General features: G+C 42.1%; 3 protein-coding genes across 3 annotated transcripts in view; all 3 read left to right on the plus strand.

Moving 5' to 3' along the window:
• LOC140355936 (NACHT, LRR and PYD domains-containing protein 3-like) overlaps nt 1-2,525 on the plus strand; it is a 15,295-nt gene extending 12,770 nt beyond the window's left edge. Inside the window, exon 10 of the mRNA XM_072440593.1 lies at nt 1,816-2,525. Coding sequence (XP_072296694.1) covers nt 1,816-2,402 — 587 coding nt within the window. The 3' untranslated portion in view covers nt 2,403-2,525. The remainder of the gene's footprint in view (nt 1-1,815) is intronic.
• A 20,888-nt stretch (nt 2,526-23,413) lies between these two features.
• LOC140355728 (uncharacterized) lies at nt 23,414-60,285 on the plus strand. The gene is made up of 16 exons (XM_072440386.1): nt 23,414-27,690; nt 28,005-28,172; nt 28,239-28,404; nt 39,457-40,133; nt 41,781-41,915; nt 42,872-43,531; nt 46,802-46,858; nt 46,944-47,027; nt 49,106-49,160; nt 49,265-49,454; nt 52,839-54,606; nt 54,921-55,088; nt 55,269-55,436; nt 55,503-55,673; nt 56,247-56,293; nt 59,469-60,285. The coding sequence occupies exons 1-16, from the start codon at nt 25,901-25,903 to the stop codon at nt 60,053-60,055; spliced, it is 6,891 nt and encodes a 2,296-aa protein (XP_072296487.1). The 5' UTR covers nt 23,414-25,900; the 3' UTR covers nt 60,056-60,285.
• LOC140355949 (stonustoxin subunit beta-like) lies at nt 31,849-33,059 on the plus strand. The gene has a single exon (XM_072440612.1). The coding sequence runs from the start codon at nt 31,898-31,900 to the stop codon at nt 32,474-32,476; it is 579 nt and encodes a 192-aa protein (XP_072296713.1). The 5' UTR covers nt 31,849-31,897; the 3' UTR covers nt 32,477-33,059.
• Nucleotides 60,286-72,089: the final 11,804 nt, after the last annotated feature.

Raw genomic sequence — 72,089 nt, forward strand, 5'->3', positions numbered from 1 at the left:
ACTGTTACTCAAGATATATTAATATATCATTTAATATGAATTAAAGCGCTCCGTGAGGACTCGGGAAATGCGTGTGCCTTGGCGCTTCAGTCTAAAACAAGTCTTAAAAACTAAAGTAAAAAGGGCCTAAAGAGTCTTTTAGTTGGAGCAAAATCTGATCCTAAATCAATAAAGTTGTGTATTTTCCAATCCAACCCAATCCACTTTATTTATACAGCACGATTTACACAACCAGAGGGTTCCAAAGTGCTTCACAGCAGGTAAAAGACTACAGAGGCATAAATAGGATAAAAGTAATAAAATAAGATATAAAAACAAAATCAAATAGAAAATTAAATCAAACAAACACACTAAAATCAATGGAATAAAAATAAACAAAATAAAATAAATAAAAAGGTGCTGCCCTCCCAACACATATAAAACATACAATCAACACACTACATGGAGTTAAAAGCCAGAGAAAACAGATGTTTTTAGAAGCGATTTCAAAAGAGGCTTTTCTTATGGGGAGTGGCACTTTGTTCCACTGGAGCTGCCACTGCAAAGGCTCGTTCACCTCTGACCTTTAGCCCGTGGCACTGCCAGGAGCTGGTCAGCTGACCTGAGGGAACGGCTGGGAGTGTAGGGGTGTAGCAGCTCGGAGAGGTCAGGAGGGGCAGGACCATTTAAGGCTTTAAAAGTAAATAAAAGAGTTTTAAAATGAATCCTAAAATGGACGGGCAGCCAGTGGAGTGAAGCTAAAATAGGAGAAATGTGCTCATATTTTCTTGTTCCAGTTAAAAATGTTGCTTGTTCTTCTACAATCCATGTGTGAGAGACTTAAGAGGCAGTAGACGAGTCAAAGGAGTCAAAAGTCACTTATTGGTGAAAGAAGAAGGCTAAAGTTCAACAATCTGGTGTCTCCACAACATAGTAAATGTGCTGTACTTTGACTTGATAGAATCTTGTGTTTTTACAGCCGTGTGTCACGACCGGCTCGTCTCGCTCCGTGAGGACTCGGGAAATGCGTGTGCCTTGGCGCTCCGGTCTAAAACAAGTCTAAAAACTAAAGTAAAAAGGGCCTAAAGAGTCTTTTAGTTGGAGCAAATATCCACACTGTGTCCACGGACATCTCCCCTGAACACCACGCCCACTTTTAAACTGTCAATCATGTCATCTCAACGTTCATGTTTATAAATGAGAATTGATGAGAACAAATCTGTCTTTGAATAAATGTGGATTTTGAGAGGCTCCAAAGCAGAATGTGGAACGTCTGAAAAACATCCACATTCACAGGTGAAGAAAGCACAGTTTAGGTCGTCCACCAATGATTTATTCACAAATATATAAATGCACATCTCATTTGACCTGCATCAATCCATCAATGTGTCTGTCACAGTGAGTGTGATGCTCTGAAGCTGTGGACCACTTTAAAACACTATTCTGCAATATTCATATTGAAACTGTCGTCATGGAATTAAACTGGAGCCAAATTCAGCTTTGTGTTCTTCATGTTTTATAAAGGCTCAAGATCAAAACATGAAATATAAAAAGATCAGATCGGTATCAGATCGGTATCAGATCGGTATCGTAAAGAACAAACATTAAAGATCAGTATTGGATCTGGAGCCGCACAAACTGAACGTCCCAGTTCAAAACACTGATGAGGTTTTGAGCCAAACTAAACATGTTGAAGCTGATCACACATGAGCTGAGCCTCCAACCACCTCATTATCATTGATTTACCTTTGAGAAGAAACAGGACTTTCACACTTCATATTTACTCTCACTAACCTGTTTAAATCATCACATTTTAAATGTGTCTTTGTGTTTCAGATCACTGTGAGCTCACTCTGGATCCAAACACGGCAAACAGAAGACTCCATCTGTCTGAGGACAAACGGACTGTGGAACTCTCTGAGTCAGAACAAGTTCCAGATCATGAGGACAGGTTCACACACTGGTGGCAGGTCCTGGCCTCCTCCGGCCTGAGGGGGCGCTGTTACTGGGAGGTGCAGTGCTGGGGGGAGGTTGATGTAGCAGTGAGTTACAGAGGAATCAGACGGAGAGGAAAGAGTGAGAAGTGTGAGTTTGGACTCAATGATCAGTCCTGGAGTCTGAGGATCCAGAGAGGAAAATATTATTTTATGCACAATGAGAAAGAAAGACCTGAGTTTATGTCAAGTTTGAGAAAATATGCGCTTTCAAATCAGTTTCCTTCATACACCTCCAGAGTGGGCGTATTCCTGGACTCTGAGGCTGGAGCTCTGTCCTTCTATCAGGTCCTCTCTGGTGGAGAACTGTCCCACCTCCACACCTTCAGCTCCTCCTTCACTGAGCCTCTGTTTCCTGGGTTTAGACTGAGGTTAAACAGTTCAGTGTCTCTGGTGGAGCCGAGGACACAGCGCCCCCTGGAGGACTGACACTTCAGGTCCTGTTAGTCTGGTCTCACCCCAAACACAAACACATTTAGAAAAAACATTTAACTTCAATGAGCATTTTATTATTCATATTATTTTGTCGAGATTATTTTAGTGTTCGACGAATCAAACAATTATTTCTGTTTTACATTGAAACGCTTCAAAAAGGAATTTGTCAAATCTGACTAAACTCTCATGGAGTCAGAAACTGTCACTCATTCTCAAACATTTTATTATTATTATTATTATAGTTTTATGTTTTCAAAAGTCCCAGGACAAAATGGTATTTACTCCCTGAACATTTGTGATGAAATGTTTTGCTTCATGTTTAATAAATGTATTTAATATTTCTTTGATTTTCAGGATGAATTGACTGATGATGGTTGACATTTTGCTGATGATGTGATTTATAATAAAAGAGGGTTTCATAATAATCACTGGATATTGTCTCTTTTTCCGACCATTCTCTGTGAACCCTAGAGATGTGTGAAAATCCCAGTAGATCAACAGTTTGTGAAATACTCAGACCAGCCCGTCTGGCACCAACAACCACGCCACCTTCAAAGTCACTTCAATCACCTTTCTTCCCCGTCCTGATGCTGCTTTGAACTGCAGCAGATCCTCTTGACCAAGTCTACAGCCTAAATGCATTGAGCTGCTGCCGTGTGATTGGCTGATGAGACATTTGCGTTAACGAGCAGTTGGACAGGTGTACCTAATAAAGTGGCCGATAACTCAGCAGCGTCCACACAAAGAGCCCTCATTACAGGGGTCACCTTAGACTGTATTAGATCCTGTTTAACCGTGTTGGTCAGAGATCCTGGGAGAGACTGGACACTCTGTTTAGATCTTCTTTGGCTACAGCAGATCTGATATTTGGCACAGAATTCACACACAATGTTCTTCTTTCTCCACGAACAGCGTTAGAAAAGCTCTGGTGGAGAAAGGTCCATCTCCTGTTCACAAGTACATATCTGTTATTCCACGTGGGAGAGTTGTGCGCTTGAACTTGTGTTTGAAGAGGAGTTTTTCATCAAGAAGGACCTGCAGATGAAAATGTCCCACTCACGTCTCAAGAGGAAGTCAAGACCACACAACTTTATCAATATTAAACTGTGAATATAGTAGCAGAGAGAGCACACTGGACTTTAGTCGCTCCAGGTCCATTTCTTTTTAGTTCTTTTCTTTATTTCTGAGTTTGGTTTTGTGAATATGACATTTTTCCAGAATGACCAGAAGGTTTATAATGTAACGTTTGTTCAGATTGTTGTAAAAAAGCAAAGAGCTCGTCTCGAAACGGAAAAGTCAAGTTTGGGCGTTAGATTTATGAATGAACCTGACACGACATTTCCAGAAGGTGGCAGTGTTGGGACATGAGCAGAAGAGTTACTGTTTCAGACTTTGACTGACAGAATGTACCACGTGTGTATTTATATACCTGTGTGAGTATTTGGGGGCGTGGCCTCTGACCTCACAGTCCAACAGTCCACTCGTTTTCATGGTCTATGGGTGTGACACAGATTCTGCTCAGCTTTGATTTCACATTTTAGAGACGTTTATGGAGTTTTAAGAAGCAGAAAAACCTCCTCGGACTGAGAAGTGACACAACGTGAGTGACTTTAATCCACTTTTATATCTCTTTTATACCTCTTTTATACCTCTTTTATATCTCTTTTATACCTCTTTTGCCATCACAAGACTTAAAGACTGAATCTCTCTGAACATAAATGAGATGGTGGAGCAAAGGTCAGAGTCTCTTCTTAAAGAATTCCAAAGGTGCAAAAGGAGGTTCTGAGCTCACAAAAAGCCTGAAGAAGATGATTGTGGACACGTGTGAGTCTGTGGATCCAGAGACCAGCAGTGTCTCCACTTACTGGGGGACGTTTGACACAGAGTTGGACAGAAGAGCGATAAGACCCCAAATAAAAACCATGAGACGGCTCGTGTGGAAATCAGCTCTTTTATGTGTGTTTCTTTACTAAACATTTGGTCATTTGAACTGTTTTGGTGAATAAATGACGGACTTTAGATCTTTGAAAAGATGAAGTTACTGATTGTTCATTTGCTGAGGTTCAATAGGGCGGAGCACGCCTCAACCGCCGCTATCGCACTGAACACAAGGAACTGTTCAAAATCATATTCATCCCAAAGAGATGGATCATTCTCAATATTGAGGAGGAGAAATGTACTTTCATTATTTGCAACATCTATAACGTGTGAATAAATGATCAGAATTGAGAAAGGAATCCCAGGGGGCGTGTCTAATCGTAGCAGGTGTGTTACGTTAGACATTCTGCAGCAGTCTATCGTTTTGTAGTCACCAATGTGGTTCGGGGGAAAAAATACAGACAACCGTCGTCTCTTTGGTCTGAGGGAAAAAACAACACTACTGACCATTTATTGCGCATGCTCATTACAACACAACAACACATTCACTGATCACGCAGGTAACACATGGCTTTGCTCCATCTGCAAGTATGCTCAACACTCCCACTCAAAGACATGTGTATAGTTCTCATATAGTAAACAAAAATATATAACCCCAAAATAAAACATTTGGCATACTGGCAAAGTTCTAAACACTTCAAAACAACATTAAAAAAAAAACATTTGGTATATTAGCAATGTTCAACATTACTTCCCAAACAAATATCCCTTAAAACTCTCAAACTTAGCTTTTGTCAAAGGCTTGGTAAGGACATCAGCTACCATGTTTGCAGTAGGGCAATATTCTATACATATTTTACCTTCTGCGTGTGCAGACCGTACAAAATGGTACTTTATGTCTATATGTTTGCTTCTCTGTCTGCAAACTGGGTTCTTTGATAAAGCTATCGCCCCCTGGTTGTCCTCAAATATCTTGACTGGTGTATGCTGGTTACAACTATCTATTCCTCCAAGTAGTTGTACAAGATACATACTTTCTTGAGTAGTGGCTGCTAGCGCCATATACTCAGCTTCGCATGTGGATAATGCCACCGTTTGCTGTTTTCTGCTCTTCCATGATATAACTGGACCATTCTCAGTTAAGCTGAAACAGTATCCAGTCGAGCTCCTCCTGTCATCCATATCGGCTGCCCAATCAGCATCACTGTATCCCTCCAGCTGTAATGGGCTTTCCTCACATTTCTGGTAGTGTAGTTCTTGATCCATAGTACCCTTTAAGTACCTCAGTATGTGTTTCGCTGTAGCCCAATGCTGTTGCTTTGGTTCTGCTAGGTATTGAGATAGTTTACTAACAGCCCAGCTCAGGTCAGGTCTTGTACATGTCATAATGTATATCAAGCTACCTACTATCTCTCTGTATCCTGTTGAATCAAAGTTTAACTTTTGCTCACATGGGGTGGATCTCGGTTTGCATTCGGACATTCCAAATTTCGCTAATATCTTCTCTATGTGTCTCTTTTGGGTCATTTTGATTTCTCCATCACTCTGTCTGAAATCTATACCCAGGAAGTATTTAAGTGGACCCATATCCTTCATCTTAAATCTTCTCTTCAACATTTCCTTCACATCACTGAGTAAGGTGTTGTTACTCGCTGCTATGATTAAATCATCCACCCATACTAACAAAATCACTTTCTCATTCTCAGATTTTCTGCTGTAGACACAATGATCAGCATAATTTTGTACAAAACCGTTCTCTGTAAGGTGATCATGTAGTAACATATTCCAGCTACGTCCGGACTGTTTTAAACCATACAATGACTTGTTGAGTTTACACACTAAGTGTTCCCCTGTCTTTGATTTGATTTCAAAACCTTCCGGCTGTTCCATATATATCTCACAGTCCATTGGAGCATGGAGGTAAGCAGTCTTCACATCCATTTGGTGTAAAATAAGATCCTCCTGTACAGCCACCTGCATTAATGCTCGTACAGAGGTCATGTTGGCTGTTGGTGAAAAAGTCTCTTTATAGTCAATTCCTTCCACTTGACCATAGCCCTTTGCAACATATCTGGCTTTACAAGTCTCAGATCCATCTGGGCTCTCTTTCACTGCATATACCCAGCGACCTCCCACTGCTTGCTTGCCTCTTGGCAGTGGGGTCAGAGTGAAAGTTTCATTCTCTGTCAAAGAGTTCATCGCATCAGCCCACATTTTTGACTTTTTAGAGTCCATTGCCTCTCTAAGTGTTTTAGGAACATCATAAGCTACTCTGTAGAAATAATCTACATTCTCACTTTCGTCATTGTTACACTCAACTTTACACTGGTACTCCTTTAAGTATTCTGGAGCCTTTCTCTGTCTTGTAGGGTATCTCCTTTCTACCTCTTCTTTCTGAGTACTATCTGTCTGTGTCGGACCTGTCTCAGCAGCCTCTTCAACACTGGACTCTTTACTCTCTTCAGGCTGTCTCTGACCCTGGTTGACTCTCTTCTGAGGTGTATTTACATAACTCTCAATGTCTTCCCCCATGTCACAATCTGTCTGGGTCTGGCTATCTGTGCCACCTTTGGTGATACATTTTACCAGCCTATGTTTTAGGACTTTTCCTGTCTCAGGATAATACACATTATATGCTGGAGTATATTTGTCATAGCCTACAAGGATCCCCTTGCTGCATCTAGAGTCTAGCTTTTTCTTATCCTGCTTGTAAACATAGCATTCAGAGCCAAATATCTGCATGTTAGATAGGTTAGGTGTTTTTCCTGTAAAAATACGGTAAGGTGTCTGCTCTAGCCGCTTACTGTAGCACCTGTTGCGGATTTGGGCTGCTGTTTGTACAGCATATGTCCATAATTGCTTTGGGAGGTTACTCTCCAATAGCATGCATCGTGACATCTCAAATAAGGTTCTCCACCCTCTTTCGGCAGTCCCATTCTGATGAGGTGAGTAGGGTGCACTCTTCTCGTGCCTTATCCCATTATTCCTAAGTAGACATTGAAACTCTTGTCCGGTAAACTCTGTGCCGTTATCTGACCTTATGCACTTTACCTTTCCATATGGGGCTACATTCGCTATGAATTTTTCTGTAGCTTTTGTCGTGTCACTTTTTGTTTTAATAAAGTATGGAAATATCATCCCACTGCAATCATCAGTAAATGCTATTGCATATCTGTACCCATCTTTATCTGCTGGTTCTATAGGACCGCATAGGTCTGTGTGTACAAGCTCTAACACAGCTGTGGCTTTAGAGTCTGCCTGTCGGTTTCTGCTTTGTGTGAGTTTGCCCTGTGTGCATATTTCACATTTTTGGTTGGATTTGTCATGTTTCCCTTTTATAGACATTCCTTCAACCACCTTTTCTAATTTGGCAACATCATCAAAATTGCAATGACCAAGTATCCTATGCCACGTTTGAATGTCATGACACCCATATACTTCATCAACATTTTCATCTTCTACTGCGCTAAGGTAATACAGCCTACCATACACGTCCATTTTGAATTTGGTACCGTCCTTGTGGACCAGCCAGTCATTACCGTCCTTAAAGTGGACCTCAGCTCCGTTGGCCGTCGCTGCTTTAACTGAAAAGATGTCCTGTGGAAACGATGGGATGTAGAGTGCCTGTTTGAGAATCGTTTTCACTCTTCGTCCCTCGCTGTCCAACAAGTAGATTTCAGCATCTCCCCTCATTTTCGCCATCCCGCTCACCTTGGATCCGTCGGCAAGCTCGATCATGTGGTCCTCAGGTCTGAAGCTCTTGTCAACTGTTTTGAACTTTGTGGCGTTGTTGATCATGTGTGTTGTGGCGCCGCAGTCGGCCATGAGACCTTTCTTGTTTCCTCTTTGTGTAGGGCAGTCACTCATCTTGAAGAAACAAAAAAGATGTAGGCTCTGCCTCCGTCTCTCCATCAACTTTCTTCACATAATCACCGCCTCGTCCTCGATATTGTCCCCTTCCGCGCTGTGTTGTGTCCCATTTTTGTTCCTCTTTTCTCAACTGGTATCCGTCCGGACATGTCCTGGCCATGTGTCGCTTTTTACCGCACGTGTAACATTCAGCATCAGCCAGGACCATTTTCTTTCCTCTTCCTCTTCCTCGTGACCTTGTTGCCCAACTAGTCTTCATCACGTTGTCTTCATCAGCATTCACGTCACTCTTCCCATATTTTTCAGTACTCTCATAACTTTGCAGTTTCGTTTTAAACTCGCTGAACGTCACAGTGTCATTTGTCTGGGTGATGTGCACGACGAATGGCTTGTATGAATCAGGTAGCCCTTTAACTACCATCGCTATCTGAAGCCCATCACTAGTGTGCTCTTCTGCTCTTCTCAATGACGTGAATATAGTCTCTGCTCGAATAATATAGTCAGTTACCGTTTCATTGCTGGCCTTATGAAGCGAGGAAAGTTCACAATATAAACTCACAACGCGAGGTTTGTCCTTTCCAGCGTAGTGTTCGTGGAGAATATTCAGCGCTTTTCTTCCGTCTCTTTTCGCGTCTCTCATTACCAATGACAAGCTCTTGTTGTCAAGACATTGCACTAGCTCTGCATATGCCTCGCCGTTCTTCGTCTCATCTTCCGCCCAAGCATCTTCGTCCTCCTCATCTATCTCCGGGTCTTCCGAGATAACTCCTCTGAGGCCGCGTAACTCCATATGCGCGAGGAACCTCGTTTCCCACAGCTCGTAACTTTTCTCTTCGCCGTCGAATAAAAGTCTGAACCACTTTTGGCCTACTTGACTGGGCCCATAACCTGTTACGTTAGACATTCTGCAGCAGTCTATCGTTTTGTAGTCACCAATGTGGTTCGGGGGAAAAAATACAGACAACCGTCGTCTCTTTGGTCTGAGGGAAAAAACAACACTACTGACCATTTATTGCGCATGCTCATTACAACACAACAACACATTCACTGATCACGCAGGTAACACATGGCTTTGCTCCATCTGCAAGTATGCTCAACAAGGTGATTTCAAACATGCACCAAATGATTTAGTGGATCAAATACCTCCCAGAAGAGTTTTGACCTCCACATTTAAAAGCACAGAACGAACGAGCGACTAAATGTGACGGACATTTGGCACTTTCTAAATCTGATATCAAGGAATATTCTGGGCATAATTCCAATCGATCAAAGTGTGTCATAATTATGCCCCATTCTCTGACCGTCAGCTGACCTCAGGCTGGTGCAGAAGAGAACCAGATATTAGAGGCTTCTGGAAGTTGAATGTGAATCTATTGAACCATGATGTGTTTTGTCAAATGGTTGAAGATTATTCCAGAATATTCCCAGTGTAAAAGTTGCGGTGAAGAGGAGGAAGTAGAAATGAAAGGCTTAAAAGACGAGACGGCTGAAGGTGCTTTTGTGACATCGACGTGTAAATGGAGAGAATATGGGGAAAACTCAAGCTTCTTCTACAGAAAAAAGGAACCAAAAAAGAAATGGTGTGAATGACCTAAAAGTAACTGACAAAGTGTTATTATCTAAGTCTCTAGATATTCTGAAATATGTTGAATCCTTTTGTCAAAAAAGTCAAATCAGTCAGATTCTCAACCAGATGTTTCACGATAACGATCGTGGAATGACAGGAAGTGGAAAAAAGCCCTAAAAAAAGGCCAATTGCCCGGTGTGATGGGTCTCCAGGGGGTTTTAATGCTCCATTCTGGGACATGATTGAAAAGCCATTGTTTAAAGCGCTTAATCAATGTGTCACCTTGGGAGAAATGTCAGCTTCAGTGAAACAAGGCGTGATCTGCCTGATCCCTGAACCCCAAAAGGATCCGCTGATGATTGAAAACTGGCGTCCAATCACACGCTTCAATACAGAGTGTAAAATACTGGCCTCAGTTTATGCCAAACGTCTTAAATCTGGCCTTTCGGACATAAACGAGGCACAAACTGGCTTCATGAAAAACCCTCACATTAGTTCCAATACCAGACTGTGTTAGATGGACCTGATGATGCAACGCTGACTCCCAAGACTTGATCCTGTTTTTAGGTCTTTACCAGGCTTTTGACACCAGAAAACATGACTTTCAACCGACAAATTGCAATTCTGGGATAAAACGTTATAATGTTGAGCAAAACTTCAAATATATTCATCTTAACTGCATTTTTTAATTTTATTTATTGTGGTTTGGTCAAAAACAAAACAAAAGGTGCTCAACATTCAAGCACAAAACTAAATTCGAGATACATTCATGTTTTTGGACCAGGTGTAGCAGAAGCCAAGGCTTATTGTGCCGACCCTTCTCTCAAACGCTCAACATTGGTGGACATTTTATAGTTCACAAGCCACAGTTCATCAACACAAACAACACCACATAAAACTGGACAGTCTGCTCACAGTTTCCTCCACAAACATTCAAGGTTTTAGAACAAAGCTGCAGTTTCATTCTGCTAAATATTTATCAATGATTGTTTTCTTAAAGATCCTTTTCAACAGAAATAAAGAAGTGGCATTTTTTAATTCATCGCAACAATTGTTCCATAATTGAACTGCTTTACTTGACAAACAATGACCCTCGGCGTGGTTCTCACATAAGCTCTGTCAAATATACACGTTCCCCTTAAACTATATTTACTTTCCCTCTGGGTAAACTTTATCCTCAATGATGTAGGGACTTGATTATATTGAACTAAATACATAAATATAGCAGTAAACAGGTCTTACCAAATCATAACATTTTAAAAGCTTAGATTGAATGAACAAAGGGACTCGGCGAGTTATAAGATGCAGGATTGATCAGTCTAATGGCCTTTTTTGTAGAATGAAAATTGGTTTAGTTCTAGTTTTGTTTGTGTTTCCCCAGATCTCAATACCATATGTTAAATATGGAGTAATGAGAGAACAGTAAAGTAAATATAAAGCATTTTTGTTCAAAATATACTGCAATTTGTATAAAATTGCAATAGTTTTTGAATATGTGTTTTCCATGTAATTTATCTATGATCACTCCAAGAAACTTAATATAATTGACTCTTTCAATTTCATAACTATTTATTTTAATTTTGATATCATTATCTACATGTTTGTTACTGAATACCATCAATTTTGTTTTATTTCAGTTCAATGATAATTGATTGAATGCAAACCAGTTGTTTAGTTGATGCACTTCTCTCTCCATCACCTTCACCAACTCACTAAGATTATGACCCGAGCAGTAAACTGTGGCATCGTCTGCAAACAACATCAAATTAAGAACATCAGACACTTTTTGGATATCATTAATATATAATACAAATAATTTTGGGCCTAAAACAGAGTCTTGTGGCACACCCACAACTAATTCTCTGACAACTAGACTCTGCTCCCTTCAGATTAACTTATTAGAATCGATCCGATAAGTCATTATTTAACCAAGAATTTGCTTTTCCCCTAAAGCCACATTTTTCCAATGTTTGTAATAAAATTGTGTGGTCAATTGTATCAAATGCTTTCTGTAAATCCAAAAATAAACCTATTGTATGGAGTTTTTGATCTAATGATTGGGAAATATGTTCAACCAGATGAACAACTGCCATCGTTGTGGACCTGTGCGCTCTAAAACCAAACTGATGCTCATTTAATATATGCTTCACTTCAACATAGTTATCTCATCTTTAACAAACTATTTCTCTCATCTTTTTGAAAATTGTGAAAGTAAAGAAATGGGTCGATAATTACAAGTCAAATGTTAGTCACGGCCTTTGTACAAGGGAATAACCTGCTATTTTCATTTGATTAGGAACAATTCCTGTTTGAAAAGATCAGTTACAGATGTGAGTAAATGGATTGACAATATGTTCCATGATTTTTTGGACTAAAAACATATCGAACCCATTATTATCTGTTGATTGTTTGTTTTTACAGCTCTTCACAATTTTCAATATTTCATTTTCATTTGTTGGGTTTAGAAAAAACACCCTCATACGTGACCCCAGTCTCCATGTCATTGTTTTGAGGGCCACAATTTGTGTTGCCAATTTATGGACAATGTTTACAAAGTAATCATTAAACTCATGAACAATTCCCTTAATATGACTTATTTTGTCATTGTCTTTGTTCAAATAATTAGGATAATTATTATTATTATTATTATGTCTCTTGTGTATTAAATCATTCATTATTTTCCATGTTCCCTGGATTTTCTGTCTATGTTGCATTAATAATTGTGTATAATATTCTTTCTTACAATTTCTGATTATATTAACTCATTTATTCTCGTATGCTTTATATTTATTTTCACAAACCTGCGTTCTGGATTTTAGGAATTTCCTATAGTTGATTTTTCTTTCTGCCTTAATTATTCCTTTAGTGAACCAGGGTTTCAGCATCTGTTTTTTACAAATTATTGTCTTAAGTGGACAACAATTATTATAAATATCAAGTAATTTTGCTAAAAAGACTTCATATGCTTCATTAGGATTTTCATACCTATAAATTTCATCCCAATTTTGTTTATTTCATTCCATTTTCAAAGTCTGAATGTCTTCAGGTGTTCTATGTCTCACTGTTCTTATGTCGCTCGTCTCATTACACCGTGTTTTAAATACATTTTGAAGAATTGCAAAAACAGGAAGATGATCACTAATATCAGTCATTAAAAGACCTCCATCAATTTGACCAGTTTCATTTGTAAATATGTTATCAATGAATGTTGCTGATTCTGTTGTTATTCTAGTTGGTTTTACTATGACTGGAAATAATGTCCTGTTATAAAAAGTATTGATAAAGTCTGTGGTTTTCTTGTGTCCACCTGGTTAAGCAGCTCAACATTCAAATCACCACAGACAATGTAAGACTTATTTCCAATTGAGTGAAACATATTAGATATAAAGTCATTCAAATGATCCAGAGAAGAACCAGGTGTTCTATAAATGCAACAGTTATTTGTGTTTGTTTCTCCATGTGAATCTCAAGCGTGACACACTCTAACATATGATCAACTGTAGTAGACATGCTTTCTATAGCATTACAATGCAGGTTAGAATCTACAGAGAGAGAACTCCACCTCCTCTTGTCTTTTCTATTCATTACAAACAGTTCATGTCCTTCCAGTTCAACAGCTGAGACTTTATCCTCATCGAACCATGTTTCAGAAATAGCAACTACACTAAACTTTGGGAATAATCTTAAATAATCTTTAATAAATGGGACTTCTACTATTAAAATGTCTCACAGAGAAAGCATGTTCCATGTTCACTCTTAAACTGTTCTTCTGTGTAATATTGACAATTTGTCTGACTACAATAAGTATCAGGATTTATTTCCTTTTCAACATCATATTTACCATGTTTAACATTTAAATCATTTAAGTTATTGTAGAAATCAGTTGGATCATCGATATCATTGATGGTCTCATCATTTAAGTGTGTATTTTGTTCTACCGTGGATCCAAGTTCTGGCATGTTGTAAGAAAATATATATATATATATAAATAATAATAGTATCAATAACAAAAATAATGGCAAAATGTCTGGAAAAGTCCACTGGTCCAAACACAAGTTGTTCCATAAGTCATTTCAGTCAAAGAAAAGTCATATTTGAATAGTATTTGCCTCATTTGTACTGGTCCAAGTCTTTGATGTCCCTGTGATCACTCGTGCTTGTTCAGTTCCATTTAGACCAATAAAAACACCAGCATTCCTGGTCCATGTCGCTTGTATTTTCTTTTGTTTCCACAGAATTCGTGCATGTCTTGTGATATCTGCGTTCTTGCTGCTGAGGTGTTCATGAATGTACACCATGCTCCCCTTTAGCTTGTGTGCCTGGAGCAGCAGATCCACTTTGTGTTTTCTGTTCACAAAGTGAACCACTATCGCAGGTTTGGCATGGCTACACTTCCGGGGAAGCAGGTGGCACTTTGATGTCTTTAGTTGAGAGAAATGTAACTACTTGTTGCTCCAGTGTTAGCAACTCCTCCACCGGTGCGTCCGGTCCCACCATGGCACCGGCGCCAGCAGCTGCTCCTGCGTAATTGCCATGTTTTGTTTCTAGCCCATTAATAATCACGTCCTCCATTCGTGTGTATTGTTCAAGGTCATCGATACGTCTTTCCAGTCCATTTATGACCCGATCTTTTTCCTCTAGACGTTGCCGTAGCTCTTTAACTTCATCCACCAGTGCCACTAGCTTCACTTGCTGCTGCCTCACGGTGGCGATATCTTTAGACAAGCCGTTTAGCGCTGCCTTGATTTCCTCCAAGTCTTGGACAACTTCCATCAGAGGATCTGATTTCTTTGGTGGCGTTATGGTTTTGATGATGTTTCATTAAATGTCGTTAAATGCCACATATACAACCTGGAGCGCCAGGTTCTCCGACGCTCGTCCAATTATCAAAGAATTTCAGACAAAATTGTGTTAAAAGTTTGAGTTTGTCTGAATTCTTCGGTCGAATTTGACAGTTACAAAATGGCGGCTGAAACAGAACGTCTGTTACTCACATTGATGAGACTTCAGCAGTGGCGGCTGGTGCTGCTAAATATAGGGGGCGCTATTTGACATGAGCGTGTTTTGGTTTTTTTAAATGTCCAAAAATGAATATTTAACATTGACTTCTTTAAATACATATTTTAAATCCACATTTACATCTGAATTATTTAAATAAACTCACTTTATTTCCACTTTTGGTGATGATACAGTTTTTTACGATTGAATAAACTCTAAAATCTAAAGTTTTGCCCAAATATCAAAACCTTAAACTCAAGGAGCAAAACTGGGCCTCAGATCTGCTCCACTGTAACACAATAAGTCAGTTCACACTTTGTGCTAAACAACACACACAGTGACTTACAACACTCAACACACTTGTGCATTTACACACAGAAGTACATCAAGATGTCACTTCTGCAATTCTAAAGCACTGACTGTCAAATGACCACACCCATGTGCCAAATGACCACACCCATGTGCCAAATGACCACACCCATGTGCCAAATGACCACACCCATGTGCCAAATGACCACACCCATGTGCCAAATGACCACACCCATGTGCCAAATGACCACACCCATGTGCCAAATGACCACACCCATGTGCCAAATGACCACACCCATGTGCCAAATGACCACACCCATGTGTCCAATGACAACACCCATGTGCCAAATGACCACACCCAGGAGGAGTTTGGGAGGTTCTTTTTTGTACTGGATAAAATGTAATGTTCATGAAAAGTGGTAAATGTTTTTATTCCGTCATGTTGACTTGAGTTTATGGAACAAAATAAATGACGTTGTCAACAGCATGAGTCTTGTGTCCTGTGTGGTGTCTACAGTGATGCACACAAGTGTGTGTAGTGTTCACTGTGTGTGTTGTTGTGCACAAAGTGTGAGCAGACATTGTGTTTACAGTTGTGCAAATCCGAGCCATGTTCACTGTGTTCTTCACCCACACGACTCTGTGCACTTAGAAACTGTAACTGTGTGTAACTGTGTGTAACTGTGTGTAACTGTGTGTAACTGGTGTGTAACTGGTGTGTAACTGTGTGTAACTGTGTGTAACTGTGTGTAACTGTGTGTAACTGTGTGTAACTGGTGTGTAACTGTGTGTAACTGTGTGTAACTGGTGTGTAACTGTGTGTAACTGTGTGTAACTGGTGTGTAACTGGTGTGTAACTGTGTGTAACTGTGTGTAACTGTGTGTAACTGGTGTGTAACTGGTGTGTAACTGTGTGTAACTGTGTGTAACTGTGTGTAACTGGTGTGTAACTGTGTGTAACTGTGTGTAACTGTGTGTAACTGGTGTGTAACTGGTGTGTAACTGGTGTGTAACTGGTGTGTAACTGGTGTGTAACTGTGTGTTACTGTGTGTAACTGGTGTGTAACTGTGTGTAACTGTGTGTAACTGGTGTGTAACTGTGTGTAACTGGTGTGTAACTGTGTGTAACTGTGTGTAACTGGTGTGTAACTGGTGTGTAACTGTGTGTGTAACTGTGTGTAACTAGTGTGTAACTGGTGTGTAACTGGTGTGTAACTGGTGTGTAACTGTGTGTAACTGGTGTGTAACTGCTGTGTAACTGGTGTGTAATTGGTGTGTAACTGTGTGTAACTGTGTGTAACTGGTGTGTAACTGGTGTGTAACTGGTGTGTAACTGTGTGTAACTGGTGTGTAACTGTGTGTAACTGGTGTGTAACTGTGTGTAACTGGTGTGTAACTGTGTGTAACTGGTGTGTAACTGGTGTGTAACTGGTGTGTAACTGGTGAGTAACTGGTGTGTAACTAGTGTGTAACTGTTGTGTAACTGGTGTGTAACTGGTGAGTAACTGGTGTGTAACTAGTGTGTAACTGGTGTGTAACTGTGTGTAACTGTGTGTAACTAGTGTGTAACTGGTGTGTAACTGGTGTGTAACTGGTGTGTAACTGTGTGTAACTGGTGTGTAACTAGTGTGTAACTGGTGTGTAACTGTGTGTAACTGGTGTGTAACTGGTGTGTAACTGTGTGTAACTGGTGTGTAACTGGTGTGTAACTGTGTGTAACTGGTGTGTAACTGGTGTGTAACTGTGTGTAACTGGTGTGTAACTGGTGTGTAACTGTGTGTAACTGGTGTGTAACTGGTGTGTAACTGGTGTGTAACTGGTGTGTAACTGTGTGTAACTGGTGTGTAACTGGTGTGTAACTGTGTGTAACTGGTGTGTAACTGGTGCAAACATTATTAAGTCAAATACAACGTGTGTGTTTCATATGGTCAAAAAATATGGTTTTGATAAATTAGTGTAGAGTTTTTACAAGAGTGTTTCATTTTGCAAAGCAGCTCAGGTGTTTTATAATTGTGTTTGTGTTTGTGATAATTGTGTGAAGGATTTTACTAAATAAAACAAAACCATCAAAATTGTGTTTATTCAATCGTAAAAAACTGTAAACCAGGACTATTCAACTTTATTTTACCAAAGGCCAGTTTTTTCAGGGGCCAAGGCCTCTGGGCCTCTGGGCCTCTGGGCCTCTGGCTCTGGGCCTCTGGGCCACTGGGCCTCTGGGCCTCTGGGCCCCTGGCTCTGGTTCTCTGGGCCTCTGGCTCTGGGCCTCTGGGCCTCTGGGCCTCTGGGCCTCTGGGCCTCTGGGCCTCTGGCTCTGGGCCTCTGGGCCCCTGGCTCTGGTTCTCTGGGCCTCTGGCTCTGGGCCTCTGGGCCTCTGGGCCTCTGGGCCCCTGGGCCTTTGGCTCTGGGCCTCTGGGCCTCTGGCTCTGGGCCTCTGGGCCTCTGGGCCCCTGGGCCTCTGGCTCTGGGCCTCTGGGCCTCTGGGCCACTGCTGTAACACAGGTTTGGGTCACACAAAATATCTCCAACATGTTTTCAATAAATTGAGAGAATACAATAAAATAAAAACTGATAGATTAGATTTTTGTGAAAAAATAACATACAAAATGCTTTAGGAACATTGTTTTTTAAAATTGCTCCTCCAGAACTGAACCAGAATTAAACTGAGACCAAGTACAAACAGCTCTGACCATGAATCAAAACAGGTCTAAAGCAGAATTAAACAAGGACTAAACGTTGAACAAACCAGGTCTAAACTAGTGCTCACCAGAAATAAACCAGTCAGATTATTTGTATGTTTGGACGATGGGTTGTCGGCCGCATTATTTCACTTGGAGGAAACAAAAGCTAAAATAAGTCGCACAGAAAAGTAAAATCGATGGACAGAGGCAATAGATTAACTCGATCATTTATTTAGAGCTTCAATAGTCGTTTAAAATGATGTGGCTTCAGTTCCACATGAGTTCAAAGTCTCATTCAGCCCTGTTCAAAACTTGGGCTTTCGAGTCACATTAGAGTAAAAAAACAAACAAAGAATGAGTCCCAAAGCGTTGATTCACTCACGCTCCAATTATGTCAATGTGTGATGATCCCTCATATTATAGACTTTTTGACATAAGACACTCATTTTGCAGCAGTGATGAAAGAGTCAAGTTCTGATACAGACTTTAAACTAAAGCTCCATCAGGATGATCTGAAGCAGCGTCTGGAGGAGGAGAACAAGCACAAATGAACTGTCTCATAATCCGTGTCAGTGTCTGGCTCTGAGAAAGATCAGAGAGTTGAAATAGATAAATACTAATATGAACCTGAAGATTCCAGAAGTCTGTGTGTCTGACCAGAGCTGCATCCGCCCTGGGACCAGGGGAACATGAGGTCGAGACCTGATCAGGACTTATCGTTGAACCATGTGACACAAGCTGTTGTTATGGAATAAATATGCATCATTGAGTAGATCTTTTATTTTTTTTGTGTATTGATGTTATTTTCTCAATAAAATCGGTTATTATTTGGTTTGTGAAAAGAAAACACACTCGTAGTGTCTTTGTTCCAGTTTATTTCCATCAGGTGCAGAGCTCAACAGCAATCAATTTATATCCCGCCAAGACATCAGGAAGTGGTCACAACCGGAAGTGATCAAATATAACAACAAAATAATACATGAACATAAAGTGCACGTAAATAACAATATGTATGAGAAAACAATTCTAACAGTGACGCTTGTACTATCTTACATGCATTACATTTATTTGACCACAAGATGGCGCAGTGGAGCAAGTGAAACACTTTGTGAGGCATCGACTCATGTATCGATACAATTGGCTGAAGCCTCAAATGGTTCATGGGGCTTCATTTGGCGTCACTATTTCTCACAACTTCAACCATTTTGTCTGACTGCGGCCGAGCGCTGCACGGCGGATGTGACGTCAGAGAGGGGCGCGGTCAGGTAAGGGAAAGCGGAGCCGTTTTATAGTGCGGCCCCTGCGTGTGTGGCCCCTGCGTTTTGTGGCCCCTGCGTGTGTGGCCCCTGCGTTTTGTGGCCCCTGCGTGTGGCCCCTGCGTGTGGTATGGGACACATAATAAAGTAGAAACGCTCCGAGCTAAAGCGAGTGGAGGCCCAAGCCCCGCCCACTTCCGCTAACCTACCTGCGACATAAACTTGAACACCTGACGCAGTTTCTGCTCCGCGTTTATTTCACACTTTAGAGACATTTATAGAGTTTTAAGGAGCAAAAAAACCTCCTCAGACTGAGAAGTGAGACCAAGAAGCGACACAACGTGAGTGACTTTAATTCAAAGCCTCTTTTATATCTCTTTTATATCTTTTAATCCGGTTTTAGTCGTGTGCGTGTTTTTGGAGGAAAGTGAAAGTAAGAGAAATGTGAGTCACAAACTGACACTCGACAGATCTCGTGTTCTAAAACACAAATGTAAGAGTTTTAAAGAGCTTTAAAGAGCTTTAAAGAGTTTTAAAGAGTTTTAAAGAGTTTTAAAGAGCTTTTGTAACGTGGAAGTTTAACAGAGACAAACTGAGCTTTATCCTGGACTAATGCCACAGTCTGGGTTATTCTTATGGACGTCTCTTGTTCAGTTTGATCATTTTTCTAAAAGCCTCTCCAAATATATTAGAGCGTTTAAATCCATTGAGACGGAATGATCCTCATCAGAGTCAATTTATTCTAGATTTGATGATTATTGATGAGGTCAAACAAGTCATTTATTCACAAATGACTCACTGTGACTCTAGAGAGCAGCTTTATCACATCAAACTTTCTGACTCATAAAGTACATTTAATGTGACACAAACAGCCAGATTAAAGGCACTTTACGTTGTATTTAAATGACTTATTTCTATATGTGACCACTGTGTTTCCCATGAATAAAGGAAACTTTAGTGTGAGTAAAGTGAGCTCAGTCTCAGTCACTGTTTCCTGTGCTTTTCCTCAGGTCCATGATGAGTGACTCTGTGAAGGAGCCGCCTCCAGGGGGCAGCACTGATCCACCGTGAGTCTGACTCTTCACACTTTAGACAGTTACAGTTCAGTGAAGCAGCAGCAGCTTTAACAACAGCTGTGACTGTGTTTTACAGGTCCAGACCCAGGAATCTGTCCTTAAAGAGTGACCGCTCTAAAGATCCACCTCCAGCGTTTAAAGAACCAGGACCAGATTCAGAGTAAGACCCCAGAACCTTCTCATGTGCAGTTCAGAGTTCCTATAACCATAAGAGAGAGTGACACTTTTACTAAAAATGAATGTAATTTATGTCAAACTCTCATTATTGCTGTGTATTTAAGGTTAAAGGAATAAAGGAGGATTTTTCGCATGTGCACTCATCCCCTGCGGAGGCACATCAAAGCCTCGTTGCAACACGTGCGTTTGTTTATTAGCGCGACGGATCACATCGCGTCTCTCGTCTCCTGTAGATTTCCGTCTCTTCTGAGCTCAAACTGTCTTTCTCTGTCTTAATGTTGTCCTCTACACGGAGGGAACTATATTATGATAGATCCATGCGCTTAGACGCAGCGAAACGTGCTGCTGTCCTGGAGACGAGCCAGAAAGAGGCTGCAGGTGAGCAGTAGGTGCGTTTTATGATTGATACGTGGCAGGACTAATCGGCCGTCCACGCCACGAGGAAATGAGACTCAGATTTGGGCCAAAAAATCGTCCATTACGCCTTTAATTGAGGCATTTATAGTAAAAGTGCATGTGTTTTATTTGATGAGTTTATATTTCTGGAGGCTGTGGGGGGCGTGAACAAGATAAGATAAGATATAACTTTATTGTCCACACATGGGGAAATGTTGGTGTTACAACGCAGTAGATACAGGGGGAAAGGACAGATAACTTATAGGAAGTTTAACAAACACTCTTAATAGAAGAACTCTTATGTACAAAAACAAAAACTCTTATTAACAAAACTCCTCTCATATCTTAATAGGGAATGGAGAGAAGAAAATAAAGATAAAATATAATAATAATACAAATAAAAATAGCTGGCATAAGACAAATAATACTAATAATAATAAACACTCTTATTTACATCAGTTATATGCACATGAATGACATTAATTACGTGTGAGTGTGACAGTAATTGCACATGAATATGACGGTATTGCACATGGTTAAGTCAGTATTGCACGTGTTCAGGGCTAGCACGTCTCCTTCACACAGCGAGGGTGGATCAGGCACTGAAGCTGCTCTCCAGAGTGGACAGAGTGTCCTGCAGGGGGCGACACTCATGTTCAAGCATAGATGTGAATCTAGCCAGGACCCTTCTGTCCCCCACCTCCTGCACCGAGTCCAGAGCACAGCCCAGGACGGAGCTGGACGTCTTGATGACTTTGTCCAGCTTCTTCCTCTCCCTCTCTGTGATGCTGCTGCTCCAGCAGGCCACGCCTACAGGAGCTGATGCCACCACAGAGTCGTAGAAGGTCTTCAGGAGTGGCCCTGTCACTCCAAAAGACCTGAGTCTCCTCAGGAGGTAGAGCCGACTCTGGCTCTTCCTGTACAGTGCGTCTGTGTTATGAGTCCAGTCCAGTTTGTGGTTCAGATGAACACCAGGTACTTGTATGAGTCACTCTCTCAATGTCCCGTCCCTGGATGTTCACTGGTGAGGGGGGCGTGGCGTCTGCGGAAGTCCACCACCATCTCCTTGGTCTTCCCCGCGTTGATGAGGAGGTGGTTCCGCTGACACCAGTCCACAAAGTCCTGCTCCAGTCCTCTGTACTCCGCATCATCGTCGTCCGTGATGAGTCCGATGATGGCAGAGTGGTCAGAGAACTTCTGCAGGACACAGCTGTCCGTGTCATGTCTGAAGTCTGCAGTGTCAAGGGTGAAGAGAAAGGGCGCGAGGACAGTGCCCTGGGGCGCCCCCACACTGCAGGTCCGAGTGTCAGACACACAGTCCCGGGCTCTCACTAACAATCCCCTAAAGGGATCGCAGCAGAAACAGTTTGAGAAGCTCTGGTGTATGGACTGGATGGTTAGAACCTTCTGCAGTTTATTCTGTGACTGAGCTGATGTTTCCAGGTCCAGACAGAGCCACCTGTCCTTAAAGAGTGACCGCTCCAGACATGAACCTCCATCGTTTAAAGAACCAGGACCAGATTCAGAGTAAGTCCCTCAAGAACCTTCTCCAAATCCTGTTTCTTTAAAGACGTTTTTCTCAACACCTGTCGCTCCTGTTGCTCCCGTCGGGGGTTTGTTGGCTCTGATGTTCTGCAGTGGACAGAGTGTAATGTTGTATCATTGGTTTGTTTGTCCCACAGAGAGGAGAGCGCAGAGGGCCCCAGAGGAGACTGTGACCTGGACTCTGTTTTCAAGGTTTGTACCAAAAGCGTCACATGGTCAGAAACATTTAGAGGAGATTCCACCTGCAGAGTGGATCCCAGGGCCTGACCTGCTCCTCTGTGTTCTCTGTGTTTCAGCGTCTGGAGGAGCAGGTCCTGGATTATGTCAAACAGCAGCTGCAGAGGCTCCACAGGCTCCTGGCCTCAGATTACCCAGAATGCTCTGAGAGTGAGGAGGAGGAGTCGAGCAGAGAGGCGGTTCTGAACATCACCCTGGACTTCCTGAGGAGGATGGACCAGGAGCAGCTGGTCCAGCGGCTGCAGAACAGTAAAGCCACGTTTACACTGATGCTAACTTATAAGTTGAGCCTTAGCAACACAAAGCTAGCAAAGCACGTTAGCCACACAAAGCAGGCAAAGCACGTTAGCAACATCTGTTTTCTGTTTGTCGCAGCACGGCACTCTGCGTAGAGGCTTTGCACTGAAGTCAAACATTTTGGGGGCTGAGTACCCAAGTACTGAGAGTGGCTTTTGCACTTGGTTTTCAGCTCATTTGTTATTAAGAGCCTTTAAACATCTTGTCAAAGGTTTAATTCAGGTTTTAGATTAGATTTTGTATTTCTTATATTTGTGTAACGTCTGCTGCTCAGCGCCCTGAGCATGGAGCAAACTGTTCAAAAGAACTCTAAACCGGTCTGAGGGGCCGGGGCCAGTCCAAACGTGGCTTAAGAACTCTGTGAAGGTGTGAGGGCCTTGGGTCCAGCTACAACAGAGTGTGGCAGCCCCTCACAGTTAAAGCTCCTTTAAAGTGGAGCTAACCTAAATCAAACACTGTTCTAGTCCCTGTGGTGTTTGAAGTGTCTATAATCCCTCAGAGCGGGGACTTTACTCACCTGAAAGCAGCACGTGTCGTGAGACAAACTAGCTTTAGATATTAGGTTTTGTCACGGCGGAGCAGCCGAACAGTCCACCAGAGGCATCAGGACCCTCTGTGTGATGGACAGTCAGGTGACCAGAGGGGCGGAGCTCCAAATGCACCATTCTTCTGTTGTAATACGAATATGAAAACGATTTACCTTTTGGTTTCATCAAAACAATTAGAAATATACACGATCTGCATGTCACACTCAACATTTCATAATGTATCTAGGGATGTGTACCGCTACGACGGACCGGATCTGGACTTGTAAAAACGTTTCGGTTCAGGTTAAAAAAAACGAAACCCCGGTGATTCGGTTCTGGACTCATAAAAAAATATAGCACTCACATACTATATCCTTTTCGTTCTAGAATCTAAACCATCTTAAACCTTCCATTGATCGCGAAATTTGCGCTGGACGTAAACACTGCCATGCGCCGCCGTCAATAGCGCACACGGACCCTAATTAGTGACGCACGCGTCTTCCGGGCAGAAGTTAAAGCCGGTGAAATAAGTTTAAAGATGCGAGAGACGGGAGCGCCTGGTACGTGTCGAGCTGCAGAACCGTGTGTCCACATGTGAACATTGAAGTGAAGCCGGTGAGATCGCTGGCTTTATCTGAACTGTTTAAGCTGTGGCCGCCGCGTGCCATGTTGTGATGGTTAAAGGGGCGGGGTCAGCTTGGTCTTGTCTGGGTTGTGCTTTGGTCTTTGTGTAAATATGAATGAAATAACTTAAGTGTTATGTTGTGGTGTGATGTGTTTGGCATTAAGTAAATACAAAGGAAAGTCAAAGTAATATTGCTTAATTGCTGCATTCATTAATTGGAGTTTATATTTTGTATTTGTATTCTACAGTTGTTAAATCTGGTCTGGTGTTTAATGCTGCTAATATGATGTATTATTTTGATGTGTTGTGTAAAATATTTTCATATTCTACTTTTGATACTGCTAAGTTGATGCTTTATAGTGATTCTAGTTGACTTTTATACTAGTTTTTATAACTCTGTTATTTTACACTGTTATTTAATTATTTACACTGGTGTTTTGTCTGTTTGAAGGTTTTTACCTGACTTTTGATGCCAATGGATCTGTAACATTAAAGATGGAAATGTGTCTAAAGGCAAAACATTGTATCAGATGAAACAGCTGCTTTGACCCTTGACCCCGACTGACCCTGTCAACAATACTCAACATGCTCTTGTTCCTCAAGTAAAACACATGAATGTGTGTTAACTGTTAGTTAAGCTATAGTTTAGCAGCTAGCTCGTAGCTAGTAGCTTGTGATTTGTAAGTTGTAACTTCTGTTAAAAACTGTGAACAAACCAGACAAGTTGAGTTTATTTCAATCTGCAGTTAAGCCTTGTGTTTGATAGTCGTCCTTGTTCAAGTGTCTTCAACATAATTAAGCCAAGTAGCTTGTGTTATGCTGTTATAACGTTATGCAAATATGGGATGGTTTAGGTCCGGACCTAATGAGTCCGGACCTCTGGATTCGAATCCGGACTTGAACCTGAACATGGGTTTAGGTCTGCATCACTACTGATAGTCCATTAAAGGACTGATTGTAAACAAAGAGGCTAGTTTGATAGAAAACAAAGAGGTTTAGTTTCTGTTGAAACCAATAACACCTTTTCATTGGAAGGTCCCGCCCAGTGGGCAGGGCCTACACAGAGTAGGATAAATATCTCTTTGGAACGATTGGACAAAAAGTCTCTGACCCATTTGATAATGCCTCCATTAACACCGAGGTCCATGAGCCTGTTCAGTCAAATATGTACACGCATAGAACTGAAAGCTGATGTAAAGTCCACAAAGAGGATTCTAGCATAATGGTCAGGGGCCTGAAGGTGCTTTGCTAAGGTGTTATATAGAGTGATGGCTGCATCTTCTGTACTTCTGACTTTCATATGCAAACTGTTAGATGTCCAAACAGTTAGATATAGACGACATGATGTTTTTACTCACAGTTTGCTCCACACTCTTACATAAAGTGAAGGTAAGTGCTATTGGGTGAAAATCATTCAGTTCAGATGCTCCAGGTTTTTTAGGTACAGGCACATTTCATGTGATGAGCTACAGCTGTTATTGGCTGAAAAGGACTGATCAGAAAGGATTATCTGGATTCAAATGTTTCTGATGTTTCAAAGTGTGCGTGTTATAACTGCGAGGGTAAAAGAAGTAATAAAACCAAGATGTTCAATGGTGAAATAAAGTTTGTTCAATAAACAGGAACACAAAGGTAAATGAACAAACACAGACACGACTAAGAAAACAAGTTAAGCGTCTCCAAAAGGTACTAGTCACACAGGACAAACTAAACAAAGGCCCATGAACAGAATCAAAGTGACAACTTAAAAGGAGACACATAACAAACAAACAAACAAACTACAAATGTCTCAACTCAAAGTCAGTCGCTACCACCACAGCCCTGATGAACGAGAAGACAAATGGCCTTGTGCAGCTGCAACAGGTCCTTAAATACTGGGACTGGCTGCAGGTGAAGACTGTGGATTGGCCCATCAACCAGAGGAAACAGGAACAGGGAACATTACAGTCAAACACACAACAGGGAGGACGGGGGCCGTAACAGTGGGTTGAATTTCATAAAATCTCCAGAGCTCTCTCTGCTCTAACTGAATCCAGTGTGTCCAGTTACACGTCTGATGCAGATTTCTCTTTTTACAGGTCTGTGTTCTAAGGTTCAGGGAGAAGTGAAGACTTGTCTGTTACAGAAGTTCAGCTGTGTGTGTGAGGGCATTGCTAAAGAAGGAAACTCCTCTGAACTGAAGCAGATCTTCACAGAGCTGTACATCACAGAGGGAGAGGCCACAGAGCAACATGAGGTCAGACACATCGAGACCAGGAAACCGGCCTCTGCAGAGACCGCCATCAAGTGTGAAGACATGTTTAAACTCCCAATCGGAGAAGAACCAATGAGAGCACAGACAAAGGGACCAATCAGAGTCGTGCTGACGAAGGGCGTGGCTGGCGTGGGGAAAACGGTGCTGACTCAGAAGTTCAGTCTGGACTGGGCTGAAGGTAGGACCAACCAGGAGCTCCAGCTGCTGTTCCCGTTCACTTTCAGAGAGCTCAATGTGCTCAGAGACACACAGGTCAGCCTGGTGGAGCTGCTGCACCACTTCTTCAGTCCATCCAACGCTCTCTGCAGCTTCCAACAGCTCCAGGTGCTCTTCATCTTTGACGGTCTGGACGAGTGCAGACTTCCTCTGGACTTCAGCCAAACCCGGGTCCTGAGCGACCCCACAGAGTCCGTCTCAGTGGACGTGCTGCTGGTAAACCTCATCAGGGGGAGCCTGCTTCCCTCCGCTCTTCTCTGGATAACCACGCGCCCCGCAGCGGCCAATCAGATCCCTGCTGAGTGCATCTCCATGGTGACAGAGGTGCGAGGGTTCGCCGACCCACAGAAGGAGGAGTACTTCAGGAAGAGGTTCAGAGACGAGCGGCAGGTCACACTTGTTCTCTCCCACATCAAGAGCTTCCGCAGCCTCCACATCATGTGTCACATCCCGGTCTTCTGCTGGATCCTCTCCACAGTTATACAGAAGCTTCTGGAACAAACAGAGGAACCAGAGCTGCCACGGACTCTCACACAGATGTACGTCCACTTCCTGGTGGTGCAGGCCAAAGTAAAGAACATCAAGTATCACCAAGAATCAGGGACAGACCTTCACTGGACTCCAGAGACCAGGGAGATGGTGAAGTCTCTGGGAAAAGTGGCCTTTGAGCAGCTACAGAAAGGAAACCTGATCTTCTACCAGTGTGACCTGAGCGAGTGTGGGCTGGACGCTGCAGCGGCCTCAGTGTACTCCGGAGTGTTCACACAGGTCTTTAGAGAGGAGCCAGGGCTGTACCAGGATAAGGTCTACTGCTTCATCCATCTGAGTGTGCAGGAGTTTCTGGCTGCTCTTCACGTCCATCAGACCTTGCTCAGCTCTGGAGAGAACCTGCTGTCCCCATCAAACTCTTCTGAAGAAGCCTTCTTTAGCTCTGCTGTGGACCAGGCCTTAAAGAGTCCAAACGGACACCTGGACCTGTTCCTGCGCTTCCTCCTGGGCCTTTCTCTGCCGACCAATCAGAGGCTGCTGCAGGGTCTGCTGACTCACACAGGAAGTGGCTCTCAGACCAATCAAGAGACAGTAAAATACCTTAAACAGAAGCTCAATGATGAGGGTCTGTCTACAGAGAAAAGCCTGAACCTGTTTCACTGTCTGAACGAGCTGAACGACCGCAGTCTGGTGCAGGACATCCAAAACACCCTGAGAGAAGGACGCCTGAAGGCAGATAAACTTTCTCCTGCTCGGTGGTCAGCCTTGGCCTTTCTCTTACTGTCTACAGACTCAGACCTGGAGGAGTTTGACCTGAGGAAATACTGTCCCTCAGAGAAGGCTCTGCTGAATCTGCTGCCGGTTATCAAGGCCTCCACCAAAGCCATGTGAGTACAAACTACACTGTGGCAGAGTGGTTAACACTCTCAACTCTAAGTCTACCCTAAATACAAACGGCAGAACATTCCAGGGTAATGTGTCCAACAAAAGCAGCTAAAATGTGAAAACACTGGTACATAAACATGTCCTTGAGGCCATATAATCCTAAAGTTCAACTACACACAGACTTTCATAAGGTCCACTTCCTCCAGCAGCATCACTGAAGCACAAATCAGACTGACATCGGCCAAACGGACCTCATAGTTGACACTTTGTTCACGATCAGGTGTGAGTGCGCTCTAATCTCCCTCTCTGTCCTCAGTCTGTCCGGCTGTAACTTGACAAACAGCATCTGTGGTCCTCTGGCCTCAGTCCTCAGCTCCTCCAGTCTCACACACCTCGACCTGAGTCAAAATGACCTCCAGGACTCAGGAGTGGAGCTGCTGTGTGATGGACTGAAGAGCGCCCCCTGCAGACTGGAGACTCTCAGGTGAGACACTCCCATCATGCACTCTGCCCCTTGTTTCCACATGAGTGTAATGCTGTGTGTCTTTAGGCTGTCTGGATGTCTGGTCTCAGAAAGGGGCGTGGCCTATCTGGCCTCAGCTCTAAGCTCCACCCACTGCCATCTAAGAGAGTTAGACCTGAGCTACAACCATCCAGGACCCTCAGCAGAGAGACTGACCGCACTACGGGACGATCCACACTGCCCCCTGCAGTCTGTCAGGTGAGACCACACTGCCCCCTACAGTCTGTCAGGTGAGACCACACTGCCCCCTACAGTCTGTCAGATGAGACCACACTGCCCCCTGCAGTCTGTCAGGTGAGACCACACTGCCCCCTGCAGTCTGTCAGGTGAGACCACACTGCCCCCTACAGTCTGTCAGGTGAGACCACACTGCCCCCTACAGTCTGTCAGGTGAGACCACACTGCCCCCTACAGTCTGTCAGGTGTGGGCTCTGGTTCAGGGGTTGGTCCAGGTTCTGGTCTAAACTAGACTTGTGTTTTCCAGGTTGGATCCTTCTGGAAAGCGCTGGATGGTTCCAGGTCTTAGAAAATGTGAGTAGTATTTTATTTGGTACAACTTCACATGTAGAAGACTCACAGCTGTAGATCTGATGTTTTTATTTGAACTTATCGACACATTTAGAGGTTTGACAAGCAGCAACTTCCACAAACATCAGACTGAAACTGTTTCACTGGAGGAACTGTCCAACTTTACATTTGAACTAGGGCGATCTTTACATTCATCTTTATTCTCCTAATCTTACAGGTAAACATGATAATACCTTATTATTATAAGACAGATTTATGACGGCGTCTTCTTTATCCTGAGCTTTCGCTCTCGTACTCGTCTGTCGTCATGAATTGGACTTGGAAACATATTGTCCTGCTCCGACGCCTCGGCCGCCGCTCACACTTTGCCCGTCTGTTTGTGCAGCAGTTTGTGGCATCTGTAGTCAAGGGGTAAATGCAAAAGAAGAAGTCAGAATCAGAATTAGAATCAGAAAAGGTTTATTGTCACTGAACATAATTCACAAAATAGGAACTTGCTTTGGTGATTCGGTGCAACATCAAACGATGAACAATGATAAAACAACATATATAAGATGAAAAAGCCCCTGAAGGCTTGGGCCCTGGACACGGCAGACGGGACAAACGATGTCTTAAAAGGTCGTGTTCTTGGTGGCAGTGAGAGGAGGCTGTTGCTGCGGTTACTCCTGAGCCCACATTGTTGAGTTACTCCTGATGCCCTGGTCCTCCTCCACCACAGCTCCCACAGACTCCACCCTTTTCCCCGTCACACAGACACATGTATGTTTGAGTATGGGATCAGAACCTGTGACTAGATGGGCTCCATACAAGTGCATATGGTCCTCACGTGGTCCACACGCAGCGGTCACTGCTAATGTTAAGGCTGAAGTCCAGAGCAGCAGAAACACTGAGGAGCTGTGAGTACAATGTGCCTGGGCACCATCGGCTCAGCTCTGCAGACGTCACATGATCTATGCTCTTTTTCTCTTCAAAACTACACGTTTATTACTGTTTATTGTGTTTTCATGCCAATTAAAGCTGAAAATAAAGAAGAAATAAATAAGTAGGAGTCACTTTTGAATAAGGCTGATTTCACCACTAGATGGCGCACTCAGAGGACATGTCATGTATTAATGTAAGAAATGTCTTTGACTTGTTTTTGTTCATCCTTTCTACAAATAATAATGGATTCATATCACAAAGAGATATTGACGTGTCTCAATCATTATTTAATATGACACAGTCACGTTTGGACCTTTGACTTTTTTAATTGAATGTAAGACACAAAGACATATTGTATCAGACACAAATAAACACTGATATGTTTATGTCTGAGACACAATTAGGCTGCGTTTTACATATTAACTGTTACTCAAGATATATTAATATATCATTTAATATGAATTAAAGCGCTCCGTGAGGACTCGGGAAATGCGTGTGCCTTGGCGCTTCAGTCTAAAACAAGTCTTAAAAACTAAAGTAAAAAGGGCCTAAAGAGTCTTTTAGTTGGAGCAAAATCTGATCCTAAATCAATAAAGTTGTGTATTTTCCAATCCAACCCAATCCACTTTATTTATACAGCACGATTTACACAACCAGAGGGTTCCAAAGTGCTTCACAGCAGGTAAAAGACTACAGAGGCATAAATAGGATAAAAGTAATAAAATAAGATATAAAAACAAAATCAAATAGAAAATTAAATCAAACAAACACACTAAAATCAATGCAATAAAAATAAACAAAATAAAATAAATAAAAAGGTGCTGCCCTCCCAACACATATAAAACATACAATCAACACACTACATGGAGTTAAAAGCCAGAGAAAACAGATGTTTTTAGAAGCGATTTAAAAAGAGGCTTTTCTTATGGGGAGTGGCACTTTGTTCCACTGGAGCTGCCACTGCAAAGGCTCGTTCACCTCTGACCTTTAGCCCGTGGCACTGCCAGGAGCTGGTCAGCTGACCTGAGGGAACGGCTGGGAGTGTAGGGGTGTAGCAGCTCGGAGAGGTCAGGAGGGGCAGGACCATTTAATGCTTTAAAAGTAAATAAAAGAGTTTTAAAATGAATCCTAAAATGGACGGGCAGCCAGTGGAGTGAAGCTAAAATAGGAGAAATGTGCTCATATTTTCTTGTTCCAGTTAAAAATGTTGCTTGTTCTTCTACAATCCATGTGTGTGAGAGACTTAAGAGGCAGTAGACGAGTCAAAGGAGTCAAAAGTCACTTATTGGTGAAAGAAGAAGGCTAAAGTTCAACAATCTGGTGTCTCCACAACATAGTAAATGTGCTGTACTTTGACTTGATAGAATCTTGTGTTTTTACAGCCGTGTGTCACGACCGGCTCGTCTCGCTCCGTGAGGACTCGGGAAATGCGTGTGCCTTGGCGCTCCGGTCTAAAACAAGTCTAAAAACTAAAGTAAAAAGGGCCTAAAGAGTCTTTTAGTTGGAGCAAATATCCACACTGTGTCCACGGACATCTCCCCTGAACACCACGCCCACTTTTAAACTGTCAATCATGTCATCTCAACGTTCATGTTTATAAATGAGAATTGATGAGAACAAATCTGTCTTTGAATAAATGTGGATTTTGAGAGGCTCCAAAGCAGAATGTGGAACGTCTGAAAAACATCCACATTCACAGGTGAAGAAAGCACAGTTTAGGTCGTCCACCAATGATTTATTCACAAATATATAAATGCACATCTCATTTGACCTGCATCAATCCATCAATGTGTCTGTCACAGTGAGTGTGATGCTCTGAAGCTGTGGACCACTTTAAAACACTATTCTGCAATATTCATATTGAAACTGTCGTCATGGAATTAAACTGGAGCCAAATTCAGCTTTGTGTTCTTCATGTTTTATAAAGGCTCAAGATCAGACTAAACTAAGGGTCAAAACATGAAATATAAGAAGATCAGATCGGTATCAGATCGGTATCGGATCAGTATCGTAAAGAACAAACATTAAAGATCAGTATTGGATCTGGAGCCGCACAAACTGAACGTCCCAGTTCAAAACACGGATGAGGTTTTGAGCCAAACTAAACATGTTGAAGCTGATCACACATGAGCTGAGCCTCCAACCACCTCATTATCATTGATTTACCTTTGAGAAGAAACAGGACTTTCACACTTCATATTTACTCTCACTAACCTGTTTAAATCATCACATTTTAAATGTGTCTTTGTGTTTCAGATCACTGTGAGCTCACTCTGGATCCAAACACGGCACACAGAAGACTCCATCTGTCTGAGGACAAACGGACTGTGGAACTCTCTGAGTCAGAACAAGTTCCAGATCATGAGGACAGATTCACAGACTGTCCTCAGGTCCTGGCCTCCTCCGGCCTGAGGGGGCGCTGTTACTGGGAGGTGCAGTGCTTGGGGGACGTTGATGTAGCAGTGAGTTACAGAGGAATCAGACGGAGAGGAGATAGTGAGAAGTGTGGGTTTGGACTCAATGATCAGTCCTGGAGGATGAAGTTCTGTAGAGGTGAATATTCTTTTATGCACAATGAGAAAGAAAGATATGAGTTCAAGCCAAATTTTAGAAGATATGCGCTGTCACCTCAGTTTTCTCCAAACACCTCCAGAGTGGGCGTGTTCCTGGACTCTGAGGCTGGAGCTCTGTCCTTCTATCAGGTCCTCTCTGGTGGAGAACTGTCCCACCTCCACACCTTCAGCTCCTCCTTCACTGAGCCTCTGTTTCCTGGGTTTAGACTGAGGTGGTTTGACAGTTCAGTGTCTCTGATGTAGCTGAGCACACAGCGCCCCCTGGAGGACTGACACTTCAGGTCCTGTTAGTCTGGTCTCATCCCAAACACAAACACATTTAGAAAAAACATTTAACTTCAATGAGCATTTTATTATTCATATTATTTTGTCAAGATTATTTTAGTGTTCGACGAATCAAACAATTATTTCTGTTTTACATTGAAACGCTTTGTGATAAAATGTAAATATATGATTATATTTCTGTGATGTATTTTATCTGCATAATAGTGATATATCATCTGCATCATTAGTCTAAGAGAAAAACGGCATGTGACAAACTGCATTTGTGAAGGTATCGTAAAGATGGAGCAGAGAATGTTTACTCTAGGGAGGGGGTGTAACACCCCAGGGGAGGCTTTATCTCTACGGAAAATACCGACTGTTGTGAAAGACAAGTGCCTTGATGTGAAGCTGACCAATGAGAAATGTGACCCGCCTATTTCATGATTTCTAATAAAACCAACCTGCATGAGAAAAAACGTTGTGAGACCGAGGAGGGTCACCCAGGCTGCTTACAACAGCCGGGTTGACCCGGCCCGGCGGTTTCTCCCATGCATGCTACACAAACGTCTGATGTTTCTGTGTCGTTTCATATTCTAAGTTGAATTTTGTTCTCTGTGTGTTAAGGAATAGCATTGGTGTATGTCTAATTTCTTGACACGCTTCAAAAAGGAATGTCAAATCTGACTAAACTCTCATGGAGTCAGAAACTGTCACACTCATTCTCAAACATTTTATCATTATTAGGCCCGAGCCGAAGGACGAGTATCGTCCCGGCGAGGGACTTATTATAATTGGTACCGAGGGGTTGAAAAACGCAAAAATCGAGTACTAAACAAAGATGGATATGCTCGTGGGTGGTATCGAAAATTAGAACTCCTTGAGCTCTAATTTTGAGTGAAGGTTTCGTGAAAAAATATTGAAAGACGGCTCAGTAGCACCACCTCAAAAATCAAATAACATGGGGCCAATGGGAGCCCGAAGCCAAAAAAGTGGCCGTAAAAATATGACGCTCACTCCAAAAAATAGTTAATGTGAGGACATGTAAAAATTAATATTATGAACCCACCCTGAGTCATACAGGAAGTCGGCCATATTGGATAAACTCGGCGCTGACAAATGTGAACCTCGTCGTACATTTGGCAGTTTCTCTTCCAGTTTTGATCGAAATCACTTCAAACTTGGCCACAAGACACAAAACCCATGAGCAAAGTAGTGTTTGAATTCTGAAGCTGATACGTTTTATGGTATGGTCATCGTGAATTTGAAACAAAATCGCGATTTCTGGAAATATTAAAAAAATTCTACATTTCTTCAATATTTTTTGGGGGGAAAGTTTTGACGTAGAGTTTTGAGAGATTTCAACGCTGAACGCAATGATATGCAAATGTAGTAGCTAACTAATAAAATGGATTTTTAGCGCCCTCTCCAAATTTGATTTTTAAAAATTCATAGAAGATCATTTGATTGTTGTAGACAGCTGAAAATATTTATGAGGATTAAGTATGTGACCGGGCACAATGTGACAACATTACGTGACTCTAGCTTGAGGTCTCATGGGAGAAAAAAATTGTCGAAAAAAAAAATTCCATTATTATTATTATTATTATTAGTATTATTTTTATGGCCGAAACAACCCCAATTTTGATCCCCTGAACGTTAACGAAAAGTAAAAAAATTTTTACCCAAATTTCAGGATCGGTGAAATTTTTTGTTTTTGTTTCTAGAAATATGAATTACGCAAAATGATTCGCTAGCGCCCTCTCCAAATTTGATTTTTAAAAAATTCATAAAAGACTATTTATTTGTCGTAGACAACTGAATTTTTTTGAGGATTAAGTGTATGACCGGGCACGATGTGACAAAATTACGTGAAAAAAAATTTACTTCCGGTTTTAGAAAGTGTACTTTTATTTTGAAGAGCTACTTCCTGTTTAGCGTTTTGGCAGAATCAGCTTGACAGAAAAAAAAAGCGTTTTTATGTGGTGCACCTAAAATATGTCACCACATTGTTTTAAGTTATATTATTATTTGGTAATTTGGTATTGTACAGTAATTAAATATGTATGTTATTTTGGTATGTTAATACTAAGACATTAACTTAGACATAGTATGTGTCATAATTAAGTGCTTTCCTGATTTTTGTAAGTTGAGGGAGTAGGGCGGAACCTTTGTTGCACCACATTGGGTTTTCATGGCGGAACTTCCTGTTTACGTCAAACGTGATCTTGACATGAGAGCAGCGCTTCGGTTCATCCTTGCTTTTGTCTTTTATAGTATTTTCAGGTCAGTACACGGTGCAAACCACCAACACATAAGGTCATTACTTAAGGTTTCATCAGTAGTTTGTTTTGATGTTGCCTGGTACTTTTCCGCTTGTATTTACAAGTTGGCTTTCAGATTAACAGTAAAGTTACACGCGGACGAAATCATGGCCGAAACATCGCGAGATTTCAGGAACTCCGGTTTTATGGGTTTTATTCAGCTTTATAAGCATGTAAATGCAAAGTATTTTATTTTTGTAACTTAGACAAGGAGTTTAGGCATATTTACAAGAGTTTAAGAGACACACTTGACATTTGAGATGGTTTGTATTTGTAGAAATGTCGATTAAACTTTGACAGTTTGAGAGAGTATATTTTTTGTGTTTAATGTCCATGCTATAAGCCAGTTGATATTATTATACTACAACAGTGGTATTTGTGTTTTATTTGAAATGTGAATTAATAGAATAGTTACTTTAGTTGAGAAAGTATATATTTGTGACATATGTGACAATGTATTGGTTAACAAATGCACAATAATTGTACATTGCATTATTATTGTTTAAGAACAATTAAAAACGTGATCTGGACATGAAAAGTAGCACATTGGTTCATCCTTGCTTTTGCCTTTTACAATATTTTCAGATTACACAATTCCTGCTACGGCAGTCCCGCCTTGGGGCCCGTAACACAAAGCCCACGTTATTTTAGTTTGGTACAGTTAATTTATGTGTTTTTATGACAATGTCATATCAAGCTTACTTTTCCTTTGTTGTGCTGAGGTTTAAGAGCATGGCATTTAGCATTTACGCACTGTCTTTTTGTGTTTCCCAGCTCTTACGGTGTATTTGCAAGATTAACTGCCATCAAATCTAAAAATCATCAGTAAAGTGTCAACCTTCATATATATATAATATATATATATATTATATATATAATATATATCCATCCATCCATCCATTTTCTGCTGCTTATCCGGGGCCGGGTTGCGGGGGCAGCAGTCATATTTATAATGTATCTATATATTATATATATATATATATTATATACAAATAAATGTATATTATATATATTATGTATATCACATATATATAGTGTATATATTGTTACATCAACAGATGATGGGTTCACTTAATTCATGTGATCTATTTGAAAAAATGCGTTGCAACATTATTAAGTAGAAGGCGCAATGAGTAGAGTGTTGATTTGGGACATAGGGAACCAGGGTTCAAATCCCGCCGTTGCTCCACTCAAATTCATATTGTTTTTTCCTTTTAGTTTTTTAAACTCATCATGACGTCACTAAGTGGTTGGTTAGACGTGTGCTCTTCGCGGTGGCAAGTACCCCGCGGTCGCAAGGGGGGCGAGGGCCTTTATCGCCGCGTGCGGCTTTAATTATTATTATTATTTTTTTTCTCTCCTAAACAATCCCAATTTTGACCCCCTGAACGTTAACGAAACGTTAACGTTTTTTTTTGGTGTCTAGAAATATGAATTACGCAAAATGACTCGCTAGCGCCCTCTCCAAATTTGATTTTTTAAAAATTCCTTAAAAATTGTTTATTTGTTGTAGACAACTGAAAATATTAGGATTTTACAGAGCCATATGAGGATTAAGTGTATGACCAGGCACGATATGACAAAATTACGTGCCTCTAGCTTTAGATTTTATAGGGCAAACAAAGTATTTATTATATTTTTATTTTATTTTAATTTTTCTTCCACAAACCACCCCAAATTTAACCACCTAAATGTTAACGAAAAGTCTTTTTTTTTTTACCCAAAATTCAGGATCGGTGAAAAATATTTTTTTAGGGGTCTATAAAAATGCATGACGCAAAATTACTCGCTAGCGCCACCTACAATTTAATATTTTTTAAAATATGACTGTCACCCCAAAAAAATAGACCATATGAAGACGTGTAAAAAATGATATCATGACCCTGCCCTAAACCATACAGGGAGTCGGCCATATTGAATCAAACACGGCAAAGACAAAAGTGCACCTCGCCGTACATTTGGGATCTCCTCCTACAGTTTTCATTGAAAACACTTCAAACTTGGCCACACAACACAAAATCCAATAGCAATGGAATGTTATTCATTTGAAGCTGATAGGTCCACGGATATAGATATTGTGATTTTTTTTAAACAAAATTGCAATTTTTGAAAAAAAAAAAAAAAAAAAAAAAAGTTTCTTGGTCTTATATAAACAGGAAAATTTTAATAGAGCCTTTGTGTATATTTCCAAGCTGAACGCAATAATAATCAAATGTAGAGGCTAGCTAATAAAATGGCTCTCTAGCGCCCTCTCCAAATTAGATTTTTAAAAATTCATAAAAGACTATTTATTTATTGTAGACAACTGAAAATCCTTATAAGGAGGTAATCTGAAACCAGGCACAATTTTGAAAAAAAAACGTGACGCTAGCTTGAGTTTTTATAGCTTTGAGTGTTTATTTATTAAACGCTAATCCGGGGCAAGCAGCTTTCCATTCATTTAATAGCTTAATATTAGCTCGACATTAGCTACTAACCATGCATTCCTATGGGTGCTGCTGTTAGCTTCACGCTATGCTATAGAGCTCATTCACCGACGTCACAAAACCACGTGATCGCATACGTTGCGGCGCCTTTGTCATACGTTGCCGCCCCTTGTCCGTCACTTGTTACGTTCCTTTGCACTGATAGAGCGCGGAAAGTGATCTCAAACGTAAATGATGGCGGCCCCAGTGCTTTCAGAATCCACAAACTCCTTGGATGGGCTACACAGAGGTCCATATTTAGAAAAGCTGCGATCAATCAACTCAGATCCATATGTTATGCCCAAATCACTGACTCTTCCAGATATCTCCAAGCACACTGGTCCCATGGTTCACAAGTCCCAATTTTGAACAATTTTGAACAAAGGCTCTACGCCTGAATAAAACTGATCTTAATTCTACAGCGTTTATTCTCCGGAGCTTCAGCGCAGGCAGGCAACTGCAGGCACGCAACTGTTAGAACTTCAGATCATCAAAGTGTCCACGCGCCTTAATGAAACCGATATTAATTCTACAGCGTGCGCAGAACAGATTGACTTATATATCCGGAGCTCCAGCGCAAACAGCGGTGCGTCAGTCTGCATGCGCCGGGTTCAGAGCACCTCCACGGGGCTGAACAGCTGTCAGCTCTGCCGTGCGCTGCTCCTGCCACGCGAGTGAGTGACAAACGATAGAACTTCAGATTTAGACTAGAAGAGTCTACTTTGAGCCTAAATAAAACGGATAATACTGTTAATTCTACAGAACAGATATATATATATATATATATACATATACATAAAAGTCTATGTCCATCGCGCTCTTATTTCCGTGTTTCTCGGTATTGGATAGAACTTCTCTCCGTTTATCTTCCCGGTTGCTGCATCAACTGCCACATAAACCTATAGTAAAGCGTGCGATATCATTAATGAAGTTTTGGGCCTCTTTGAATTGTGTTTTGTCGTAAATCGAAACAGACAGACTGTGGTATAGAATGGGCTTGTATAGGGGGACACGCACTGAGGACGGACATCATGGCCAAAAGGACCTGGAGGAGCCTGGGGGAGCGTGAGGGGAGTGTGGGGGGCGGTGGTGTGACGTCACGTGAATGACCTCTATAGTGGTCCGGGTCTTTTTGTAGTCCCACTCCATTTTTGTGGTTCCTCCCCTTTATTTTGTCTTCCCTTGGTGCGAAGTATCGCAATATGTTACTATATATATGTATATATATGTATATATATGTATATATATATATATATATATATATATATATATATATATATATATATATAATATATAATATTTATATATATATACATACATACATACATATTATATTATATATATATATATTATGTAAAGAACCAATTGTGTATTTTCTTTTGACAAAACATGTAAAAGTAAATTTGACTTCCGGTTTTAGAAAGTGCACTTTTATTTTGAAGAGCTACTTCCTGTTTAGCGTTTTGGCGGAATTAGCTTGACAGAAAAAAACGCCGAAACAGTAAAAGTTATCACAGAGCTAAATTGACACGGTTTTTTGTATTAGCTACCCCTCTGAAGAGGCACAAGGTACGTTTTACGTTGTTTTAAAGCACAAATGTTGTATTTTGTGTAACCAAAGCCCACGTTATTTTAATTTGGTGCTACTTCGAGCTTGAATAAACAAGAGGGATTCTGTGAGTTAAGTTACTCACAGAGTAATGTGTATATATATATATATATATATATATATATATACACGCGGCCGTGAAAATGTTCCATGAAGTAGTGTAAAAGCTGTTTGTGAGGAAGAGGTGATGTAGGCGGGGGGATTAGAGGTGTGCTCTTCGTGGTGGCTCGTATGCCACGGTCGCAAGGGGGGCGAGGGCCTTTATCGCTGCGTGCGACTTTAATTATTATTATAGTTATGATCTTGGTCCTGTTTTCAAAAGTCCCAGGACAAAATGGTATTTACTCCCTGAACATTTGTGATGAAATGTTTTGCTTCATGTTTAATAAATGTATTTAATATTTCTTTGATTTTCAGGATGAATTGACTGATGATGGTTGACATTTTGCTGATGATGTGATTTATAATAAAAGAGTTTCATAATAATCATAAGAGGGAAAATGTCATGTCATTCTATCAATAATATTTTTGTAGATGATATGAGAACTTGGGCCCCTGATAAAGAGGGTCCAGAGCCTCTGGTCATGGCTCTGGACATGGCTCTGGACATGGCTCTGGGGTCATGGCTCTGGGGTCATGGCTCTGGACATGGCTCTGGACATGGCTCTGGGGTCATGGCTCTGGGGTCATGGCTCTGGACGTGGCTCTGGACATGGCTCTGGACATGGCTCTGGACGTGGCTCTGGACATGGCTCTGGGGTCATGGCTCTGGGGTCATGGCTCTGGACGTGGCTCTGGACATGGCTCTGGACATGGCTCTGGACATGGCTCTGGACATGGCTCTGGTCATGGCTCTGGACGTGGCTCTGGACATGGCTCTGGGGTCATGGCTCTGGGGTCATGGCTCTGGACATGGCTCTGGACATGGCTCTGGACATGGCTCTGGACGTGGCTCTGGACATGGCTCTGGGGTCATGGCTCTGGGGTCATGGCTCTGGACATGGCTCTGGACATGGCTCTGGACATGGCTCTGGGGTCATGGCTCTGGACATGGCTCTGGACATGGCTCTGGACATGGCTCTGGACATGGCTCTGGTCATGGCTCTGGTCATGGCTCTGGACATGGCTCTGGACATGGCTCTGGACATGGCTCTGGTCATGGCTCTGGACATGGCTCTGGACATGGCTCTGGACATGGCTCTGGACATGGCTCTGGACATGGCTCTGGACATGGCTCTGGGGTCAGATCCGTGAGGGTTGTTGATCTCTTTTGGAGCTGATTTGATTGTGATGATGTGCGTACGTGTCAGTTTATGTCACTGTCTTTAAAAGGATGTGTGATGTCATTGTTCTGGGGTCAGAGGGTCAGATTCCTTTGTTAGTGATTATTTACTGTGCACCAGGAAATAAAGATCCACCTTTTGAATTAGACAAACTCTGTTCAACTCTTTATTTCTTGGTAATTGTTGCAGAAATTCCACAACAGAACCCAAACTTTGACCAAAGAAAAGAAGAAAAATCCCAGGGAAAACTCTTCCTAATGAAGGGACCCGAGGCGGACTTTCCACACATTTTCAACCGTTGAACTGGAGCCAGTGAAAATGTGCAGTGAGCGACTCTCTTCCTCTCCCGATAACTGGGCTCAGTCTGACTCCAGGGGCCACTGTGGCTCCAGAGCTGGGACAGTAGAAGTGACCTCCAGCTGCTTTCATGGGGCTGTTTGGTGACGAGCGCCCCCCTGTGGAGCTGCTGTGCCACTGCGTAAAAGTGTCTCTAAGAGAGAAACTGCTACAGCCACAACTTGAGACACTGGAGCCCAAAACCCAGCTAAGTTTTGTTCATTTGCTTTTTGAATGGGGACCACAACATTTTGTCCTCCCAAAATGTATCAAATTTTGCACAAAATTCTATGTTGGCATGTCAATAAAATAGTCAAAGACAGCCTTGTCATATTTGTTATGCCGTAGCCGTAGCAATTACAGAAACCTTCCATGTTATTCCAATGGGGAAATCGCCAGATCTCTGAAATGTGAACATGCGGGCGGCGTTGCGAGGGCCAATCATTGCCGCTTGCGGCTATATCTACTATTATTATTGTTGGTGTAGTCCCTCATTCGTCCAGGAGTGTTCCATTGTAGAAAAAGGTTCAGTTGTTTCATCATCCAAGAGTCATTGTCAATCTGCAAATTTAGACCGGGAACTCAGATATTTATTCTATTCTGTGGTAAGCCCTGCCCACCGGGAGGTTCCTCCTGAAGTAAAAGAAAAAGTTGTTTGTTTCAAGAGAAACTTACACCTCTTTGTTTTCTATCAAGCTAGCCTCTTATTTACTATCAGTCCTTTAATGGGCTATTAGTCTCCTTTTGTCCCAGTCGCTCTCTTTCTCTTCCCTGAGGACCTGATTAGCATCAAAATGCCCTGGACCTCTCCAGGGATTCAAAATTCCATTACAAACCACAGGAAGATTGAACCTTAACCCGCCATTCCTGTTTTTTTTTTAACACAAATAGCCTCTTTAACTCAAACCATCTTTTCTCCTGCTCAGAATCTTCTCCTCACTGTCTTCAAAAGAGTGATTAGAGGCTTCAAGATGAAGATGCACGGCGCTCTGTGGTCCTGAACTTGTATTTCTTCTGTGCTGATAGAGCCTCTTGTGCCTCTCAAATACTCAAATAACCCGTATGTACTTTGTCACTGCCGTTAAACATTAAACATATTCATCTTAAAAACTGCATAATTATGTCGCGACATCCCGAGAAGTCATAAAAGGAGAGATGCTAACAACACAACGTTAGCATCGTCAGCTAACAAATGCTAACGGGATTATTTGACTCATTTTGACACCGGAAAGCCGCGGGGTGTCGCGCGCGGGACGTCTCACCGAGCAGAGTCCCGATGACCCGGCTCGCGCCCTCGTTTCTGCGCTCGTACGAGTCGCAGATCGAGGCCAAAACCACGGGATGGATCTTCACCACGGGCCCGTACACCGACATGTTGGAGAGAGACGGAGCGACGTCACGCGGGTAAAGAGACGTCACACGTACTGCGCCCCTGGTGCTGCCCCCTGGTGCTGCCCCCTGGTGCTGCCCCCTGGTGCTGCCCCCTGGCGGCGGGAGGACTGACAGAGAGCGCGGTCTTCTTCGGGTCGAATTGGCACCGGTGAATCGACCGTAAAAGGCGTGTGTCGCCACCTACAGGTCAGTTAAATGTCTCTCAGGTCGATGCAGACGCAAACACAATTATATTTCAGATTTTACCAAACATTTTGCCAGTTTGACCATTTTTGTAAAGTTTATAATTCTTATTCTTCAGTGTTTTATGGCGGTAGTTGTACGTCGTTCTTTAGACTTAATTCTTTGGCCGTGGCTGCAGAGCCGCGGCGCGGTCAAATGGCCCAGCAGTTTCAGGAACCGCGGCACTGCCATATAGCCTCATGGCTAACCCTAACCCTAACCCTAACCTTAACCTTAACCCTAACCCTAACCCTAACCCTAACCCTAACCTAAACTAAGAACAAACCAGGTCTAAACTAGTGCTAACCAGAAATAAACCAGTAAGATTATTTTTATGTTTAGACGATGGGTCAACCGGATCATTTCGCTTGGAGGGCTCGATTTGGCCCCCGGGCCTTAGGTTGAATACCCCTGGTTTAAATAGTTAGAAGTCAGTTAAGTGTAAATTGTAGAACAGCAGAAGAATTAAGAGTTATCAAATATAAATTAGATAGCAACTAAAACTCTCCAACACCCTGAAGCTGCTTAACTGAACAGGAAAAGGTAAAACCTGAATGAATTTACATTTAACATTAACTTAAACAAATTAAATACAGCATGTTCAGATACAGGTTTTTTTTTTGTGAATATTGCACAATGATTGCAGTTTGATGGCGACAGCAGTGATTTCCTGGGTGTCGCAGTGGGTCAGTGGCAGTAACAGTCTCTTGCATATGACCAGCACATTGTGGAGCGGGTCATTCCAGAATAGTCTTGATTTTGGACAACATCCTCCTGCGACACAACGGTCGGACCTCAACCACCTCAGAGAGGACGTGTGTCAAAGGACCTCCACCACCTCAGAGAGGACCTGTGTCAAAGGACCTCCACCACCTCAGAGAGGACCTGTGTCAAAGGACCTCCACCACCTCAGAGAGGACCTGTGTCAAAGGACCTCCACCACCTCAGAGAGGACCTGTGTCAAAGGACCTCCACCACCTCAGAGAGGACCTGTGTCAAAGGACCTCCACCACCTCAGAGAGGACCTGTGTCAAAGGACCTCCACCACCTCAGAGAGGACCTGTGTCAAAGGACCTCCACCACCTCAGAGAGGACCTGTGTCAAAGGACCTCCACCACCTCAGAGAGGACCTGTGTCAAAGGACCTCCACCACCTCAGAGAGGACCTGTGTCAAAGGACCTCCACCACCTCAGAGAGGACCTGTGTCAAAGGACCTCCACCACCTCAGAGAGGACCTGTGTCAAAGGACCTCCACCACCTCAGAGAGGACCTGTGTCAAAGGACCTCCACCACCTCAGAGAGGACCTGTGTCAAAGGACCTCCACCACCTCAGAGAGGACCTGTGTCAAAGGACCTCCACCACCTCAGAGAGGACCTGTGTCAAAGGACCTCCACCACCTCAGAGAGTAGCTTCAACAGCCTGTGCATTGTCCTGCAAACATTTCTCTTATGTCATGTTGCATCGTGGCCGAAATAAAAAAGAACAACATCTCAATTTCAGTCTTGTCTTTTACTTCAACTTTTAGATTTTTAAGTTTGCATTAAACTGTACGTAGATGTGCCGACCACACTGAGGAGAATAACTCTCTGCTTGTCTCTGTCGACAATCCCGTTGGCCTCAAAAAACTGCTGAATTCTGAACAGAATTCTTCCCAGCTTTGATTTTTAGCATCAAACGTTGCTAGAGTGCCAATGGTCGCCATTTTACCAGCTTTTTCCTTTGCGTTTCTCATTCCCCTTCTTTTATTCTTTTTTTTCCCCGAAAAAACAAACAAAATCTTTACCCGTTTAAAGTTCTTTATCCTCGTCGCCAAAAAGATGTTGCATCGTGGCCAAAATAAAGAAGAACATCTCAATTTCAGTCTTGTCTTTTACTTTATACATAACCTGCTCGACAACTCTTAACAGCCTCACACCAGGACAAGTGCGCCCTCTATAGGTGAGCACAATAATAACAACTCTATTTCACACATTCACATGAGGAGGAGCAGAATACAGAATGTACAATTACAATACAATCCTCTATTACAATATACCACATGTCAGGTTCATCTTATTACAATTCTAACGTGAACAAGCCCATTTCCTGGTCATCTGCGTGGTCCCTGCAGCGTGGCCCCTGCTGCGTGGCCCCTACTGCGTGGTCCCTGCAGCGTGGCCCCTGCTGCGTGGCCCCTGCAGCGTGGCCCCTGCTGCGTGGCCCCTGCTGCGTGGCCCCTGCAGCGTGGCCCCTGCTGCGTGGCCCCCTGCTGCGTGGTCCCTGCTGCGTGGTCCCTGCAGCGTGGCCCCTGCTGCGTGGCCCCTACTGCGTGGTCCCTGCAGCGTGGCCCCTGCTGCGTGGCCCCTGCAGCGTGGCTCCTGCTGCGTGGTCCCTGCAGCGTGGCCCCTGCTGCGTGGTCCCTGCAGCGTGGCCCCTGCTGCGTGGCCCCTGCAGCGTGGCCCCTGCAGCGTGGCCCCTGCTGCGTGGCCCCTGCTGCGTGGCCCCTGCAGCGTGGCCCTGCTGCGTGGCCCCTGCAGCGTGGCCCCTGCGTGTGGTATGTTACACTTAATAATGTACAAACGCTCAGAGCTAAAGCGAAAGGAAGTCTAAGCCACGCCCACTTCTGCTAACCTAACCGCCACATAAACTTTGCGGCCAATCACCTGACTCAGATTCTGCTCCGCTTTTATTTCACATTTTAGAAACGTTTATGGAGTTTTAAGGAGCAGAAAAACCTCCTCGGACTGAGAAGTGAGACCAAGAAGCGACACAACGTGAGTGACTTTAATTCACCGCCTCTTTTATACCTCTTTTATATCTCTTTTATATCTCTTTTATATCTATTTTACATCTCTTTTATATCTCTTTTATATCTCTTTTACATCTCTTTTACATCTCTTTTATATCTCTTTTATATCTCTTTTATAACTCTTTTACATCTATTTTACATCTCTTTTACATCTCTTTTATATCTCTTTTATATCTCTTTTACATCTCTTTTACATCTCTTTTACATCTCTTTTATATCTCTTTTATATCTCTTTTACATCTCTTTTATATCTCTTTTATATCTCTTTTACATCTCTTCTATATCTCTTTTATACCTCTTTTATATCTCTTTTATATCTATTTTACATCTCTTTTATATCTCTTTTATATCTCTTTTATAACTCTTTTACATCTATTTTACATCTCTTTTATATCTCTTTTATATCTCTTTTATAACTCTTTTACATCTATTTTACATCTCTTTTATATCTCTTTTATATCTCTTTTATAACTCTTTTATATCTCTTTTATATCTCTTTTATATCTCTTTTATAACTCTTACATCTATTTTACATCTCTTTTATATCTCTTTTATATCTCTTTTATATCTCTTTTATATCTCTTTTACATCTCTTTTACATCTCTTTTATATCTCTTTTATATCTCTTTTACATCTCTTTTACATCTCTTTTATATCTCTTTTATATCTCTTAATCCGGTTTTAGTCGTCTGCGTGTTTTTCTACCTCGGTCTAGAATATATTTCCTCATTAAATCTTCTCAAAAACAGAAGAGTAAGTGCTTTATTTCAACAAGATGTTGTTGCGGCTATTTTTTACTGAAGAAACTTTGTCCTGGACATTATGTGGAAATTTGAATCAACGTTTTTTTTTTAAATAAACAATAAGATGAAAAATGTCTCTTTCAAATGAATCCATAGAATTTATCCCACTACTCAATTTATGCTAATATATATCAAAACAATTGACCCAACTGCACTTTCTGTACAAAATACCCTGAAACAATTTACTCTTTTTCATCATCTTTTTTGGAATTGCACTATTATAAAACCTTTTGGAAAAACTGTTTATAATATAATATAAACAATTTATAATACGTCACATTGAATCCAACTTTAGATTAAAATTTGAACATATAATTTTTGGTTTTCATGACACAAAAGTGGACAAGAAAATGGCAAATAATTTAATTATAATATTTGGCAAATTCTATATTCATAAAAGTACATTTTCATCATCAGTATCACTTTTCCCCCTGTTCTTATGAAAGAGTGTTTTTTCAGGAAGTGGCAGGAAAAGAGGAAGTGAAAGTAAAAGAAATATGAGTCAGCAAAAAGAGACTCGACAGATCTCGTGTTCTAAAACACAAATGTAAGAGCTTTAAAGAACTTTAAAGAGCTTTAAAGAGTTTTAAAGAGCTTTAAAGAGTTTTAAAGAGCTTTAAAGAGCTTTAAAGAGCTTTTGTAACGTGGAAGTTTAACAGAGACAAACTGAGCTTTATCCTGGACTAATGCCACAGTCTGGGTTATTCTTATGGACGTCTCTTGTTCAGTTTGATCATTTTTCTAAAAGCCTCTCCAAATATATTAGAGCGTTTAAATCTATTGAGACGGAATGATCCTCATCAGAGTCAATTTATTCTAGATTTGATGATTATTGATGAGGTCAAACAAGTCATTTATTCACAAATGACTCACTGTGACTCTAGAGAGCAGCTTTATCACATCAAACTTTCTGACTCATAAAGTACATTTAATGTGACACAAACAGCCAGATGAAAGGCACTTTACGTTGTATTTAAATGACTTATTTCTATATGTGACCACTGTGTTTCCCATGAATAAAGGAAACTTTAGTGTGAGTAAAGTGAGCTCAGTCTCAGTCACTGTTTCCTGTGCTTTTCCTCAGGTCCATGATGAGTGACTCTGTGAAGGAGCCGCCTCCAGGGGGCAGCACTGATCCACCGTGAGTCTGACTCTTCACACTTTAGACAGTTACAGTTCAGTGAAGCAGCAGCAGCTTTAACAACAGCTGTGACTGTGTTTTACAGGTCCAGACCCAGGAATCTGTCCTTAAAGAGTGACCGCTCTAAAGATCAACCTCCAGAGTTTAAAGAACCAGGACCAGATTCAGAGTAAGACCCCAGAACCTTCTCATGTGCAGTTCAGAGTTCCTATAACCATAAGAGAGAGTGACACTTTTACTAAAAATGAATGTAATTTATGTCAAACTCTCATTATTGCTGTGTATTTAAGGTTAAAGGAATAAAGGAGGATTTTTCGCATGTGCACTCATCCCCTGCGGAGGCACATCAAAGCCTCGTTGCAACACGTGCGTTTGTTTATTAGCGCGACGGATCACATCGCGTCTCTCGTCTCCGTAGATTTCCGTCTCTTCTGAGCTCAAACTGTCTTTCTCTGTCTTAATGTTGTCCTCTACACGGAGGGAACTATATTATGATAGATCCATGCGCTTAGACACAGTGAAACGTGCTGCTGTCCTGGAGACGAGCCAGAAAGAGGCTGCAGGTGAGCAGTAGGTGCGTTTTATGATTGATACGTGGCAGGACTAATCGGCCGTCCACGCCACGAGGAAATGAGACTCAGATTTGGGCCAAAAAATCGTCCATTACGCCTTTAATTGAGGCATTTATAGTAAAAGTGCATGTGTTTTATTTGATGAGTTTATATTTCTGGAGGCTGTGGGGGGCGTGAACAAGATAAGATAAGATATAACTTTATTGTCCACACATGGGGAAATGTTGGTGTTACAACGCAGTAGATACAGGGGGAAAGGACAGATAACTTATAGGAAGTTTAAAAAACACTCTTAATAGAAGAACTCTTATGTACAAAAACAAAAACTCTTATTAACAAAACTCCTCTCATATCTTAATAGGGACTGGAGAGAAGAAAATAAAGATAAAATATAATAATAATACAAATAAAAATAGCTGGCATAAGACAAATAATACTAATAATAATAAACACTCTTATTTACATCAGTTATATGCACATGAATGACATTAATAACGTGTGAGTGTGACAGTAATTGCACATGAATATGACGGTATTGCACATGGTTAAGTCAGTATTGCACGTGTTCAGGGCTAGCACGTCTCCTTCACACAGCGAGGGTGGATCAGGCACTGAAGCTTCTCTCCAGAGTGGACAGAGTGTCCTGCTCATGGTCCAGCATAGATGTGAGTTTAGCCAGGACCCTTCTGTCCCCCACCTCCTGCACCGAGTCCAGAGCACAGCCCAGGACGGAGCTGGACTTCTTGATGACTTTGTCCAGCTTCTTCCTCTCCCTCTCTGTGATGCTGCTGCTCCAGCAGGCCACGCCTACAGGAGCTGATGCCACCACAGAGTCATAGAAGGTCTTCAGGAGTGGCCCTGTCACTCCAAAAGACCTGAGTCTCCTCAGGAGGTAGAGCCGACTCTGGCTCTTCCTGTACAGTGCGTCTGTGTTATGAGTCCAGTCCAGTTTGTGGTTCAGATGAACACCAGGTACTTGTATGAGTCACTCTCTCAATGTCCCGTCCCTGGATGTTCACTGGTGAGGGGGCAGTGGGGTGGCGTCTGCGGAAATCCACCACCATCTCCTTGGTCTTCCCCGCGTTGATGAGGAGGTGGTTCCACTGACACCAGTCCACAAAGTCCTGCTCCAGTCCTCTGTACTCCGCATCATCGTCGTCCGTGATGAGTCCGATGATGGCAGAGTGGTCAGAGAACTTCTGCAGGACACAGCTGTCCGTGTCATGTCTGAAGTCTGCAGTGTAGAAGGTGAAGAGAAAGGGCGCGAGGACAGTGCCCTGGGGCGCCCCCACACTGCAGGTCCGAGTGTCAGACACACAGTCCCGGGCTCTCACTAACAATCCCCTAAAGGGATCGCAGCAGAAACAGTTTGAGAAGCTCTGGTGTATGGACTGGATGGTTAGAACCTTCTGCAGTTTATTCTGTGACTGAGCTGATGTTTCCAGGTCCAGACAGAGCCACCTGTCCTTAAAGAGTGACCGCTCCAGACATGAACCTCCAGTGTTTAAAGAACCAGGACCAGATTCAGAGTAAGTCCCAGAAGAACCTTCTCCAAATCCTGTTTCTTTAAAGACGTTTTTCTCAACACCCGTCGCTCCCGTCGCTCCTGTCGCTCCCGTCGGGGGTTTGTTGGCTCTGAGTGTAATGTTGTATCATTGGTTTGTTTGTCCCACAGAGAGAAGAGCGCAGAGGGCCCCAGAGGAGACTGTGACCTGGACTCTGTTTTCAAGGTTTGTACCAAAAGCGTCACATGGTCAGAAACATTTAGAGGAGATTCCACCTGCAGAGTGGATCCCAGGGCCTGACCTGCTCCTCTGTGTTCTCTGTGTTTCAGCGTCTGGAGGAGCAGGTCCTGGATTATGTCAAACAGCAGCTGCAGAGGCTCCACAGGCTCCTGGCCTCAGATTACCCAGAATGCTCTGAGAGTGAGGAGGAGGAGTCGAGCAGAGAGGCGGTTCTGACCATCACCCTGGACTTCCTGAGGAGGATGGACCAGGAGCAGCTGCTCCAGCGTCTGCAGAACAGTAAAGCCACGTTTACACTGATGCTAACTTATATGTGGCGCCTTAGCAACACAAAGCTAGCAAAGCACGTTAGCAACACAAAGCTAGCAAAGCACGTTAGCAACACAAAGCTAGCAAAGCACGTTAGCAACACAAAGCTAGCAAAGCACGTTAGCAACACAAAGCTGGCAAAGCACGTTAGCAACACAAAGCAGGCAAAGCACGTTAGCAACACAAAGCTAGCAAAGCACGTTAGCCACACAAAGCAGGCAAAGCAACATCTGTTTTCTGTTTGTTGCAGCACGGCACTCTGCGTAGAGGCTTTGCACTGAAGTCAAACATTTTGGGGGCTGAGTACCCAAGTACTGAGAGTGGCTTTTGCACTTGGTTTTCAGCTCATTTGTTATTTCGAGCCTTTAAACATCTTGTCAAAGGTATAATTCAGGTTTTAGATTAGATTTTGTATTTCTTATATTTGTGTAACGTCTGCTGCTCAGCGCCCTGAGCATGGAGCAAACCGTTCCAAAGAACTCTAAACCGGTCTGAGGGGCCGGGGCCAGTCCAAACGTGGCTTAAGAACTCTGTGAAGGTGTGAGGGCCTTGGGTCCAGCTACAACAGAGTGTGGCAGCCCCTCACAGTTAAAGCTCCTTTAAAGTGGAACTAACCTAAATCAAACACTGTTCTAGTCCCTGTGGTGTTTGAAGTGTCTATAATCCCTCAGAGCGGGGACTTTACTCACCTGAAAGCAGCACGTGTCGTGAGACAAACTAGCTTTAGATATTAGGTTTTGTCACGGCGGAGCAGCCGAACAGTCCACCAGAGGCATCAGGACCCTCTGTGTGTTGGACAGTCAGGTGACCAGAGGGGCGGAGCTCCAAATGCACCATTCTTCTGTTGTAATACGAATATGAAAACTATTTACCTTTGGTTTCATCAAAACAATTAGAAATATACACGATCTGCATGTCACACTCAACATTTCATAATGTATCTAGGGATGTGTACCGCTACGACGGACCGGATCTGGACTTGTAAAAACGTTTCGGTTCAGGTTAAAAAAAACGAAACCCCGGTGATTCGGTTCTGGACTCATAAAAAAATATAGCACTCACATACTATATCCTTTTCGTTCTAGAATCTAAACCATCTTAAACCTTCCATTGATCGCGAAATTTGCGCTGGACGTAAACACTGCCATGCGCCGCCGTCAATAGCGCACACGGACCCTAATTAGTGACGCACGCGTCTTCCGGGCAGAAGTTAAAGCCGGTGAAATAAGTTTAAAGATGCGAGAGACGGGAGCGCCTGGTACGTGTCGAGCTGCAGAACCGTGTGTCCACATGTGAACATTGAAGTGAAGCCGGTGAGATCGCTGGCTTTATCTGAACTGTTTAAGCTGTGGCCGCCGCGTGCGATGTTGTGATGGTTAAAGGGGCGGGGTCAGCTTGGTCTTGTCTGGGTTGTGCTTTGGGCTTTGTGTAAATATGAATGAAATAACTTAAGTGTTATGTTGTGGTGAGATGTATTTGGCATTAAGTAAATACAAAGTAAAGTCAAAGTAATATTGCTTAATTGCTGCATTCATTAATTGGAGTTTATATTTTGTATTTGTATTCTACAGTTGTTAAATCTGGTCTGGTGTTTAATGCTGCTAATATGATGTATTATTTTGATGTGTTGTGTAAAATATTTTCATATTCTACTTTTGATACTGCTAAGTTGATGCTTTATAGTGATTCAAGTTGACTTTTATGCTAGTTTTTATAACTGTTATTTTACACTGTTATTTAATTATTTACACTGGTGTTTTGTCTGTTTGAAGGTTTTTACCTGACTTTTGATGCCAATGGATCTGTAACATTAAAGAGTGGAAATGTGTCTAAAGGCAAAACATTGTATCAGATGAAACAGCTGCTTTGACCCTTGACCCAGACTGACCCTGTCAACAATACTCAACATGCTCTTGTTCCTCAAGTAAAACACATGAATGTGTGTTAACTGTTAGTTAAGCTATAGTTTAGCAGCTAGCTCGTAGCTAGTAGCTTGTGATTTGTAAGTTGTAACTTCTGTTAAAAACTGTGAATAAACCAGACAAGTTGAGTTTATTTCAATCTGCAGTTAAGCCTTGTGTTTGATAGTCGTCCTTGTTCAAGTGTCTTCAACATAATTAAGCCAAGTAGCTTGTGTTATGCTGTTATAACATTATGCAAATATGGGATGGTTTAGGTCCGGACCTAATGAGTCCGGACCTAAACCTAAAGCTCTGGATTCGAATCCGGACTTGAACCTGAACGTGGGTTTAGGTCTGCATCACTACTGATAGTCCATTAAAGGACTGATTGTAAACAAAGAGGCTAGTTTGATAGAAACCAATAACACCTTTTCATTAGGAGGTCCCGCCCAGTGGGCAGGGCCTACCCAGAGTAGGATAAATATCTCTTTGGAACGATTGGACATAACGTCTCTGACCCATTTGATAATGCCTCCATTAACACCGAGGTCCATGAGCCTGTTCAGTCAAATATGTACACGCAGAGAACTGAAAGCTGATGTAAAGTCCACAAAGAGGATTCTAGCATAATGGTCAGGGGCCTGAAGGTGCTTTGCTAAGGTGTTATATAGAGTGATAGCCACATCTTCTGTACTTCTGACTTTCATATGCAAACTGTTAGATGTCCAAACAGTTAGATATAGACGACATGATGTTTTTACTCACAGTTTGCTCCACACTCTTACATAAAATGAAGGTAAGTGTTACTGGGTGAAAATCATTCAGTTCAGATGCTCCAGGTTTTTTAGGTAGAGGCACATTTCATGTGATGAGCTACAGCTGTTATTGGCTGAAAAGGACTGATCAGAAAGGATTATCTGGATTCAAATGTTTCTGCTGTTTCAAAGTGTGCGTGTTATAACTGCGAGGGTAAAAGAAGTAACAAAACCAAGATGTTCAATGGTGAAATAAAGTTTGTTCAATAAACAGGAACACAAAGGTAAATGAACAAACACAGACACGACTAAGAAAATAAGTTAAGTGTCTCTATAAGGTACGAGTCACAGGACAAACAAAACAAAGGCCCATGAACAGAATCAAAGTGACAACTTAAAAGGAGACAAATAACAAATAAGTCAGTCGCTACCACCACAGCCCTGATGAACGAGAAGACGAATGGCCTTGTGCAGCTGCAACAGGTCCTTAAATACTGGAAGTGGCTGCAGGTGAAGACTGTGGATTGGCCCATCAACCAGAGGAAACAGGAACAGGGAACATTACAGTCAAACACACAACAGGGAGGACGGGGGCCGGAATAGTGGGTTGAATTTCATAAAATCTCCAGAGCTCTCTCTGCTCTAACTGAACCCAGTGTGTCCAGTTACACGTCTGATGCAGATTTCTCTTTTTACAGGTCTGTGTTCTAAGGTTCAGGGAGAAGTGAAGACATGTCTGGTACAGAAGTTCAGCCGTGTGTGTGAGGGCATCGCTAAAGAAGGAAACTCCTCTGAACTGAAGCAGATCTTCACAGAGCTGTACATCACAGAGGGAGAGGCCACAGAGCAACATGAGGTCAGACACATCGAGACCAGAAAACCGGCCTCTGCAGAGACCGCCATCAAGTGTGAAGACATGTTTAAACTCCCAATCAGAGAAGAACCAATGAGAACACAGACAAAGGGACCAATCAGAGTCGTGCTGACGAAGGGCGTTGCTGGCGTGGGGAAAACGGTGCTGACTCAGAAGTTCAGTCTGGACTGGGCTGAAGGTAGGACAAACCAGGAGCTCCTGCTGCTGTTCCCGTTCACTTTCAGAGAGCTCAATGTGCTCAGAGACACACAGGTCAGCCTGGTGGAGCTGCTGCACCACTTCTTCAGTCCATCCAACGCTCTCTGCAGCTTCCAACAGCTCCAGGTGCTCTTCATCTTTGACGGTCTGGACGAGTGCAGACTTCCTCTGGACTTCAGCCAAACCCGGGCCCTGAGCGACCCCACACAGTCCGTCTCAGTGGACGTGCTGCTGGTAAACCTCATCAGGGGGAGCCTGCTTCCCTCCGCTCTTCTCTGGATAACCACGCGCCCCGCAGCGGCCAATCAGATCCCTGCTGAGTGCATCTCCATGGTGACAGAGGTGCGAGGGTTCGCCGACCCGCAGAAGGAGAAATACTTCAGGAAGAGGTTCAGAGACGAGCGGCAGGTCACACTTGTTCTCTCCCACATCAAGAGCTTCCGCAGCCTCCACATCATGTGTCACATCCCGGTCTTCTGCTGGATCCTCTCCACAGTTATACAGAAGCTTCTGGAACAAACAGAGGAACCAGAGCTGCCACGGACTCTCACACAGATGTACGTCCACTTCCTGGTGGTGCAGGCCAAAGTAAAGAACATCAAGTATCACCAGGGATCAGGGGCAGACCTTCACTGGACTCCAGAGACCAGGGAGATGGTGAAGTCTCTGGGAAAAGTGGCCTTTGAGCAGCTGCAGAAAGGAAACCTGATCTTCTACGAGTGTGACCTGAGCGAGTGTGGGCTGGACGCTGCAGCGGCCTCAGTGTACTCCGGAGTGTTCACACAGGTCTTTAGAGAGGAGCCAGGCCTGTACCAGGATAAGGTCTACTGCTTCATCCATCTGAGTGTGCAGGAGTTTCTGGCTGCTCTTCACGTCCATCAGACCTTCTTCAGCTCTGGAGAGAACCTGCTGTCCCCATCAAACTCTTCTGAAGAAGCCTTCTTTAGCTCTGCTGTGGACCAGGCCTTTAAGAGTCCAAACGGACACCTGGACCTGTTCCTGCGCTTCCTCCTGGGCCTGTCTCTGCCGACCAATCAGAGGCTGCTGCAGGGTCTGCTGACTCACACAGGAAGTGGCTCTCAGACCAATCAAGAGACAGTAAAATACCTTAAACAGAAGCTCAATGATGAGGGTCTGTCTACAGAGAAAAGCCTGAACCTGTTCCACTGTCTGAACGAGCTGAACGACCGCAGTCTGGTGCAGGATATCCAAAACACCCTGAGAGAAGGACGCCTGAAGGCAGATGAACTTTCTCCTGCTCAGTGGTCAGCCTTGGCCTTTCTCTTACTGTCTACAGACTCAGACCTGGAGGAGTTTGACCTGAGGAAATACTGTCCCTCAGAGAAGGCTCTGCTGAATCTGCTGCCGGTTATCAAGGCCTCCACCAAAGCCATGTGAGTACAAACTACACTGTGGCAGAGTGGTTAACACTCTCAACTCTAAGTCTACCCTAAATCCAAATGGCAGAACATTCCAGGGTAATGTGTCCAACAAAAGCAGCTAAAATGTGAAAACACTGGTACATAAACATGTCCTCGAGGCCACATAATCCTAAAGTTCAACTACACACAGACTTTCATAAGGTCCACTTCCTCCAGCAGCATCACTGAAGCACAAATCAGACTGACATCGGCCAAACGGACCTCATAGTCGACACTTTGTTTACGATCAGGTGTGAGTGCGCTCTAATCTCCCTCTCCGTCCTCAGTCTGTCCGGCTGTAACCTGACAAACAGCATCTGTGGTCCTCTGGCCTCAGTCCTCAGCTCTTCCAGTCTCACACACTTCGACCTGAGTCAAAATGACCTCCAGGACTCAGGAGTGGAGCTGCTGTGTGATGGACTGAAGAGCGCCCCCTGCAGACTGGAGACTCTCAGGTTAGATCAGCTACACTTTGCTCTTTCAGTGTTTGTTTTTTATTAGTCCATTTACATTTCTATTCTATTCGTCTGAATAACTTGCATTTAAAGTTATTTTTTGTTACAAAGTTTGTGTACTACTGCAATACTATTTTTTACTATTTCGGGGCATAATAAATAACAATGTATTGTCCCCAGATTGAGTACTTGTGGCCTGTCCTCTCTCAGCTGTGGTCCTCTGGCCTCAGTCCTCAGCTCCTCCAGTCTCACACACTTCGACCTGAGTCAAAATGACCTCCAGGACTCAGGAGTGGAGCTGCTGTGTGATGGACTGAAGAGCGCCCCCTGCAGACTGGAGACTCTCAGGTGAGACACTCCCATCATGCACTCTGCCCCTTGTTTCCACATGAGTGTAATGCTGTGTGTCTTTAGGCTGTCTGGATGTCTGGTCTCAGAAAGGGGCGGGGCCTATCTGGCCTCAGCTCTAAGCTCCACCCACTGCCATCTAAGAGAGTTAGACCTGAGCTACAACCATCCAGGACCCTCAGCAGAGAGACTGACCGCACTACGGGACGATCCACACTGCCCCCTGCAGTCTGTCAGGTGAGACCACACTGCCCCCTACAGTCTGTCAGGTGAGACCACACTGCCCCCTACAGTCTGTCAGGTGAGACCACACTGCCCCCTACAGTCTGTCAGGTGAGACCACACTGCCCCCTGCAGTCAGTCAGGTGAGACCACACTGCTCCCTGCAGTCTGTCAGGTGAGACCACAATGCCCCCTACAGTCTGTCAGGTGAGACCACACTGCCCCCTGCAGTCTGTCAGGTGAGACCACACTGCCCCCTGCAGTCTGTCAGGTGAGACCACACTGCCCCCTACAGTCTGTCAGGTGAGACCACACTGCCCCCTACAGTCTGTCAGGTGAGACCACACTGCCCCCTACAGTCTGTCAGGTGAGACTACACTGCCCCCTACAGTCTGTCAGGTGAGACCACACTGCCCCCTACAGTCTGTCAGGTGAGACCACACTGCCCCCTACAGTCTGTCAGGTGAGACCACACTGCCCCCTACAGTCTGTCAGGTGAGACCACACTGCCCACTACAGTCTGTCAGGTGTGGGTCCTGGTTCAGGGTTGGTCCAGGTTCTGGTCTAAACTAGACTTGTGTTTTCCAGGTTGGATCCTTCTGGAAAGCGCTGGATGGTTCCAGGTCCTAGAAAATGTGAGTAGTATTTTATTTGGTACAACTTCACATGTAGAAGACTCACAGCTGTAGATCTGATGTTTTTATTTGAACTTATCGACACATTTAGAGGTTTGACAAGCAGCAACTTCCACAAACATCAGACTGAAACTGTTTCACTGGAGGAACTGTCCAACTTTACATTTGAACTAGGGCGATCTTTACATTCATCTTTATTCTCCTAATCTTACAGGTAAATATGATAATACCTTATTATTATAAGACAGATTTATGACGGCGTCTTCTTTATCCTGAGCTTTCGCTCTCGTACTCGTCTGTCGTCATGAATTGGACTTGGAAACATATTGTCCTGCTCCGACGCCTCGGCCGCCGCTCACACTTTGCCCGTCTGTTTGTGCTGCAGTTTGTGGCATCTGTAGTCAAGGGGTAAATGCAAAAGAAGAAGTCAGAATCAGAATTAGAATCAGAAAAGGTTTATTGTCAATGAACATAATTCACAAAATAGGAACTTGCTTTGGTGATTCGGTGCAACATCAAACGATGAACAATGATAAAACAACATATATAAGATGAAAAAGCCCCTGAAGCCTTGGGCCCTGGACACGGCAGACGGGACAAACGATGTCTTAAAAGGTCGTGTTCTTGGTGGCAGTGAGAGGAGGCTGTTGCTGCGGTTACTCCTGAGCCCACATTGTTGAGTTACTCCTGATGCCCTGGTCCTCCTCCACCACAGCTCCCACAGACTCCACCCTTTCCCCCGTCACACAGACACATGTATGTTTGAGTATGGGATCAGAACCTGTGACTAGATGGGCTCCATACAAGTGCATATGGTCCTCACGTGGTCCACACGCAGCGGTCACTGCTAATGTTAAGGCTGAAGTCCAGAGCAGCAGAAACACTGAGGAGCTGTGAGTACAATGTGCCTGGGCACCATCGGCTCAGCTCTGCAGACGTCACATGATCTATGCTCTTTTTCTCTTCAAAACTACACGTTTATTACTGTTTATTGTGTTTTCATGCCAATTAAAGCTGAAAATAAAGAAGAAATAAATAAGTAGGAGTCACTTTTGAATAAGGCTGATTTCACCACTAGATGGCGCACTCAGAGGACATGTCATGTATTAATGTAAGAAATGTCTTTGACTTGTTTTTGTTCATCCTTTCTACAAATAATAATGGATTCATATCACAAAGAGATATTGACGTGTCTCAATCATTATTTAATATGACACAGTCACGTTTGGACCTTTGACTTTTTTAATTGAATGTAAGACACAAAGACATATTGTATCAGACACAAATAAACACTGATATGTTTATGTCTGAGACACAATTAGGCTGCGTTTTACATATTAACTGTTACTCAAGATATATTAATATATCATTTAATATGAATTAAAGCGCTCCGTGAGGACTCGGGAAATGCGTGTGCCTTGGCGCTTCAGTCTAAAACAAGTCTTAAAAACTAAAGTAAAAAGGGCCTAAAGAGTCTTTTAGTTGGAGCAAAATCTGATCCTAAATCAATAAAGTTGTGTATTTTCCAATCCAACCCAATCCACTTTATTTATACAGCACGATTTACACAACCAGAGTGTTCCAAAGTGCTTCACAGCAGGTAAAAGACTACAGAGGCATAAATAGGATAAAAGTAATAAAATAAGATATAAAAACAAAATCAAATAGAAAATTAAATCAAACAAACACACTAAAATCAATGGAATAAAAATAAACAAAATAAAATAGATAAAAAGGTGCTGCCCTCCCAACACATATAAAACATACAATCAACACACTACATGGAGTTAAAAGCCAGAGAAAACAGATGTTTTTAGAAGCGATTTCAAAAGAGGCTTTTCTTATGGGGAGTGGCACTTTGTTCCACTGGAGCTGCCACTGCAAAGGCTCGTTCACCTCTGACCTTTAGCCCGTGGCACTGCCAGGAGCTGGTCAGCTGACCTGAGGGAACGGCTGGGAGTGTAGGGGTGTAGCAGCTCGGAGAGGTCAGGAGGGGCAGGACCATTTAAGGCTTTAAACGTAAATAAAAGAGTTTTAAAATGAATCCTAAAATGGACAGGCAGCCAGTGGAGTGAAGCTAAAAAAGGAGAAATGTGCTCATATTTTCTTGTTCCAGTTAAAAATGTTGCTTGTTCTTCTACAATCCATGTGTGTGAGAGACTTAAGAGGCAGTAGACGAGTCAAAGGAGTCAAAAGTCACTTATTGGTGAAAGAAGAAGGCTAAAGTTCAACAATCTGGTGTCTCCACAACATAGTAAATGTGCTGTACTTTGACTTGATAGAATCTTGTGTTTTTACAGCCGTGTGTCACGACCGGCTCGTCTCGCTCCGTGAGGACTCGGGAAATGCGTGTGCCTTGGCGCTCCGGTCTAAAACAAGTCTAAAAACTAAAGTAAAAAGGGCCTAAAGAGTCTTTTAGTTGGAGCAAATATCCACACTGTGTCCACGGACATCTCCCCTGAACACCACGCCCACTTTTAAACTGTCAATCATGTCATCTCAACGTTCATGTTTATAAATGAGAATTGATGAGAACAAATCTGTCTTTGAATAAATGTGGATTTTGAGAGGCTCCAAAGCAGAATGTGGAACGTCTGAAAAACATCCACATTCACAGGTGAAGAAAGCACAGTTTAGGTCGTCCACCAATGATTTATTCACAAATATATAAATGCACATCTCATTTGACCTGCATCAATCCATCAATGTGTCTGTCACAGTGAGTGTGATGCTCTGAAGCTGTGGACCACTTTAAAACACTATTCTGCAATATTCATATTGAAACTGTCGTCATGGAATTAAACTGGAGCCAAATTCAGCTTTGTGTTCTTCATGTTTTATAAAGGCTCAAGATCAGACTAAACTAAGGGTCAAAAACATGAAATATAAGAAGATCAGATCGGTATCAGATCGGTATCGGATCAGTATCGTAAAGAACAAACATTAAAGATCAGTATTGGATCTGGAGCCGCACAAACTGAACGTCCCAGTTCAAAACACTGATGAGGTTTTGAGCCAAACTAAACATGTTGAAGCTGATCACACATGAGCTGAGCCTCCAACCACCTCATTATCATTGATTTACCTTTGAGAAGAAACAGCACTTTCACACTTCATATTTACTCTCACTAACATGTTTAAATCATCACATTTTAAATGTGTCTTTGTGTTTCAGATCACTGTGAGCTCACTCTGGATCCAAACACGGCACACAGAAGACTCCATCTGTCTGAGGACAAACGGACTGTGAGATTCTCTGAGTCAGAACAAGTTCCAGATCATGAGGACAGATTCACAGACTGTCCTCAGGTCCTGGCCTCCTCCGGCCTGAGGGGGCGCTGTTACTGGGAGGTGCAGTGCTGGGGGGAGGTTGATGTAGCAGTGAGTTACAGAGGAATCAGACGGAGAGGAAAGAGTGAGGAGAGTGAGTTTGGACTCAATGATCAGTCCTGGAATCTGAGGATCTGGGGAGGAAAATATTATTTTATGCACAATGAGAAAGAAAGACCTGAGTTTATGTCAAGTTTGAGAAGATATAAGCTGTCATCTCAGTTTCCTCCAAACACCTCCAGAGTGGGCGTGTTCCTGGACTCTGAGGCTGGAGCTCTGTCCTTCTATCAGGTCCTCTCTGGTGGAGAACTGTCCCACCTCCACACCTTCAGCTCCTCCTTCACTGAGCCTCTGTTTCCTGGGTTTAGACTGAGGTTTAACAGTTCAGTGTCTCTGGTGGAGCTGAGCACACAGCGCCCCCTGGAGGACTGACACTTCAGGTCCTGTTAGTCTGGTCTCACCCCAAACACAAACACATTTAGAAAAAACATTTAACTTCAATGAGCATTTTATTATTCATATTATTTTGTCGAGATTATTTTAGTGTTCGACGAATCAAACAATTATTTCTGTTTTACATTGGAACGCTTCAAAAAGGAATTTGTCAAATCTGACTAAACTCTCATGGAGTCAGAAACTGTCACTCATTCTCAAACATTTTATCATTATTATTATTATAGTTTTATGTTTTCAAAAGTCCCAGGACAAAATGGTATTTACTCCCTGAACATTTGTGATGAAATGTTTTGCTTCATGTTTAATAAATGTATTTAATATTTCTTTGATTTTCAGGATGAATTGACTGATGATGGTTGACATTTTGCTGATGATGTGATTTATAATAAAAGAGGGTTTCATAATAATCACTGGATATTGTCTCTTTTTCCGACCATTCTCTGTGAACCCTAGAGATGTGTGAAAATCCCAGTAGATCAACAGTTTGTGAAATACTCAGACCAGCCCGTCTGGCACCAACAACCACGCCACCTTCAAAGTCACTTCAATCACCTTTCTTCCCCGTCCTGATGCTGCTTTGAACTGCAGCAGATCCTCTTGACCAAGTCTACAGCCTAAATGCATTGAGCTGCTGCCGTGTGATTGGCTGATGAGACATTTGCGTTAACGAGCAGTTGGACAGGTGTACCTAATAAAGTGGCCGATAACTCAGCAGCGTCCACACAAAGAGCCCTCATTACAGGGGTCACCTTAGACTGTATTAGATCCTGTTTAACCGTGTTGGTCAGAGATCCTGGGAGAGACTGGACACTGTTTAGATCTTCTTTGGCTACAGCAGATCTGATATTTGGCACAGAATTCACACACAATGTTCTTCTTTCTCCACGAACAGCGTTAGAAAAGCTCTGGTGGAGAAAGGTCCATCTCCTGTTCACAAGTACATATCTGTTATTCCACGTGGGAGAGTTGTGCGCTTGAACTTGTGTTTGAAGAGGAGTTTTTCATCAAGAAGGACCTGCAGATGAAAATGTCCCACTCACGTCTCAAGAGGAAGTCAAGACCACACAACTTTATCAATATTAAACTGTGAATATAGTAGCAGAGAGAGCACACTGGACTTTAGTCGCTCCAGGTCCATTTCTTTTTAGTTCTTTTCTATATTTCTGAGTTTGGATTTGTGAATATGACATTTTTCCAGAATGACCAGAAGGTTTATAATGTAACGTTTGTTCAGATTGTTGTAAAAAAGCAAAGAGCTCGTCTCGAAACGGAAAAGTCAAGTTTGGGTGTTAGATTTATGAATGAACCTGACACGACATTTCCAGAAGGTGGCAGTGTTGGGACATGAGCAGAAGAGTTACTGTTTCAGACTTTGACTGACAGAATGTACCACGTGTGTATTTATATACCTGTGTGAGTATTTGGGGGCGTGGCCTCTGACCTCACAGTCCAACAGTCCACTCGTTTTCATGGTCTATGGGTGTGACACAGATTCTGCTCCGCTTTGATTTCACATTTTAGAGACGTTTATGGAGTTTTAAGAAGCAGAAAAACCAAGAAGCGACACAACGTGAGTGACTTTAATCCACCGCCTCTTTTATACCTCTTTTATACCTCTTTTATATCTCTTTTATACCTCTTTTATATCTCTTTTATATCTCTTTTATATCTCTTTTATACCTCTTTTATATCTCTTTTATACCTCTTTTATATCTCTTTTATACCTCTTTTGTATCTCTTTTGTATCTCTTTTATATCTCTTTTATACCTCTTTTATATCTCTTTTATACCTCTTTTATACCTCTTTTATACCTCTTTTGCCATCACAAGACTTAAAGACTTAATCTCTCTGAACATAAATGAGATGGTGGAGCAAAGGTCAGAGTCTCTTCTTAAAGAATTCAAAAAGGTGCAAAAGGAGGTTCTGAGCTCACAAAAAGCCTGAAGAAGATGATTGTGGACACGTGTGAGTCTGTGGATCCAGAGACCAGCAGTGTCTCCACTTACTGGGGGACGTTTGACACAGAGTTGGACAGAAGAGCGATAAGACCCCAAATAAAAACCATGAGACGGCTCGTGTGGAAATCAGCTCTTTTATGTGTGTTTCTTTATTAAACATTTGGTCATTTGAACTGTTTTGGTGAATAAATGATGGACTTTAGATCTTTGAAAATATGAAGTTACTGATTGTTCATTTGCTGAGGTTCAATAGGGCGGAGCACGCCTCAACCGCCGCTATCGCACTGAACACAAGGAACTGTTCAAAATCATATTCATCCCAAAGAGATGGATCATTCTCAATATTGAGGAGGAGAAATGTACTTTCATTATTTGCAACATCTATAACGTGTGAATAAATGATCAGAATTGAGAAAGGAATCCCAGGGGGCGTGTCTAATCGTAGCAGGTGTGTTACGTTAGACATTCTGCAGCAGTCTATCGTTTTGTAGTCACCAATGTGGTTCGGGGGAAAAAATACAGACAACCGTCGTCTCTTTGGTCTGAGGGAAAAAACAACACTACTGACCATTTATTGCGCATGCTCATTACAACACAACAACACATTCACTGATCACGCAGGTAACACATGGCTTTGCTCCATCTGCAAGTATGCTCAACACTCCCACTCAAAGACATGTGTATAGTTCTCATATAGTAAACAAAAATATATAACCCCAAAATAAAACATTTGGCATACTGGCAAAGTTCTAAACACTTCAAAACAACATTAAAAAAAAAAACATTTGGTATATTAGCAATGTTCAACATTACTTCCCAAACAAATATCCCTTAAAACTCTCAAACTTAGCTTTTGTCAAAGGCTTGGTAAGGACATCAGCTACCATGTTTGTAGTAGGGCAATATTCTATACATATTTTACCTTCTGCGTGTGCAGACCGTACAAAATGGTACTTTATGTCTATATGTTTGCTTCTCTGTCTGCAAACTGGGTTCTTTGATAAAGCTATCGCCCCCTGGTTGTCCTCAAATATCTTGACTGGTGTATGCTGGTTACAACTATCTATTCCTCCAAGTAGTTGTACAAGATACATACTTTCTTGAGTAGTGGCTGCTAGCGCCATATACTCAGCTTCGCATGTGGATAATGCCACCGTTTGCTGTTTTCTGCTCTTCCATGATATAACTGGACCATTCTCAGTTAAGCTGAAACAGTATCCAGTCGAGCTCCTCCTGTCATCCATATCGGCTGCCCAATCAGCATCACTGTATCCCTCCAGCTGTAATGGGCTTTCCTCACATTTCTGGTAGTGTAGTTCTTGATCCATAGTACCCTTTAAGTACCTCAGTATGTGTTTCGCTGTAGCCCAATGCTGTTGCTTTGGTTCTGCTAGGTATTGAGATAGTTTACTAACAGCCCAGCTCAGGTCAGGTCTTGTACATGTCATAATGTATATCAAGCTACCTACTATCTCTCTGTATCCTGTTGAATCAAAGTTTAACTTTTGCTCACATGGGGTGGATCTCGGTTTGCATTCGGACGTTCCAAATTTCGCTAATATCTTCTCTATGTGTCTCTTTTGGGTCATTTTGATTTCTCCATCACTCTGTCTGAAATCTATACCCAGGAAGTATTTAAGTGGACCCATATCCTTCATCTTAAATCTTCTCTTCAACATTTCCTTCACATCACTGAGTAAGGTGTTGTTACTCGCTGCTATGATTAAATCATCCACCCATACTAACAAAATCACTTTCTCATTCTCAGATTTTCTGCTGTAGACACAATGATCAGCATAATTTTGTACAAAACCGTTCTCTGTAAGGTGATCATGTAGTAACATATTCCAGCTACGTCCGGACTGTTTTAAACCATACAATGACTTGTTGAGTTTACACACTAAGTGTTCCCCTGTCTTTGATTTGATTTCAAAACCTTCCGGCTGTTCCATATATATCTCACAGTCCATTGGAGCATGGAGGTAAGCAGTCTTCACATCCATTTGGTGTAAAATAAGATCCTCCTGTACAGCCACCTGCATTAATGCTCGTACAGAGGTCATGTTGGCTGTTGGTGAAAAAGTCTCTTTATAGTCAATTCCTTCCACTTGACCATAGCCCTTTGCAACATATCTGGCTTTACAAGTCTCAGATCCATCTGGGCTCTCTTTCACTGCATATACCCAGCGACCTCCCACTGCTTGCTTGCCTCTTGGCAGTGGGGTCAGAGTGAAAGTTTCATTCTCTGTCAAAGAGTTCATCGCATCAGCCCACATTTTTGACTTTTTAGAGTCCATTGCCTCTCTAAGTGTTTTAGGAACATCATAAGCTACTCTGTAGAAATAATCTACATTCTCACTTTCGTCATTGTTACACTCAACTTTACACTGGTACTCCTTTAAGTATTCTGGAGCCTTTCTCTGTCTTGTAGGGTATCTCCTTTCTACCTCTTCTTTCTGAGTACTATCTGTCTGTGTCGGACCTGTCTCAGCAGCCTCTTCAACACTGGACTCTTTACTCTCTTCAGGCTGTCTCTGACCCTGGTTGACTCTCTTCTGAGGTGTATTTACATAACTCTCAATGTCTTCCCCCATGTCACAATCTGTCTGGGTCTGGCTATCTGTGCCACCTTTGGTGATACATTTTACCAGCCTATGTTTTAGGACTTTTCCTGTCTCAGGATAATACACATTATATGCTGGAGTATATTTGTCATAGCCTACAAGGATCCCCTTGCTGCATCTAGAGTCTAGCTTTTTCTTATCCTGCTTGTAAACATAGCATTCAGAGCCAAATATCTGCATGTTAGATAGGTTAGGTGTTTTTCCTGTAAAAATACGGTAAGGTGTCTGCTCTAGCCGCTTACTGTAGCACCTGTTGCGGATTTGGGCTGCTGTTTGTACAGCATATGTCCATAATTGCTTTGGGAGGTTACTCTCCAATAGCATGCATCGTGACATCTCAAATAAGGTTCTCCACCCTCTTTCGGCAGTCCCATTCTGATGAGGTGAGTAGGGTGCACTCTTCTCGTGCCTTATCCCATTACTCCTAAGTAGACATTGAAACTCTTGTCCGGTAAACTCTGTGCCGTTATCTGACCTTATGCACTTTACCTTTCCATATGGGGCTACATTCGCTATGAATTTTTCTGTAGCTTTTGTCGTGTCACTTTTTGTTTTAATAAAGTATGGAAATATCATCCCACTGCAATCATCAGTAAATGCTATTGCATATCTGTACCCATCTTTATCTGCTGGTTCTATAGGACCGCATAGGTCTGTGTGTACAAGCTCTAACACAGCTGTGGCTTTAGAGTCTGCCTGTCGGTTTCTGCTTTGTGTGAGTTTGCCCTGTGTGCATATTTCACATTTTTGGTTGGATTTGTCATGTTTCCCTTTTATAGACATTCCTTCAACCACCTTTTCTAATTTGGCAACATCATCAAAATTGCAATGACCAAGTATCCTATGCCACGTTTGAATGTCATGACACCCATATACTTCATCAACATTTTCATCTTCTACTGCGCTAAGGTAATACAGCCTACCATACACGTCCATTTTGAATTTGGTACCGTCCTTGTGGACCAGCCAGTCATTACCGTCCTTAAAGTGGACCTCAGCTCCGTTGGCCGTCGCTGCTTTAACTGAAAAGATGTCCTGTGGAAACGATGGGATGTAGAGTGCCTGTTTGAGAATCGTTTTCACTCTTCGTCCCTCGCTGTCCAACAAGTAGATTTCAGCATCTCCCCTCATTTTCGCCATCCCGCTCACCTTGGATCTGTCGGCAAGCTCGATCATGTGGTCCTCAGGTCTGAAGCTCTTGTCAACTGTTTTGAACTTTGTGGCGTTGTTGATCATGTGTGTTGTGGCGCCGCAGTCGGCCATGAGACCTTTCTTGTTTCCTCTTTGTGTAGGGCAGTCACTCATCTTGAAGAAACAAAAAGATGTAGGCTCTGCCTCCGTCTCTCCATCAACTTTCTTCACATAATAACCGCCTCGTCCTCGATATTGTCCCCTTCCGCGCTGTGTTGTGTCCCATTTTTGTTCCTCTTTTCCCAACTGGTATCCGTCCGGACATGTCCTGGCCATGTGTCGCTTTTTACCGCACGTGTAACATTCAGCATCAGCCAGGACCATTTTCTTTCCTCTTCCTCTTCCTCGTGACCTTGTTGCCCAACTAGTCTTCATCACGTTGTCTTCATCAGCATTCACGTCACTCTTCCCATATTTTTCAGTACTCTCATAACTTTGCAGTTTCGTTTTAAACTCGCTGAACGTCACAGTGTCATTTGTCTGGGTGATGTGCACGACGAATGGCTTGTATGAATCAGGTAGCCCTTTAACTACCATCGCTATCTGAAGCCCATCACTAGTGTGCTCTTCTGCTCTTCTCAATGACGTGAATATAGTCTCTGCTCGAATAATATAGTCAGTTACCGTTTCATTGCTGGCCTTATGAAGCGAGGAAAGTTCACAATACGAGGTTTGTCCTTTCCAGCGTAGTGTTCGTGGAGAATATTCAGCGCTTTTCTTCCGTCTCTTTTCGCGTCTCTCATTACCAATGACAAGCTCTTGTTGTCAAGACATTGCACTAGCTCTGCATATGCCTCGCCGTTCTTCGTCTCATCTTCCGCCCAAGCATCTTCGTCCTCCTCATCTATCTCCGGGTCTTCCGAGATAACTCCTCTGAGGCCGCGTAACTCCATATGCGCGAGGAACCTCGTTTCCCACAGCTCGTAACTTTTCTCTTCGCCGTCGAATAAAAGTCTGAACCACTTTTGGCCTACTTGACTGGGCCCATAACCTGTTACGTTAGACATTCTGCAGCAGTCTATCGTTTTGTAGTCACCAATGTGGTTCGGGGGAAAAAATACAGACAACCGTCGTCTCTTTGGTCTGAGGGAAAAAACAACACTACTGACCATTTATTGCGCATGCTCATTACAACACAACAACACATTCACTGATCACGCAGGTAACACATGGCTTTGCTCCATCTGCAAGTATGCTCAACAAGGTGATTTCAAACATGCACCAAATGATTTAGTGGATCAAATACCTCCCAGAAGAGTTTTGACCTCCACATTTAAAAGCACAGAACGAACGAGCGACTAAATGTGACGGACATTTGGCACTTTCTAAATCTGATATCAAGGAATATTCTGGACATAATTCCAATCGATCAAAGTGTGTCATAATTATGCCCCATTCTCTGACCGTCAGCTGACCTCAGGCTGGTGCAGAAGAGAACCAGATATTAGAGGCTTCTGGAAGTTGAATGTGAATCTATTGAACCATGATGTGTTTTGTCAAATGGTTGAAGATTATTCCAGAATATTCCCAGTGTAAAAGTTGCGGTGAAGAGGAGGAAGTAGAAATGAAAGGCTTAAAAGACGAGACGGCTGAAGGTGCTTTTGTGACATCGACGTGTAAATGGAGAGAATATGGGGAAAACTCAAGCTTCTTCTACAGAAAAAAGGAACCAAAAAAGAAATGGTGTGAATGACCTAAAAGTAACTGACAAAGTGTTATTATCTAAGTCTCTAGATATTCTGAAATATGTTGAATCCTTTTGTCAAAAAAGTCAAATCAGTCAGATTCTCAACCAGATGTTTCACGATAACGATCGTGGAATGACAGGAAGTGGAAAAAAGCCCTAAAAAAAGGCCAATTGCCCGGTGTGATGGGTCTCCAGGGGGTTTTAATGCTCCATTCTGGGACATGATTGAAAAGCCATTGTTTAAAGCGCTTAATCAATGTGTCACCTTGGGAGAAATGTCAGCTTCAGTGAAACAAGGCGTGATCTGCCTGATCCCTGAACCCCAAAAGGATCCGCTGATGATTGAAAACTGGCGTCCAATCACACGCTTCAATACAGAGTGTAAAATACTGGCCTCAGTTTATGCCAAACGTCTTAAATCTGGCCTTTCGGACATAAACGAGGCACAAACTGGCTTCATGAAAAACCCTCACATTAGTTCCAATACCAGACTGTGTTAGATGGACCTGATGATGCAACGCTGACTCCCAAGACTTGATCCTGTTTTTAGGTCTTTACCAGGCTTTTGACACCAGAAAACATGACTTTCAACCGACAAATTGCGATTCTGGGATAAAACGTTATAATGTTGAGCAAAACTTCAAATATATTCATCTTAACTGCATTTTTTTTATTTATTTATTGTGGTTTGGTCAAAAACAAAACAAAAGGTGCTCAACATTCAAGCACAAAACTAAATTCGAGATACATTCATGTTTTTGGACCAGGTGTAGCAGAAGCCAAGGCTTATTGTGCCGACCCTTCTCTCAAACGCTCAACATTGGTGGACATTTTATAGTTCACAAGCCACAGTTCATCAACACAAACAACACCACATAAAACTGGACAGTCTGCTCACAGTTTCCTCCACAAACATTCAAGGTTTTAGAACAAAGCTGCAGTTTCATTCTGCTAAATATTTATCAATGATTGTTTTCTTAAAGATCCTTTTAAACAGAAATAAAGAAGTGGCATTTTTTAATTCATCGCAACAATTGTTCCATAATTGAACTGCTTTACTTGACAAACAATGACCCTCGGCGTGGTTCTCACATAAGCTCTGTCAAATATACACGTTCCCCTTAAACTATATTTACTTTCCCTCTGGGTAAACTTTATCCTCAATGATGTAGGGACTTGATTATATTGAACTAAATACATAAATATAGCAGTAAACAGGTCTTACCAAATCATAACATTTTAAAAGCTTAGATTGAATGAACAAAGGGACTCGGCGAGTTATAAGATGCAGGATTGATCAGTCTAATGGCCTTTTTTGTAGAATGAAAATTGGTTTAGTTCTAGTTTTGTTTGTGTTTCCCCAGATCTCAATACCATATGTTAAATATGGAGTAATGAGAGAACAGTAAAGTAAATATAAAGCATTTTTGTTCAAAATATACTGCAATTTGTATAAAATTGCAATAGTTTTTGAATATGTGTTTTCCATGTAATTTATCTATGATCACTCCAAGAAACTTAATATAATTGACTCTTTCAATTTCATAACTATTTATTTTAATTTTGATATCATTATCTACATGTGTGTTACTGAATACCATCAATTTTGTTTTATTTCAGTTCAATGATAATTGATTGAATGCAAACCAGTTGTTTAGTTGATGCACTTCTCTCTCCATCACCTTCACCAACTCACTAAGATTATGACCCGAGCAGTAAACTGTGGCATCGTCTGCAAACAACATCAAATTAAGAACATCAGACACTTTTTGGATATCATTAATATATAATACAAATAATTTTGGGCCTAAAACAGAGCCTTGTGGCACACCCACAACTAATTCTCTGACAACTAGACTCTGCTCCCTTCAGATGAACTTATCAGAATCGATCCGATAAGTCATTATTTAACCAAGAATTTGCTTTTCCCCTAAAGCCACATTTTTCCAATTTTTGTAATAAAATTGTGTGGTCAATTGTATCAAATGCTTTCTGTAAATCCAAAAATAAACCTATTGTATGGAGTTTTTGATCTAATGATTGGGAAATATGTTCAACCAGATGAACAACTGCCATCGTTGTGGACCTGTGCGCTCTAAAACCAAACTGATGCTCATTTAATATATGCTTCACTTCAACATAGTTATCTCATCTTTTAACAAACTATTTCTCATCTTTTTGAAAATTGTGAAAGTAAAGAAATGGGTCGATAATTACAAGTCAAATGTTAGTCACGGCCTTTGTACAAGGGAATAACCTGCTATTTTCATTTGATTAGGAACAATTCCTGTTTGAAAAGATCAGTTACAGATGTGAGTAAATGGATTGACAATATGTTCCATGATTTTTTGGACTAAAAACATATCGAACCCATTATTATCTGTTGATTTTTTGTTTTTACAGCTCTTCACAATTTTCAATATTTCATTTTCATTTGTTGGGTTTAGAAAAAACACCCTCATACGTGACCCCAGTCTCCATGTCATTGTTTTGAGGGCCACAATTTGTGTTGCCAATTTATGGCCAATGTTTACAAAGTAATCATTAAACTCATGAACAATTCCCTTAATATGACTTATTTTGTCATTGTCTTTGTTCAAATAATTAGGATAATTATTATTATTATTATTATGTCTCTTGTGTATTAAATCATTCATTATTTTCCATGTTCCCTGGATTTTCTGTCTATGTTGCATTAATAATTGTGTATAATATTCTTTCTTACAATTTCTGATTATATTAACTCATTTATTCTCGTATGCTTTATATTTATTTTCACAAACCTGCGTTCTGGATTTTAGGAATTTCCTATAGTTGATTTTTCTTTCTGCCTTAATTATTCCTTTAGTGAACCAGGGTTTCAGCATCTGTTTTTTACAAATTATTGTCTTAAGTGGACAACAATTATTATAAATATCAAGTAATTTTGCTAAAAAGACTTCATATGCTTCATTAGGATTTTCATACCTATAAATTTCATCCCAATTTTGTTTATTTCATTCCATTTTCAAAGTCTGAATGTCTTCAGGTGTTCTATGTCTCACTGTTCTTATGTCGCTCGTCTCATTACACCGTGTTTTAAATACATTTTGAAGAATTGCAAAAACAGGAAGATGGTCACTAATATCAGTCATTAAAAGACCTCCATCAATTTGACCAGTTTCATTTGTAAATATGTTATCAATGAATGTTGCTGATTCTGTTGTTATTCTAGTTGGTTTTACTATGACTGGAAATAATGTCCTGTTATAAAAAGTATTGATAAAGTCTGTGGTTTTCTTGTGTCCACCTGGTTAAGCAGCTCAACATTCAAATCACCACAGACAATGTAAGACTTATTTCCAATTGAGTGAAACATATTAGATATAAAGTCATTCAAATGATCCAGAGAAGAACCAGGTGTTCTATAAATGCAACAGTTATTTGTGTTTGTTTCTCCATGTGAATCTCAAGCGTGACACACTCTAACATATGATCAACTGTAGTAGACATGCTTTCTATAGCATTACAATGCAGGTTAGAATCTACAGAGAGAGAACTCCACCTCCTCTTGTCTTTTCTATTCATTACAAACAGTTCATGTCCTTCCAGTTCAACAGCTGAGACTTTATCCTCATCGAACCATGTTTCAGAAATAGCAACTACACTAAACTTTGGGAATAATCTTAAATAATCTTTAATAAATGGGACTTCTACTATTAAAATGTCTCACAGAGAAAGCATGTTCCATGTTCACTCTTAAACTGTTCTTCTGTGTAATATTGACAATTTGTCTGACTACAATAAGTATCAGGATTTATTTCCTTTTCAACATCATATTTACCATGTTTAACATTTAAATCATTTAAGTTATTGTAGAAATCAGTTGGATCATCGATATCATTGATGGTCTCATCATTTAAGTGTGTATTTTGTTCTACCGTGGATCCAAGTTCTGGCATGTTGTAAGAAAATATATATATATATATAAATAATAATAGTATCAATAACAAAAATAATGGCAAAATGTCTGGAAAAGTCCACTGGTCCAAACACAAGTTGTTCCATAATCCAAACGAAAGGTTCATCTTCATAGAGTTCATAGTCCATTAAATAAGAAAGTCTCATCCCTATAATCCAAAACAAACCATCATCTTCATGAAGTTCATAAGTCATTTCAGTCAAAGAAAAGTCATATTTGAATAGTATTTGCCTCATTTGTACTGGTCCAAGTCTTTGATGTCCCTGTGATCACTCGTGCTTGTTCAGTTCCATTTAGACCAATAAAAACACCAGCATTCCTGGTCCATGTCGCTTGTATTTTCTTTTGTTTCCACAGAATTCGTGCATGTCTTGTGATATCTGCGTTCTTGCTGCTGAGGTGTTCATGAATGTACACCATGCTCCCCTTTAGCTTGTGTGCCTGGAGCAGCAGATCCACTTTGTGTTTTCTGTTCACAAAGTGAACCACTATCGCAGGTTTGGCATGGCTACACTTCCGGGGAAGCAGGTGGCACTTTGATGTCTTTAGTTGAGAGAAATGTAACTACTTGTTGCTCCAGTGTTCGCA

This window comes from Eucyclogobius newberryi, unplaced genomic scaffold, assembly GCF_026437365.1.
Source record: "Eucyclogobius newberryi isolate DKJ021-1_F unplaced genomic scaffold, fEucNew1.0.hap1 SCAF_12, whole genome shotgun sequence".
Classification (NCBI taxonomy): domain Eukaryota; kingdom Metazoa; phylum Chordata; class Actinopteri; order Gobiiformes; family Gobiidae; genus Eucyclogobius; species Eucyclogobius newberryi.

Bases quoted from the DNA above. Each gene is read 5' to 3' on its own strand.
- LOC140355728 (XM_072440386.1), top strand. From the start codon at position 25,901: ATGCAGATTTCTCTTTTTACAGGTCTGTGTTCTAAGGTTCAGGGAGAA. The intron at 28,405-39,456 runs GTCAGGTGAGAC...CCCCTGATAAAG, and splicing joins CACACTGCCCCCTGCAGTCT to AGGGTCCAGAGCCTCTGGTC. The intron at 56,294-59,468 runs GTGAGTAGTATT...TTTGTGTTTCAG, and splicing joins GGTTCCAGGTCCTAGAAAAT to ATCACTGTGAGCTCACTCTG.
- LOC140355949 (XM_072440612.1), top strand. From the start codon at position 31,898: ATGTGTCTTTGTGTTTCAGATCACTGTGAGCTCACTCTGGATCCAAAC.